At 35.0% G+C, this 72,089-nt stretch overlaps 1 long non-coding RNA gene across 1 annotated transcript; it reads right to left on the bottom strand.

Annotated features, from left to right (window-relative positions):
- Window positions 1-19,022: 19,022 nt before the first annotated feature.
- Window positions 19,023-58,411, bottom strand: LOC114686134. The gene is made up of 5 exons (XR_003733537.1): window positions 58,236-58,411; window positions 58,006-58,106; window positions 57,119-57,197; window positions 55,361-55,442; window positions 19,023-19,609 (listed from the first exon to the last, which is right to left on the bottom strand). It is a non-coding gene; the product is annotated as an uncharacterized LOC114686134 (long non-coding RNA).
- Window positions 58,412-72,089: the final 13,678 nt, after the last annotated feature.

Genomic DNA, 72,089 nt, shown 5'->3' with positions numbered 1-72,089 from the left:
TCTATAAATTGCTTTGCTGGGGTCCTTTGTTCTAGCAATAGGAAAATAACTAAAGCATTGGTTCTGCATTGATGTCTCGGAAGAATGGGGATTGAATCACCTTATTCTTCTGTGAGTCTCCAGACACTCTAATTTCTCCAAGTCTCCTCACCTAGTAAACATGCTTGCATGTGTACTGTGAGTGACTGGTACAGAGTTTCCTCACACACCCAAGTCTATTACCCACCGTGGGAAATGAATGAAAAAAGTCCCCATTTACCTACTCCTGGTGTATGCCCAAACTCCAACAACATACCATTACATGGAGGAATCAGCAGCTGAAAACCTTTCTGTGGGACTTTTTCAAAAAATTGTACGGAGACTGGAAATACATGACTAAAAAGACTGGCTCGTGAAAGACACAAAGCCCAAGAAAAAACCTGGATACAGTGGCAGGTTTCAGATTCCATCCTCTGCTGCAATAACGAATTAAAATAGTATTAGAAAATAAACAGAGATTCTTAACATGGATGGTATTAAGGAACTTTGATCAATCACAAAGCACATTAAACCAGCATCAGTTTTGTGTTCCAAAATTGAGTCTATTAAGATTTTCACAGAACTACAGATACCCTAGGAATGCTGGGAACAGGAGGAATAGTTTTCCCCAGGGAAGAGAACATCAATTGCTTAGCAAATACCAAATGTTCAGCCCTGAAAACATACATACAAGTAACATTATAATACTGAACAGGGAGTGTTTATGAATATATATGTATATGCATGTACATATACGCATGCAATAACAACTACAAAAAGAGACCAAGAATTTGAAAGAGAGCAAGGAGCAGTATAGGGTTTGGAGGGAGGAAGGGAAGGGTTAAATGTTTAAGTATGTTATAATTTCAAAAAGAAAGAAAACTGTGAGAGAATCCTGGAAATGACATTAGCAGTGCCTTCCAGTATGGCTGAAAGCAATATAAAGGACTGTGCTAATGTCTTTGTTTTCCTCAAATTTATAAAATCAAAACAAGGAGCTGAGTTGAGTAGCTAAAATTAATTGTGTGTAAGTGATATAAAGTGATGTGTATGATGAAAATCAACTTTACTTCTTTGGTAAAACATAAAGATAGAAAGAAAAAAGAAATCTGATGCCTTCATCACATGGAAAAGATAAGTAAATGTATGAGCCAACATGCTTGTATTTGCTCAGATGATATCTTAGGGATAAAGGTTCAAGATACCCATTTATTTGTCCAGATTCAAATGTTTTATTTCAATGTGTTTTTGGTCTAGAAAGAATTACACAGAAGTAGTTCACAATGCAAAGAAGTGGTTTGAAACTATTTCTTGATTTTAAAAAAAAGTTTAAATACACATATAAATCTAGAACATCCCTCCTGAAAACACAGGTAGTAAATATTCTCATTAAATATTCATTAAATTCTAGCGCTATCTCTCATTAACAGCAAATTCCATTTAAGAACGTTTGAAGCTCTAGTTACTGGTTCTGGGACCAAAATAATTCTCCCAATTTGAGAACAAGTATCAAGATTCAGAATTGATTTCAGTTAATGAAAATTTGCTGTACACAGGACAGATGTGGAGAAATCCAAATGTGAGAATAACAAACACATAATTTAGACCTCTTCCATTTTTTCCCCTTTTCACAAAGAAGCCTAAAATTTCTTTATTTCTACCAAGGTGTAAAATAAAATGCTCCAGTGCTGTGAATATGCCGTACAGATGTCATTACCTCTTTAGTCTTGGCAGCTCCAGCCCCAGGCAAGATTGCAAAGGAGATTGACGTTGACATCACCAACCATACTATAGGCAGATTTTCCTCCTCTTTAGAGATATTTTTCCCCATTCTTAAGGAACTCTCCATCCTGGTGAAGTTTCCTGACCCCTACCAATTAAATTAGTCTTCAGTGAAGGGATCAGCCTCTAGTGTTCATCCCTCTCTGCCAATTTAAGGCAAGGTATTACTTTACCAAATTCCTTGACATTTTAAGCCATCTTTCTAATTGTGGGTTCTGTGGCTTTGTCCTCTGGAAAAACAAATCAACTACTTAAAGACTCATCTTCTCAAGGAAAAAGCCAGAGCTTCCTTGCTCTCCCTGTGTGTTCTCTCCCCCTCTCACTCCCTATTATATCTTTCTCACTTTCTCCCTCTTTCCTATCCCTCCCTCCCTCTCTTTCTTGCTAGCATCCCTCTGTATGTGTGTGTACGTGTGTATGTGTGTTGTGTGTATGTGGCAGAAAGAAAGGATTTAACAGTGTCATTTTTCTAAGCAAACATGACTGACTGGAAGATTATTGCTCAATTAGTGATTCCTAGGTCACCAATTAATCCCCTGACCACTCAGTCAGTAGTGGCCAAGGATGGCAGTCAATGTACAAGAAGACTGTCATTGTTTGCAGATCTGTCTCTTTGCTTTATGACCAGTGCAACATGTTGTTCAAGCTGAGCCCTGTCAACCTTGATTGTTTCACACCAGATCAGTGAGGCTCCAGCTGTCATTTCCCAGTTATTAATATTGATTTAAATCTGCTATAGTGTCTCCTTGAAGCCTTTCTTCTGGTCACATCTGGTAGGATTGTCTGCACTAGTCAATGTAGTCAACCAGCAATTATCTCATACCCAGCGGCCTCTGTGCCACCATGCAATCAAAACCACAGCTAGACATCCAGCTTCAACCTTGTAGAATGTTACCATTGGTGAAACAGCTCTTTAAAGAGTCTCCTTTCAGTCTGGCTAGACTATAGAATCTGAGAAGGTAAGATATGCAGAGGACCAGGGTAGGTCAAGAATGAGCACCCATTTCATCCTAGTGATGAGAATTCCGGATGGCAGTGACATGTTTTCCATGTAAGCATGAGAAGCAAAGTTCAAACTCCAAAAAACAAAAACAAAACAAAAACACACCAACCAACCAAAACCAAACAAAAAAGGCCAGATGTGGTGGCAAGTGATCAAGATACAGAGCCCCATAGATCTCTGGGCCTCACTAGCCAGCCAGTCTAGCCTAATCTGCAATTCTTGGGTCCTAGTGAAACACCAAATACCTTGTAATACAAGGAGATGGAGAACTTAGTTGTTGAACTCTAACTTCATCCTGCACACACACACACACACACACACACACACACACACACACACACACACACGAGAGAGAGAGAGAGAGAGAGAGAAAGAGAGAGAGAGAGAACACTGCCCTCCACATATATATATCTTTGAAATTCAGAAATCACTTTCAGTGAAAATGAATTAAGAATAAAATATATCTTTTGATTGATATGTCATTTTAAATTATCAAAAGTCTAAAAATAGACTTCTGGAAATAACCCTAATTTATATCTTATATCGAAAAGGGATTAATAAGCTTGAGATAATAAGGAAAACAAAAGCCTCCTTTCTGCTTTTATAGCTATACATTTTACAAGGGAAAATAGGCTTGTATTTATGAAGTCCCAAGTTATTTTATGTGGAAATACATGGGAATTGCTTCTGGACACAAATACATTTTCTTTTGTTGTCTCTCCTGGGATTTTAGGCAGGATAATCTTATTGTTTGGAGGAAATTTTGCAAAGAATTTGAAAAGCATTTATTTATACTTTGATTCTTTGCTTTTCACTTTTTCTGGTGTGTATTTATTCTGCACATTATTATGTTTTCTAAAGATATTTTAATATATCTATTTATTTTGATAATATTTCCCTTTTCCTTAATTCTTTACCTTCCCATTATCCTCCCCTCCTCCCTTTCATTATTCCCATTTCATCCCCTTAGACATTTTTATATCATAAATACATATATGATTTATTTATTTATATAAAAATCTAGACTATATTTGAGAAAAGATTTTTCCCTCTGAATCAGATTCATTTGCTTAACATGATGGTCTCCATATGCATCTGTTTTCTTACAAATGGTACAATCTCCTTCTCTGTGAAATCCTTTGTGGCTGTGTAAATCCTGTCATGTATATGTGCCACACTTGCTTTATCAAGTGTGTTTTCTCTTGACACACACCTAGTCTGTCTCCATAAATTTTCTATTGAGAACACCACTGTAGTCAACATAGAATCTAAGTACCTCTTCTATGTGTTGACCAGAGTTCTTCATATACATCCTGGGAAATGGTAGAGAGCCAGCATAACCTAGACTCACTTTTAGTTTTCTGTTGAAACTCTGTTGTTCACAGTGGCTAAATAAGTTTGCATTACCACAATTGATTTATATGGGTTTCACTTGTCCACATCCTCACCAAACATCATTTGTTCTCAATGACTACATTTCTGAGAAAAGATGGACTTGCAGAAGTATTTTAATTATTTTAATTTGTATTTTCCTAAAAGATATTGAGGTTGATTTTTCATACATTTATTGGCCATTTCTACTTCATCTTTTTGGAACCATCTGTTCATTATTAGCCCATTCATTCACTTGGTGGTTTTAGCTTTTGCGTTTTGTTTGTTTGTTTGTTTGTTTTTTAGATAGTTGTATATTCTAGGTATCAATCCTCTGTCACATGTATAGTGATCAAACATGTTCTCAAATTCTACCTACTGCATCTTGATCATTTCCTTTCCTCTGCAAGAAGCACTGCAATTTCACAAAATCTCCTTTGTCAGTTCTTGGAATTATTTCCTGAGTGATTGGATTTCTCTTCAGAAAGTTCCTGTATGTATTGAAGTTTTTACCCTGTTTTTCCTCTAATAATTTCAGAGTTTCAGGCCTTATATTAAGATCTTTAATGAATGTGAAGTTGATTTTTGTTCAGGGTGAGAGATGTGGTCAAGTTTCCTTCTGCTCATGAACATTCCATTCTCCCTGCAGGCTTGTTGAAAGGGGAATGTCTTTTGTCCTGTGTATTACCTTAGCATCAATTTTAGAAACTAATTGACTGTGACTACATGTGTTTCAGTGTGGGCCCACTATTCTATTCCACTTTTTAATTCTTTTCATAGAATAATTCAGGTAAAATTGTTACTCATAATATTTAATTTTCATAGCCTTTTGGTCCTTGCTCTTTTCCTCTCTCCTCCTCTTTTTTATTCTCCCTTTTATCTCTCTCTCATCATTCCTTTCTTCCTTCTTTCCTTTCTTCATTTGACACAGCATCTTGATTCTGTAGCTCACATTTATCTTAATACTCGGTCTTCCTGCCTCAGTCTTCCTATGCTGGAATCAAACACTTTTAATAGAATATCTAGCTACATAGCTTTACCTTGTCTTAGAAAATATTCTCTGAAAGTGGAAAACTCTAGATTACATTGCATGGTTGATATGATATCCAGATTTCTATATATAATTATTCATGAGATAGATGAAGAATACATGAAACTTAGCTTCATTTATTGATCAAAATGAAGTAAAACATTAAAAATTTTAACATATGACTTCTAAATGTACTCAAAATAAGACTGATAAAAGAGAAATATAATTAGTATCTCTCCTTTCAGAAGGCTGAAGAAGACAGCTTTCATGTACATAATTGTATTAAGTACAATTATTTTCCTTGTTAAAAAACATGTAATTATGATCATAAATACTGAACATTGAAAAATTTTATCATGACTGCAGAAATTAATTTAAGGTTGGTATGTTGATGAACAACTATTTTCAGCTTTTCATAGATCTTTTCTCTTGGGCATAGCTCCAAGATCCAGTGTCATGACTGATGTGTTTGAACTTGTCAGTATTGAGAGTTGGAAACATCTGATAATTATTTTCCCAAGTGCAACCTAAAAGTCTTTAGTAAAGCCAGGGTATGAATTATAGTGAATTTTGGCTTTTGCATTTTTGCAATATATATTTCAAAATCTTTCTTTCACAGTCATCCTCATGTACAAAAGTCACATTCCAAGTGAGGGATGTAATAAGTCACTTTATCTTTTCAACTATATACACACTGTAAATCTGAGGACCCTATCTTCTCTAGGGAATTGCCTGCCTATGGAAAGTAACTTGCATGTATGTAGATAGTAAAACATGACCTTGGATATCCCAACTAAAACCAAACCAAACCAAACCAAACCAAGCCAAACAAACAAACAAACAAAAAAAAAAACTGGGTAAGGCATAAATGTGAAGGTATGGACAAATAGCCAAGGTCTACGTGGAGAGCATCTTTTTCAGGGAGTTTTTATATTATGGTGATAATGTACTCAAATACATTGGAATTAAGAAGAAATATAGAAAAGGATACTTAAAGGGTAGTTTTTCTTTGATTTGTATAAATGAATACTTCCAGATCAAATTTGTCCCATCCATAGAGAGACTATATTATGATAGGGATTGTTTTTAGTTTTCAATTGTGAAGATAAAATTTTCTAAAGTATTTTTTCAAGTCAGATATACTAGTTTCCTAGAGATATGGCAACACTACATGACTCAAACAGGAGAATTTTACAGCTTCCTTAATTTAGAATCTAGAAGTCAATTTAAAGTTTTGGCAGAGTTAGTCTACTGAGACAAAAAAGACTGTCTTAAAATATTCTCTTTGGCTGTGCATGGCCATGTTCTTTGTGAATATCTTCATATTATGTTTTATCCATAGTTATCTTTGTATACAGATGCTCAAAGAATATGAGTTCTCCAGCATTGGAGCTCATCCCTCATACTAATGACCTCACTTTAACTGATACCATGGCGTCACATCCTGAGGCTCTGGTGGTTACATGTCAACACAGGAGGATAGGAGGATTAGGGAAGCATAATTCAACTAACAGATTTATTGGAGTGTCATTTAAATTGACTCGAATTAAATCATTGAAACTAAATACAAATGCAATCACCACCACAATTAAAATATAGACCTTTTTTTTTTCACCTCAAAATATTCCTTTGAGCTTTCTGATTGCCAACTCTCTGCAGAATGCTGGTGTCTGGTAATGGCTGATTTGCTTTCATTTCTGTATTTTTGTGCCTGTAAGAATGTGTTTCTAATAGTTACTTTTCCCTTACTGTCATATAAAATACCTGACCAAACAAGTCAAGGAAATAAGGGTTTATTTTGGCTCACAGTTTCAGGGATATAAGACATCATGGCAAGAACTGGGGGCAGCTAGCTCATCATAGAGACCATAGCTAGGAAGTAGAGATCAATGGATATTGGTGGTCATTTTCTCCATTTCATTCAGTTCATGACTCAGCCTCTATAGCTGTATTACCCACAGTGATAATTAGTATCTGACTTGGCATTTTCTTTTCTAGTTTGTTGTAAAAGCAGCATTTCACTTCACAGTCCAGGTCAGTCTAAAACTTAATATGTAGCCAAGGCTGCCCTATTGAACTCATGATCTTCCTGCTTCAGACCTCCATCATCCAGCTTGCAGGTCTGCCACCATGCACATCTATTTTCTAGAGGTTGCTTGTCAGTATTGATCAGTCTAGTAGGTTTGTTCTGGTGTCTTTTTTTTTTTTTTTTTCCGAGACAGGGTTTCTCTGTGTAGCTTTGGAGCCTGTCCTGGAACTCACTTATATAGGCCAGGCTGGCCTCAAACTCACAGAGCTCTGCCTGCCACTGCCTGCCAAGTGCTGGAATAAAGGTGTGCACCACTACCACCTGACTTGATCTGATGTCTTACTGTTGAATTGATTTCAATTTTTTCAATTGCTTGTAGCATGGAATGTCTTTTTGGGGGGATTATTTGTTAGTTGCATTTCATTTTTTATGTATTTGCAAATCTTTCACCATTTTATATCATGTTTTTATGTTCCATTCATTTTCACATTTGGAGTTCTCTTTACAGTCTGTTTTGGATAGTATTCTACTTATATAATATTTATTTGTGTGAATTAAAATTATTTGTTTTCATACATGCAAACAGAAATTTAGGTATGTATGGCTTATGGAATGTTAACATAAGATATTTAATTCTTCAAGTGTTTATCAGTAATTTATGGTGAAAATTTTGAAAATCCGAGCCTTCTGATATGTAGGTTCCCCATTTTTCTCTCTTGTTGTCCTACTGGTCAAAAGGTTACCCCAACTTCTTGCTTTTATCTTCTGCGAGTATAAGTTATGGGTTGCTTCTCACTTTCCCCTACATTTTGCTTAAGAGAAAAGATTCTGACTTTAATGACTATCATAATTAATTATCTTCTTCTATCCTGGTAGATTTAAAATTAGCTGGGAGACTAGAGAAACACCTTGTTGTTGTTTGTTGTTGTTGTTGTTGTTGGTGGTGGTGGTGTGTGTGTGTGTGTGTGTGTGTGTCCAGAAATTTCCAAAGAGGCTTAACCATGGAGAGAAGACCCACCCTGCATGTAGAACATATTGCATTTATGATCCAGGGACAGAGATGGAATCAGGTGGTTGAAAAGGAGAAATTCAGCTGTAGGTCAACATTTCCCTTTCTACAACTTCTTGTCCACCACAGAAAGGCTCTTCCACACATGTTGCTGTGGTCTATGGATCTTGTTTGTGTGCTAGCATGTTCCAGAGTCTACAAGCATGTTTTGCCTGCTTTCTGAGGAGAGCTAGCTAATTTCTGGATAGTTAACATCTTTGCCAGAGATTTCTTGCACACTCTATTCAAGTCCTGGGTCTTTCTCAAGTAGTAGTCTGCAGAAAGGAGCAAGTAGGTATTCAAGATCTTTTTGATTTGTTTGAAAATAACAAGTTAATCGATCTTTAGCTCATAACTGTTGAAATTTCATGAGGATTCTCTTTTTCCATTTTTTATGATCTTGAGATCTTTTTTCTGTCTTCAATAGTGAGACAATTTTTTACATGATATTCATTTCTTAACCCCTCACTATTTACTATAGCCTAAATAAAATATCACACTATTTACATAAAATATATTACAAAAACTATAAAATTCCATTTATGTGACATTGTATATTATATTTTATAAGAGGATATTACAGCAAGAAAAAAGTTCAAAGAAAACAGATAAAAATTACAGAAACAAGAATTTTTCAAAAGATACACTCACCTTTGACAAAGAGAAAATTTAAGGTATAGGTTTCTTACTTGTGTGTGTATGCTTATATTTCACTATTAGTTACATCATATTCCAATTTCTATGCATACCAGAGTGGTGTTTCTAAAATTAGTATATGACTGTCATCTACTTGCTTCTGATCTTTGGTAGCTGCCTGTTGCCTTTTTTCTTTGGCCTTAGAGAAACCCCAGTATTGACTCACTCTTCAATTTTAGCTATGTTGCTCTTACTGCATTTCACACTCTGCCCCCACTGACCACATTTCAGTCACTCAGAGGCATTTTAATGTTCCTTCACATGGACTTTGTTCTGGAATACTATTTTAAGATGTGTTACTTTTACTTATGTTGCATTTGTTTAACTCTGTGAAGCTGTGTTACTGTGCCTGTGTAAAACACTTGGTGATCTAATAAAGAACTGGCCAACAGCAAGGCAGGAGAAAGGATAGGTGGGGTTGGCAGGTGGAGAGAATATATAGAAGGAGAAAATTGGGAAAAAGAGAGATGGAGAAAGAGTCAGAGAAGAGGAGGACATCAGGGGCCAGCCACCCAGCTATACAACTAGCAAGCCATGGAGTAAGAGTAAGATTTATGGAAGTAAGAGAACAGAAAAAGCCCAGAGGCAAAAGGTACATGGGATAATTTAAGATAAGAAAAAGTGGCTAGAAACCAAGTCAAGCTAAGACTGGGCATTAATAATTAAGAATAAGCCTTTATGTGTAATTTATTTGGGAGCTGGGTGGAGGATCCCCCCAAAAAGAGTTAAAAAAAAAAAACAGAATGGCACCCAATGTGGGGCCTTATTTCCATGTAGGGCTTAAGAAAACTGAAAGCTGAATTTTTTTTTTAAAGGGGAAAAAAGGCTCTTTTAAGAGTTTTGGCCAGACAGATTCTGCAGGCCACTAAGCCCTGGAACAGCCAGTACATTAAGTAGGAACCAAAAAAAATAAGTAAAAAAAAAAAACACCTGCCACAGTGCAAGCATTGGCATTCTAAGGCTCTAGGAAGGTTGAATGCAGTTCCTGGTCAGACAAACCTCCAATTGACCTGAGTTTCATGCATGGTTTTCACGACCTGAATTTTTTGACTATTGAGAACCAAAAAATAGCTGCTAGGATGCATGGGTTGTGAACTGGAGTGCTAAATTGAATGAGTCTAGATATTTTAGAAATACTTTAACTTTTCAAAAGTCAAAAAATATATTTGTCAAATGGAAATCAAAATTGCTTTGGAGTTTTGTTCCTGTAGGAGATGAGAGGCTGTGGATTCCTTCAAAGTTAATATGAATCAGGTTTGATCAGATGAGACCTCCAGAAACTTGACAGGTGATATCTATCAACAAAGGTTATTGCTGGTCTTCCCAGGACTTGATCATTATCTCAAAATTTCTCTCTGTAACCCTAAAGATATTTTGTCAACCAGACAGTAGGAAGAAGTATGGAGAAAACTACACCCACACTCCCAAGAGTCGGAAGGTGTGGATGGTTTTTGGTTATTTGTGTGTTATGGATATTTATTATCATTTAGAGGAATATATGTTTCTACTCTTGTTTAAAGAAATTTTGTATATTGTTAAAAATTTAAGGTTATTTTTGTTACTACATATTTTATATATGTTTCTATTCTTCTTTTTTAAGATATTGTACCTATGCAGGTTATTTTAAAATGTAAGGAAAATTGTAGTTTTTGAAAGCTATTATTATAAACTATATTGGATAATCAGGAAGATAGGTTAGTAGTTAGTCATTTATACCAATCAAATTTGTAGATATGTTAGGTATGCTTTCCAGATAATATAGAGAGATATTTTAGACAGGTAGATGGCCATCAAAACTTTCAAAGACCTATAGAATATGGCATTTAAAATGTTTTGTTAACTTAAATTTTTTCATGACATTGAGACACATCTGTTCCTGGCAGCACCTATTTACTTCAGAGAAAATGATGGGCATTGAAGAAACTCCTTATGGAGTTTGCTTTCACTGTGGCAAGATTAGTCAGTGGACAAAGAAACTGTTCTTGTCATTGACTGCTGACAATGTGCTGTGCAGACTGGACATGCAGGACACATTGGAAAGTGACTGTTGAACTTTGCCAAAACAAGGCAAGACAGTCTTTCAAATTTCCTGCTTCACTGAGAATTCTGCCAGATACTACGGGCCTGTAGACTGGTGATGGATGCCCTAATGTTGCAGAAGGAACTTGGGTGACTGTCCAGGCAGTCAAATGTCTCTGACATTGCTAGAGTTTTGGAAGTTGTTTGCAATGCACTTTTTGTCTACTCAAATAATATCATCCTTCTGGGGTCTTTGATGGAGTTTAAGACTATATAGTTGTAGTTTTCCTTAGTTATGATAGAGAGTAAATTAGGTATAAAACTTTAGATTCATTAAGATTGGATTGATAACAGAATATTTTCTTTTAAGTTGCCAAACACAAATGAACTGGAATTCATTACACTGTCAATGTAATCCTTACTTGATAATTGTTCTTATTGTGTACATTCTTATTATATTAAAATTAAAAACTTTCTTTTTTTAGACAAAAAGGGAGGAAATGTTGTGGAGTATTATCTTAAGGTGTGTTACTTTTGTTTATGTTGCATTTGTTTAACTCTGTGAAGCTGTGTTATTATGCCTGTGTAAAATACCTGATGAGTTGGTTGGTGGGCCCCCCAAAGTAGAATAAAAATCCCCCAACAACAGACTTTCATGCTTTATTTTTTTATGGTCCTCTATCACAGAATGCTCTTACCTTCTGCAGAATACTAAAAATCACTGTACCATAAGAGTTTCTGCATTTTCTGGCCATAATCTCTCAGTGCTGGAGTTACAGATGTATGTCACCACACTCCTGGATCTGAATTTCCCTATATCTATATAGGCTTCCTTAACCCCTAAGGAATGGATGGCATTCCACAAAAACCTACCTTACACCAATTACAGGACCTATTGATGCTATTTCTTGCTTATTTTTCCATATTACTCTAAAGAACTATAAAGAATGAAAAATTGGGGATTGTGTTCATCTATTGTACTCTGAAAGACCTAAGAAAAAGTATGCTTTTCCTCCCAGCTAGATACAGATCCAAGAACTTACCAAGAATTTTTTGAATGTGAGTGGCTGAGTTGATGTTTTTACTATTTATTAGTGTAATTAATGCCTTTTAAAAATTTGTCTATTTAATATTTGTGAAATACTAGGCAATATCATTTGTTACTCTTTTTCCAGGATAAAGTCCTTATTCTAGAGGACATGGTTAGTTTCTCTTTGAAAAAAACCCTCATTATTCTCTTACTCTATACTTGGTGAGTAATGTCAGTGGGCAGATGCTCATAAAAGAAAACTAGGATTTAAATAAAAGATGACATCAACATACTCAAGTCTCTTTTGAATGATCATTATAGCACACTGACTCATTTCTATCCAATTGTACCACAGAAATAATCATGAGCAAGTTGGACTTTCAGCTTGAATACAGTTGAATAAAAGGACATTCTATTTCAAATGATTATTCACCATCTCACATTTGCTAGTGTATGTGGTACATGTGGTCACCTCACAACAACTTTAACAAATGGAGTGATTCTGTCCTCGTGTGTCCTTCAATCATAAAGACTTTGGTTGAGAATGAAGACTGGTATGTGGTTTCAGGGAGGCATAATCGACAATGGGGATTTTGTCACCGTAGATGGCATTTAATGATTATGATGTGATAACCACGTGACAACTAGTTCTTTCCAAGACGTATTCATTGTCTGACTGACACTGGGGTAGGGTGGGGAGGATAAACCTAAAATAATACTGAAAATGAATTTCAAATAAAATATCAAGATATCAATAAATTCAATGTTCTATTTTTCCCAACTCAAAGCAAAATTCTTAAAATGCTGTAGGTTAAATTGTTCTGGAAGGCACGTGCTATGTCTAGATCTTTGTTGTATCTTGATCCAACAATTTAATAAAAAAAAAAAACCAGAGAAAATTAGAATATTTATTAGTTAGATCATGACACTAAATGTTGGAGTCTAAAGCAATTGCTGTTGATTTGTTTTATAGATTACAATGTTTAAATGTTATTTATACTTTTTTCTATGTTTCTTTAGAAAATGTAACAATGATATCTGCAAATATCAGGTTCTGATGGCTGGAACTTGCTTCACTATAATCATCCCTGGGGAAGTATCAATGTGGGAAGTAAGTAGGGTTTGATAATTGTTAAAATATCTCATGTCTACTGTATGGAGTTTTATTATACATTTTTTCAACTTGTGTGTGTGTGTGTGTGTGTGTGTGTGTGTGTGTGTGTGTGTATGTGTTTTAATAGAATGGTGACAAATATTTAGAAAACTTCTGCCTGTATGTATTAAAAACCCCTCATGTCTTCTTACTTGTTTTTTTTTTTTTTTTTACAAAGAGAGTGAATATCCTGTCTCCTTATATAAAGCTTTACAATTGGAGGAGTGATAGAATATTTCACTAATAATGTTTGTTAAACCCACATAGCAACACAGAGAATTAGATGGTGACAACATTTTGATTTTTTCCTTCCTTTTTGCAAATTGTAAAATGAAATTCAAAAACCATTTCTTAGAGATTTCTAATGAAATAGCAAATCTTTTCACATTCTTTCATTTGAGTATTTTATCATCATCTTTTCCATCCACCATTCCCTGCTCCTCCCAGATTGCACCCTCACTACCAGCCCAACTTCATGTTCTTTAAAGGAGGCAACAACACCAAAAAAAGCAACTAATTTCTGTTGGGCGACTATTCCTGAGGATGTGCTTGATATTTGTAGTGTCAATCCATGGTTTTCTATTTGCCTGAAGCCATCATTTACAAATACATATTGTTTGGTTATGAGTTGGATTTCAGGCTCACTTTCCATTCTCTCTGCTGGGATATTGTCTGTCTCCAGGTTGTATGGGTCTTGTGCATGCTGCACAGTCTCTGTGATTTCATCTGTGCTTTAGTTCTGTGGGTCTGAAAAATTATTTTCCTAAAATTGCCCACAAGTCTTGAGAGCATCTATCAGCTTGCCTTTTCCCCCTTTTATTTCAAATCATTTGATATTTTCCATATCTGTTATTAATGTCTCGATTTTTCAGGAATCATAAATGGTTGATTTTGCCTATGGAATCCTCATTGACAACTTTCTGATATTGAGAAGTAACTCGTACCCAAGAAAATTTTAAACAAGATAAATAAGTAAAGGAATTGGATGATTTTAAATAATAGGATATAATGATTTAAGGGAAAAGAAAGAAGTATTAATTCAGAGGAATTTGAGAGTAGTGAATGACTATAAGATCTGCAAAGAAGGGTTAGGCGTGTAGGTGCATGTCTTTAATCACAGTGCTCAGCAGTCAGAGGAAGAAGGATTTCTCAGAGTTTGAACCCAGCCTGGTCTACAGATCAAGCTCCAGGACAGCCAGGGTTAAATAGACAGAATGGAACAAATCAAAACAAGACAAACAAACAAAAGTGACTGCAGGTTAATTTTAGGTGGTGGGAATATGGTAGTCAGGTAGGTTTAGGCACTGAGGCTAGGTACGGAATGAACCACTTCAGCCAACTTCAGTCTCCTAGCTTTTACCATTACCCAGTGTCATTTTAGCTTCCAGCACAGATGTAGAATGGGAAACTCCTTTTCTCAGTTTATCAAAAGCATTACAGTACTTTATTTCCTCAGGAGGCAGCATGAAGGAATACATATTAAGGACGAATTTGCATGTGATTATGTCTGGCCATCTGGAATATTCCTACAGAGAATTTGGTAACGTTTTTCTTTTCCTTAAATCTTATCTCCTTTCTCATAAAAATTGTTGATATTCAAGCCTAAGAAAGGCAATATAAAGGAGGTTTGTTTTGTACCAACAGTTTTTACAGCCAAAGGCACTGGAAAAGCAAAATGTACCTCTTTTTAAGTAGTGATAATAATAAAAATGTTTAAACATTAAAAGGGAATAATCATCCTTTTGCCTTGGCAGGGAATGCATGTTCATACCATGTTTAAATAATAGATCTCAGTGGAAATTTTCAGATGGATGTTTGTGACATTAAAGATAAAATAAGCAAGATCCTAGGTCTGATATTCTTCATAGGAGGGAGTTATAGACCTCAAAGGAGAGAAATGGCAAGCGTGATAGTGGCCAGATGATTTACACGAATATTGTCAATTGTGCCCTTGTCTTGAAAGACATTCTGGAAAGGCAAAAAAATTGCATGGCTATAAACAGTCCTTTTACAAAAGGGACTAAGATATTGTACCTGGAGAAGACACCAGGGATCCTGTATTTTTTTGTCACCTAGAAAGTTAAAAAATTAGAAAAAATAATGTTTAATGTATATAGCAAGATCCATTAATTATTTTGTAGAAACATGAAAATAGTTGGGGAAAATGTGGGTAAATGATTAAGTGTTCAGGATTTATTTTTAAATATTTGTTGTTATTTTATATTATGTGCACATGTGTATGTGTGAGTATGGATTTATGCACATGAGTGCAGGGCCCTCAAAGGGAAGAAGAGAGGATCAGATCCCATGGAGCTTAAGTTACTAGAACCTGAACCTGCATCTTCTGCAAGAGCAGTATGGGATCTCTTAATCAATGAACCACCTCAATAGCTCCAGTGTTCAGAATTTTGAAGATCATTTGGCTTCACTTTAAACCTGGATTCATATCTGCATGTATCTCTATGATTTGTCCTTCTTATTGAAAATGGTTGTGAAAAGTGGAGATAAGAGTGAGATATAATAAAGCATGTGATTTTTTAGCATTGGCTCCTACCTGACATCACTTGTTCAATCAGTGTTATCTATTATCATTGCCTCACAGTTCTTCATGACACTGTTAGTAGCTGGTTTTAATATGATGATAAAATAACCACTTTTCTGATCATAATAGTTAAAAACCTAAAAAACCCCTTCATGCTACTCTCAGAATAGCTTTTGGGTTTCAGTTGAGAAATTAGGAGTAGAGTGGAGGTGATTAACAGACTGCCCCCAGACAGTAAGTGTAACTATCTTTTACTGTTCAACTTATACCTGTGCCACATGTGTTTCTTACAATCAAGCATTCAGTGCCTACCCTCTGCAGGTCAGAGGAAAGGTGTATATGAATTCATACAATGTTTTGAGGGTTTATTATATTATTTTCTAATGCAGGAGTGAGTCTGGGTCAGGGTTCTCTAATTATTAATGACGGGCAAAGAGATATGTAGTCACAATTTCTGATCAGATCTTCTCTTAAAATCACCCCAAGTCCTAGACTCTGTGGACATTTGGTTTGTGTATGGCTGTGGAAAGACGGGAACAAATATCCATGACTTTTCTACGCTCTTACCAAATAGAATTGGTCATTAGTACTTTTATGTTTCTCCCTACCTCCATCATTCCACAATTAGATCCCTTCCCAAGAGGGTAAACCTGCTAGCAAACAGAGTGACCCCTTCCACACTAAGTAACTGGGTCACAGTGTTTAGAAGAGTTCCATGGAAGAGGTGAAGTATAAATTCAGAGCAGTCCAGATAAGTTATTCCATTGCTTCTACCTCTGTTAATTCAACATTTGTGCTAATTGCAGAAAGTTGCAAGAAGCCTCATAGGTGCCATAAATCCCACACTGGCTTCTCTCTATAGTGACCACAACAGGGATTATCAGGCAAAAACAAGCAATCCTTGTAAGATTCATAAATCAGAAGGATGCTCAAGAGACTCACAAGGAATTCACTGATGCCCTTCTGCATATGTAGTGTGTTAGATAATTTATTCAGGATGATTACAAGAAGTTGTCCAGGTCCTCTCAGGGTCCATATTTGCAAAGACTAATACTTTTCAAATAAAAGGGTTGAGTTAGGTCCATGAGATTTTGGCAAAACCCAGAGCTCCACATGTAGATAACATATCATGAGGGGCATTTCCCTCACTGGGAGTCAATGGACTTCCCTTTGTTGTGTATATGGTTCACTTAGGAGAAACACTGACAGAATTGAATTATGATAATGTGTAATTTAAAAGTTCTCCAGTTTCCGCTGATGAAAAGAAAACACTAGCTAAAGTTGGACTCAAAAGAAATGAAATGATAAAGAACTCTTGAAGCACAATTAGCACTAGCATATAAAAAGAATTATCTCACAGATACATAGTACATAGTATTTAGTTTTCAACATACAAATTCTATTGATTTTAACACAATTTTATGAATTTACTTTAACATTTTAATTTGACCTTTTAAGTCATTACTGATAATTACCATTTTTGAAATGAGTTAACTGCATTTAAGCATTCCAAAAATATAAAAATCTTTGATGATAAGACAAGGTAAATATGCTCATAAATATATGTAAGGAAAATATTGAATACATTCTAAACCCAAAGAGATTTGAATCTGAAGTCAAAGACAACCTATAAAACTCCTAAGAGCATTAAAATCCATACATATTCTGTACCTTCAATGTTTTCTAATGAGGCATATGAAGAAGCACATTCTCTTTCTTTGGGGTAGAAGTCTTGAAATACAGGAATATGTGAGGTACTGGCAATGATTCTTATGAGCACAAATTACGGAACGGCTTTATATCCAGAGGCGTGGAGGATAGTGCTTGATCTTGCATGGCAATCCTATTAATGATGTATACAAATGTAATAATACAATTTTCCATTTTGTTCGTGATATATCCTATCATATTGCAGTTTTCACTAATGCTTATGCCTTCAGCTAGAATTAAAAGAGGAGTTATTAAAAACCTATAACAATCATTTTGTAATAGTTACATAGTTTCACTCAGTCTATTTAGATACTATTTAGATACTAACATTTTTGAAGAAAAGGCAAAAAAAAAACCCTGATGTAACATTTTCAGGCAAAATATGCATAAATCATCCATCTGAACATTCAAGTGAGAAGTGCAATGTCAGAATAGAAAGCCAAAAGAAAGGTTTGTGCTCACACTCACAGGCTGAGTGTACCAATGGGACTAACACATTTTATGATTGTTATGCCATAAATGTTTATAATGAGAAATGGAATGTTTACAATTTCTTTCATGTTTCAACCATATTCTGAGCCCATTTTTATTGAGGCCTGACCCTACCTTCCTTTATTATCATGCAATGTTCCATTGGTTGTTAGATTTAATTCAATATTGACCTTTGCCTAGTAGCGCTGTACATATGATATTGACTTTTTTGCCCTTTCAGTATCATCCCTAAGACCAGCATCTTCTGACATCCACAGCCAAGCACTGGGCTGAGCTCTGGGAATGCAGTTAAAGAGAGGGAGGAGGGATTGTGTGAGGATGCGGGGGATCAGGATCATGATGGAGAAACCCACTGAGATAGCTGACCCAGGCTCATGGGAGCTCATGAACACTAGACCAACAGCTATGGAGCCTTCATGGGACTGACCTAGGCCCTCTGCATGTTGATGATAGCTGTGTAGCTTGGTCTGTTTGTGAGGCCCCTAGGAGTGGGAACCAATCTGTTCCTGGTTCATGAGCTGGCTTTTTGGAACCTCCTCCCTATGGTGGGATGCCTTGCTCAGCCTTGATTCAGCAGACAGGAGCTTGGTCCTTCCTCAACTTCATATGCCATGCTTTATTGACTCCCATGGGAGGCCTTACCCTTTCTCGAGAGTGGATGGGGAAGTGGGTAGAAAGGAGGTTGGGGGAGGGAATGGGAGGAGAGAAGGGAGGGGAAACTGTGGTTGGTTTGTAAAATAAAAATTTAAAAAAGGCCATCATCTTACCTAATTCCAACCATTTGAGTACTCTGACTGGAACTTGTGTAATATGACACATGCTTTCAGACTATGGTCTATGAGGATGCCGTGACTATCTATAGAGGTGGTTGATGCATCATGACACCTAGTTCTCCTAACTAAATGAAGCCATGTGCTCTGCAGCTTACATAAGTATGTTGGGCTGGTACCTCTAATTTTAATATGTTCTAGATAACTATTTTACCATTGTATTTTTCACTGTCAAATAAAAAAGTAACTATTATAAGTAAAAGTTATGCTAGTCTACAAGACATTTACAAAAAAAAGTATCAGTTTTTCCCATGTTATTATGTTCATTCCCATGTCATTTCTTTTTATTGCAAGTTTTTTAAAACAAAACAGAATTTTTTTTGTAGAGCTGTTATGAACTTGTACCTAATTACAAGCTGCGGGACAAATGGAAAGGAGAATTATTGCCCAGTTAATTTAGTTAGACAATAGATCAGATTATTTTCAATACACCTACATCAATAAGGAAAAACAAAAATTCCAGTTTTGTTCTTTCTATAAAACACAGTAGGCTAATAAATTATCTTTCCTTTTAGAAGTCAGCATAACAGAGAGATTAGGAAGGCTGTCTCAGGTTGAAGTTTATGTTTCTGCTTCTTAAAATATGTAATCATTGGTAAATATCTCTTTCATGTGCAGAACTAGAGTCCAAACAGTTATATATTGGATATGAATTATTTTAAAATTCAAGTTATGTTTTATTAATTTTTCTATGTAGATGAGTATATGTTGGGGCTCAAATGTGCCACAGCCTGCCTGTGGAGGTCACAAAGCAACTGATTGGGGTCTCTTCTCTCCTTCCACCATCTGGATCACAGGAATCAAACTCAGGTTCTTAGAGCAGACATCATCACTTGCTGGGTCATCTTGCTGGTGCCTATTAAACAGAGAATTTTCATGAGGATCTTTCTTTTTTTTTTTTAAAAAAAAAAAAGATTTATTACTTATTATGTATACAGTGTTCTGCATGTATGCCTGCAGGCCAGAAGAGGGCACCAGATCTCATTACAGATGGTTGTGAGCCACCATGTGGTTGCTGGGAATTGAACTCAGGATCTCTGGAAGAGCAGTCAGTGCTCTTAACCTCTGAGCCATCTCTCCAGCCCTCATGAGGATCTTATTGGTGAATGTGCATAGGAGTCTCATGATAACACCTGGTATATAAATACATCCTAATTTAATAGTTATTAATACACAATTGTACAAACACTGTGTATATAGTAAAAGTTATATAATATATTACATATATTTTACTGCACATTTTATATATTATCATATCTGATACATGTATTGATGATCATTGCATTGAAAGGACCCATTTTCTTTATATCTTGATTGTTTCACAAAATAACTTAGATTTGACATAGAGATTAAAGGGCTAGAAGTAGAAAAATAAACCCCTAAAAAACTAATTGATACTGAATGAGGTTTAGAAGATGTCATAGTGGGCTGATAGGAATGATTCTCTCCATTTTCATTGTGGTCCCTGGAGAGAACTGTAAAATATAGTGCCTTTATTTATCTATTTTTCCCCATGTACAACTAAACACAGGCCCCTCTTTTCTTTGACTAAATGTCACTAGTGAGTTTTACTTTATTTTATTTTATTTTACTTCACTTTCACCCAAACACGTTTCTGAAACTGCACTTTATATTTATATTATTTTAAAGCATGTTATGTTGTATATCCTGCTAGCAATGGGAATTATAAAAGAACAGACAATACAATGTGTCCTCCATTGATTGTGGTTAAATCTGTAAGCCATAGAGTTGGCACATTTTTCCTTCAAACAAAGACAACATAGCAATTATTCATATCATTCATACTTTATTGCATTTTTTAATAACTTCCAATGGTTAAGTTATAACAGTTCTGTTATAATTTATTAAAAGTAGCATAATTTAAGCATGATGTTTTTGTTTTTTATGGCTACTTGAAAATTTAGCAATTGCTTTAATATTCTTTTTTTGCTTTAATATTCTTAACTTGATTTTTCATGTATAGATTAATTTAGTTACTGTAGATATTATTAAACAGTACCTATAAAATAGAAGAAATTCAGTATATTCACTTCACTGCAGTTATTGAGAGAAGAATCCTGTGGGTGGATGGAAACCTTGCATGTAATTGAGAGTACAGAGAAGCAGGGGTGTGTGAAGTGGGTCTCATTAACTTGTAAATGCTTTCCAAGTAGTTGGCTTTTCTTTTGCTGGAAACTAATGCTGGTAAATTTCATGACTTCCGTCGTATCTTAGTAAATAACAGTAAATATAATTTCTTAACCAAATAGGCATTCATATATTGCTGGTCATTTATAACTTCTGCATGTTCTAGCAGACATGAAGACATGATATTCCTTTTAGCTTTTTTTTTTTTTTTTTTTTTTTGTGTGTGTGTGTGTTTATGTGTGTGTGTGTGTGTGTGTGTGTGTGTGTGTGTAGGAGGGAAACACTAGTTACAAAATAATTTATTATAACGTGTTATTTGCTAATATATTTATAAAAGAGATTATTAGAATGAGTCATGATTCTTTGGAAACCAGATTCTCCCTGGTGCCTTCCTCACTGTTGGGTAAGTTACTTGTTTTGATGTTAACCATTTCAGACCTCTGGTGACTCATGACTATAAATAACACATTGAATCCTAGTCCAAATTTTTCAGTACATGAAAAACATTGTGAATTTTTTAAAAGGGAATTTTTTAAAAAGATACTGCAATCCACAGCTTTTTGACTGCTTCTGTTTGAAAGACTAGTCTCTTATCTTAGCCTCAGGACACAATTTTCATGCCAATGATTTGCAAAGTCTAAGAACCAATCTACATGTCTCTCATCAGAGAAAGGTTTAGTAGTGTGTGTTTGTATGCATGACAGCAAATTTCTTCATTTACCTTGGCTATGAGTGGCTAGTGCTGTGTCTAAATATTTCTTCTCTTGCACATAAACTGCCCTTGGTAGTGACATAATAATTTAGTGAAGTTTAGTATTGGATTTTCTAGATGCTAGGCTATAAACAAGTACTACAAAGGTCTCCTGTTGTCCCCTCTCTTTAGTCATTTTGGGCTTCAGCTCAAGTACAGCAGTTTTTCTTGCTTGGCTGTAATCCAGACACTTTCTCCATAAACTCTCAAGTGTGCATAGCCCCTCCTCTTCACTCAACTTCTGCACATTTTTCCATTTTATAACAAAACAAAGATGATGACTGTGCTAGGAAAATTCTTATCACTCGCAGATAATCTGAGGGTTTTTCTCCTTCATAATACCCAAGTGCATGATATATCCTTGTTGGTGATGGCTGTACGTAAGAATGTATGTAACACTCAAAGTTTAATATGATTTCAGATCAGAGATGAAGTTTCTACTGTGTAGGAGTTTTATTTCTGAAGCCAACATCCCCACCCATTGATGAAGAACTTGATACTGATTCTGATTTTCCATCTCATGCCTCTATTTGCTGTGAATGGAAAAGGAGCTATAATTTCTGGTGTCATTTGCTTAAAACAAATAAAATCAGTATCATAAGACATCACCATTTACAATCTGATATGTTATCTATGACGGTATATAGACTGAAGATGATCCATGCCAGAGAGAATGAGTTCATTCAACAAATGTCATAGCATTACCATATGCGATAAGTCTTAACCAAGAAAAGATATGGGGAATATGAAGTTTATAGGAAACGAGTTATATAGTTAGAGGGCAAGACTCAGACTCAGGATGGAGAAATGTGATATCAGATCAACGACTTATGACTTCATTTAAAAACATTATTAAGTGGATTTATGTTCACTATAAAATTGTGAATGTTATATATGTATATCATATAGACAGATATAAATATACAAACACATGTATATGTATATTGTGTGTTTCTAAATATTACCATTTTACAAATGGTAACTTAATTTTAAGACAGGAAGGACAGTAAAGATTAATGGAAATATTTTTATTATTTCTTCATTTTAAGTAGTTCAATTACTGTCTCAATGACTATGGCTTCTACTATTTCCAAGGACCAGAAACCTTATGAAAAATGTTATCTATGTGTAAAAATTATAAGAAGAGGTAGAAGAAAGTAGTCCAAGTTCATCCATTCAAATAGAGATACTTTATGTCAGACATATATACTGGCTTTCTGTCATAGTAGACAATGAGCCACAGTCCAATATTCCTGTTTTTGTTTCATTTTATCTTAATTTTCATTTATTTATTTTTGAAAAAAAATTGAGATTAGAATTACATTTTTCCTTTCTAAAGTCATCCCTCTAAATGCTCCCATATACTACTAACCACTCTCCTTCAAATTCATAGCCTCTTTTTTTTTACTAATTGCTTTTGCATGTGTATGTATGTGTATATACATACATACATACATACATATTTCTAAATATAACTTGCTCAATGTGTATAATGTTACCTATATTATGTTTTCAGGGCTGACCATTTGGTGTTGGATAAGCAATTGGTGTGCTCTTCTCCTGCTCTGAGCATGCCTTCCTTGCCTTTGTGTATGACTGAGACCTCAAGGGCTTTTCCCCATCCACTTTGACATGTCTGTTGGTGCCATCCTTGTTTAGCTCATGTTTGGGCAGTCATGTTGGTGAGACCTTATGTGTGTGGCATCAGATATCACTAGAAGACAAAAATCTCATAGTAAATTCCTTGATCTTCTGACTTATAATCACTCCCCCTACCCACAGGTATCTTTTCCACAATATTCCCTGAACCTTAGGTGCCAGAGTGTTTTTGTATATATAACCATTAAGCCTGGGCTCTACAAATCTACATTTTGATTGACTGTGGGTTTTTGTTTGTTTGTTTGATTGATTGATATTTTGTTGTTGTTGTTGTTGTTGTTGTTGTTGTTTTTGGGGGGATGCTTCCTGTTGTGTTTTTGTAGTGGCCGAGATGCATTGCAAAGAAAAATGTCCTTTATGAAAGATGAAGACTAAAGTTGTCCGAGTGTATATAGACAAATATTTAGATTGTTGCTGAGGATCATGTTGGTTTAGTAAAGTAGTGGTTTTAGGTCCTCCTCCAATATCCATGACTTCACTAGTACTGAATGGTTAACTAGTAATCCAGTGCCAGGCCTGCTTTCCCTTTTGTTAAGCATGTCTTAAGCTTACATTGGTAAATGCTTATGAACTGAATAGTGGAAAGGAGTTAAGAGAGTGGGATAAAAAGAGAAAGTGGAGAGCAACAGATTGAGAAGTAGAAATTGTAAATTAGACATAAACATACTCTAGTGTGCACATGAGAGTAAGAATTTGAGCAAGCTGCGTGTTTTAGAATCTGCTGGTCTGAAAGTGGTGGAAATATTTTATCGCAGAAGATTCAAGTTTCCAATATGAGGCACTGAAGACAGTTCTGGGAAGGAAAGTAAAAATCTCTTTCATCACCTGAGTATAAAATATGGAATGATAATTTTTAAAAATGACCTTATATTTATAAAGTTTGAAAATATAAAGAAATACACATATCAAAATAATAGATTATTAACAATATTTTTATGATAGTGGATCAAATACAACCTTAAAAAGAGACACACATAACAACAAATGTGAGTTAAAATATTTCAAATTCAGAGCAAAAATAAATTAAAATAAAATTTTGTCTGAAATAAAAAATAAACTAAACACAAAGATTACACACACACACACACACATATATATATATATATATATATATATATATATATATATATAGTACATGGCTTTTGATCCAGCACATCCTATGTGTGAACTTCATAAATACAAAGAACTATGAATAACCTGAGTACTTGAAAAAGATATTCAATAAAATGCAGACTCCTAGAATATGATCATAAACATAACTATGTTCCACAAAAGACTAGAAATGACTTTGCTGTGTGTGGGGACCAGGGCAAGATCTCCAATACAGAAGCAGAAATTATCTCTGAGAAGAATAAGGATGTACATAAGGAAAATCATAAGCAAAACTGTGTATTCTCTAATAGTAATCATTGCCTTTATAATAAAATATTAATATGGCAAAATAGATGTTTCATAAGCATGAATGCTCAGAATGTATATACATGTTCATATTTTTTCTTTCATGTTCTAAGTGTCTTACCATGTTCTAGGTAATGGATACAAATGTTCATTGCTTTCCTGTTCCTCACTGTCTCATGAAGATATTATATTTAATTAATGTGAGAGTTACTGATACCATCAGATGTTAGTATAAGACATGCTTTTCAGCTTCACAAGACAGTTCGTCTCATTTTTTAAAAAAATAATCCAAGGGTGGGTGTTCCTCACTAACAGTAGTCGGTCACAAGGCTGAACAGAAGCAAACAAGTTCCATCTCAAGGCTGTACCAGCGTATGGGTCCTATTAATCACATCTATTCAGCACGTGAGGAACAAGAGACAGGGAAGACAGGCAAGATGATTGTACTCATAGTACTGAGAGAAATTATTGCCTACACTTACCAGCCTTCTCTGACTACATCACTGTGAAGAGGGTGTGTGATAAAAACTGCCCACTTGTGCCCTTGCAGGAATGGTGCTGCCAGTAGTTTGGATGTTGTCCATTCTAACACTAACAGTTTACACTGTATCTTGTGTGCTTTTTGTTTGCAATTTGGTCATGGCATGAATTTGAAAATATTTTAAAGCTTCCTTGTCTCTGTATACCTTCCTTAGAGAGTTTTTACTCTGTTATTTTGCCAATTTTAACAGGCTTTTCATTTTTTTAATTGAGTTTTTAGCTTACCTAGCCATCCTTTATCCAATGTCCCTTTGTAATTAATTAATTAATATCTGTGCTGTACCTTTTCCTTCTTTTGACCTTGTCTTTCACATAGCAGATATGTTCAATTTTCATGAACTTCTGCTTTCTTAGTTACCTTCCTATTAGTTTTCAGAAACACCATATCCAAGGCAATGTATTTCAGAAAGACTTTATTGCAGGTGACAGTTTCAGAGGGTAAGACCACCACAAACATGGTGGGAGCACACAGCAAGTAGTCGGACAGGCAGGCAGTCATGGCGCTAGAAGAGTAGATGAAATCTTACATATTGAGACACAACCTTGAGCGAGAGGCAGGGGGAGAGGAGAGAGGAGAGAGGGAGGAGAGATAGACACTGGGAATTGTGTCAGCTTTGCAAACCTCCAAATCCACCAGAGTGGAGGAACACCTCCTCCAAGTCATACCTCCTAATCGTTCCGAAACTTTCCACCAACTTGGGACCAAGCATTCAGATAAATGAGTCCATGGAGACCATTATCATTCGGTCCACTACACTAGCGTATCAATTATTTCTTTCATAGGCTTGCCTTCCATGTTGTATATAAAAAGCCATTGCTATACAAGGTCATATAGGTTTTCTTTTGTATTATGTCCTAGGACTCTAAGAGAGTAGTAGTTTATATTTAGGTCTACAATTCATCTTGGCTTAGTTTTGGTGAAGGGTGTCAATTTATTTTGTTACTTCTTTCACAAATGCAGTGGTTCATACACATGAATACTTAAGTACCTATGCCTGTGTGTGTGTATATATATGGCCAGAGAAGAACATTGGCTATCTTCTTGTTTAGCTTTCCTCCTCATTCATTTGAGACAGGGCATTTTAAAATCACCACTCTGACTAGGCTAGCTATCCAGGAAGTCCCTAGGATCTGCCTTTTCTCACCCACTAATTCTGTGATTATAAGCACATGCAGCCATCACCAGGGTTCTGGATATTGAAACCCTAAGCCTCATATTTTCTCATAAAGCATGCTTACCCACAAAGCCATTTCCTCATCCCCTAGTATTACTTTTTGAAGAAACCCTCATTTGCACACTGAACTGTTTTTCCTTTTGTCAAAGATTAGTTGGTTATATTTATGTCAGTCAACTTTTCTCAGAAGGAAAGTGAGTTTGATGAAGCAAGCTTATTATGCACATTGAATTCATTAATTAAGGAATGATGACTGTATAGGTAGGTAAAATAATTGCACCAGTTTTAGATATGAAGAAACTGAAGTTCAAGAAGATATTACTTTCCCAAGTGAGTGCACTGGGTTTATTTAGAGCTGAGGCTTGAAATGAGATTGAGAAGTAAAGAAGTTACATTTCTTAGGGTGTACATTTATTTTTTGCCTTGCTTTGTTCTTAAACTTTTTGAGAAAACTAATTTAGATACATTGAATTAGTTTTTTGTTCCCAATGAAGTTGAGATATATCTGTAGTAGAGTGTTTGTCTAGTATGCAAATTGTGCTTGAGGTTGACATTTTGCACTGTATTATACATTCCTATGTCGTATACTCAACACTGGAAAAGATAGCTAAGAAAACCCACTTTTCAATGTGAATCATCAACCCTGTGACTATAAATTCCAGAAGATTGAAAAGCATATATATATATATATTTCTAATTTAAGGATTTTGTTTAAAACAAAACAAGAAAGCAGGGCAAGCTTCAGGGAGACAGTTTGTAGAAGAGATATTCTTCTGATTGAAAGATAATTCTAAATTAGTATTAATAAGAATAAAAAGCTGTCCAAAGGGAGGTATAAACTCGGATGGAGAAGGCTGAATGACTATTATACCATAGCTTAAAAGGTACCTGAAACACCACTTCACTATCTTTACATGGTAATAAAATAAAGAATGAAAAGAAAAGTAAATAATTGCAGATTTTCTGCTCATATTTCAAATTCCTCACAGTTCACACCAATCTGGATGTCACTAATTTGATTTAAGTCTATGTACTGAAGCCTCATCTGTCTTGAGGTTGTCTTTTTTGTCCTTTATTATACATTCCTAAATACTTCTCTGATGCATTAACTTGATGAAATACTCTAAAATATTTAAACAGTTAATAGAACTATCAAGAATATTGTAAAAATGCCTGTTTCATTTACATACTTGTTTTATGAGTGATTGTAAATTTATGAGCAGGTCTCATCATATAGACCAAGAAGACATACAGTGGAGTGCCCTGTAATACAGATATGTTTATCAAGCTCTTAGACTGACTGCAAATGTATTTTCTTGTTACTTTGATAAGAGAGCAATAGGCACTTTAAATCTCAGATCAATAGACAGAAATACGTATTTACTGGAGAGAAGCGAGATTTGCTATTGTCTTAAAATTCACTTGGCTGTCATGTGAGCTCATTTTAAAGTCTCTTTCTTGTCAGCAATAATATTTTGTTTCAGTCTGAGGCATAATATGTTTCCCTTTTGAGAAAACCACTCATCTTAAATGGAACAAAGTTTCAAAATGGCACATTAGATTGATCTCTTATTCTTTCTGAGTACAAGCTATAACTTTGGAGAAAAACTGAGACAAAAAAAAAGAAGATAGAATTCCAGGATAAGAAACTTGATAGCTAAAGTTCTCTACAAAAATAAGTAGCTGACCAAAGATGAGACTTGTTGTCTCGGGAGTTTCATTAGTAAGAATATAAGCAAGACTGGGGCATTCCGTCTTTGTGTATAATGTCTATTTAGAGGACTTCTTCCCTCACAGCCACGTCCTGTTGTCAGGGAAGAAATGGAAAATCTACTTACAACTGTCTAGTGGGTCTATCATTATTCAGGATGAAAACACTGGTTAGTCACTCACTAACTCTGAATTCTCTCTTTTTAGCAACGTAATGCAGTGTCATGAAGCAACTACCACAGACGGTTTATAACAAGACTCCCTGCCAAAAATACACTCTTGTAAGAAAAACAGGAAATACAGCAAAGAGGTCAACCTTAACCAGTGTTCTGAGTCACTCTTTCCTGTAGATTCATCTTGTTACAAAACACTATGTACACAAACAGCTCAAACTGGGCAGGGTGGAATGCCTGTAATCTCAGCAGTAGGGAGCTGATAGCAGGAGGATCAGAAGTTCAAGGCCAGTCTCAGCTACATGGTGAGTTAGAGCCCATCCCGGGCTACAGATGACTCCTTAACAAACAAATAACTACAATAAACAAATAAATAAAAAGGAAGACCTGTGAGGGTTCAGAGAAACCAGAAAACAGTTAGAACCTCACAATACTAGTGATGTCCTAAGCCTCTACATGGGTTAGAGACAGGTGAAATTAAGAAAACACAAATTCTGTTTTGACAACATTGTTTTTTCTCTCCTTAAACTAATCTGGCTTCCAAGGATCCAATTATTTCCTTGCTAAAATCAGGAAGTTAGCTGCCACAATGATCTAATCAGTCAACACAGCAAGCATATGCTGTGAGCTGTTACGATGGTGGTACAATGAGAAATTGGTTGTGCTCACTCAAACTCTTAGAGTTCCTTCAATGATAATATTCATAAAAGACATCTACTGGACTTTATTTAGCAGTTTTGAAGTTCAGCCATTGAATTAAGCACCAGATCATCAGAACATTTTATGAAAACATTAAAATAATATCACAAATATGACCTAATTATAGCAAACTCAATCATATATATATATATATATATATATATATATATATATATATATAAATGTATATATGCTTTATACTTGTAGTTGAGGTTCATGCGTTAAGTAACAGTCAAGAAAGCATAGGCAGTTCACATAGTTGTTAACTAGAGAACACTAGTGGAATACAAGTTGATTACAGGCTTAGTTAGAATCTGCCATTAATAGGATTTAGAGGGTCCCTGGGTTTGGAGCTTTCTGACCATTATGAGCTGGAACCCTGAGTTGGAGCCAGAAGAAAAGGAGTTTGCAGTGCTAGGGTATGTCTGACAATCCACCACCTTGCCTTGAGCAAATGGATAGCCTCTGCAATCAGGAAGGCAGGGGAAGCTTGGAATGAAATGCAAACACTCAAACTATACAGAACATGACCAGGGTCAGGCCAGGTTTAGGTGGAGATCATTGCAGAGGCTTCAGTTGCCAAGGAAAATACAAAAATTCTTGGCACGAGCTTTTCTGTTGCACCTTTTGACAAAAGTTCCAGCTTCCCCTGTGGTAAGCAGACTTCCCTATGACTTGATTGGAGACACTTCTGATAAAGTCAGTCTTCTTCTCCCTTGCCATGATTGACAGCTGTGTTGGAGGACCAACTGTAGCAAGGCAAGACACTGCAGGTTCTCTCTGGATAGCACAGAGTTACTCTCCAAGAGCTCTTTTGAATGGGTATTTGAGCATCAGTGAAAAAGCTTCTGTAGAGATTTCTGGCTGCATTTTTCTCTTCAGACTTGATCTTCTGTTCATAAATTGTTGAACAGCCCTTTGCATCCATATTGCTCCTGTACAGGGATCCAAACTTGCATTTTTTTGTTTTCTTGGACAGATCCCTTCTTGACTGTTTTCTGCTTTCTTTGTGACCAGGGACTCTCCCCAGCAGAGGAGAAACTTGAGACTCTCTCCAGGTCTATCCAGGTTGGCATTTCCAAGTCCTACAGCTGTAGTTTCAAGATGTTCTATGACTTATGAGCTGAGACTTTGAGAAATCTTTCTTACTTAGAATTTTGGGTATCTCTCTGGGTCTCTCATGTAGAACTGGTTATCATTTTCATACCTTTCTTTAATGTGAGATATTAATTCCCTGCTGTTGAATTACACCTGTCATTGAATGACACCTGTCATTGGTGTCCTTAAGTGTATGATGCTTTAATGTGTGTATTAAATATCTTGAAGAAAGTGAAGAGTAGAATATTCACTGAATTCCTGCCATCTGATCTAGTTAAGAAGAAACAGAATTGCTTCAGTTTCAACTGATTTATGCTTTACACTTCCAGCCTCAGAATAAGGAAGGCTCATTACACTTCTTCATACCTTCTGATCAGAGGCATACTACTTCATATTGCTTCAGATAGGTTTCAAGTAAAGACATAAAATGGAAAGCATTAAAAAAAATATTGAATTGCTAACGGAGAACACACCTCTTCTTATACTTGTTGAGTTTGACCTCAAGTAGGGTTTGTTTGAGTTTTGAGAAATAATAACAACATAAAATATTGTACCCACTTTGTTTATCTTTCATGTTTCAACCATAATTGACTTTTTTTCTGGCTTTGATGATTCAGGTGGAGAAAGAATAAACAGGTAATGCATATATAACATCTGTTGAGGCACTTGCCCTGGTCTGCACTGACCAAGGAGAATCATCACTGAAAATCTGTACCAGTTTTACACTATTCAATACATAACATATTTTGAACTGAACAAAGGAGAGTCATGGGCTTTCAGGCAGTCAGCTTCCAAAGCTGTGGTGGAGGGTCCTAGCCATGCTGCCTAGCAGTTTAAAGGCTCATGTGGTGAAAAAAGACTAGAGATACACAGTAAAGGTGTCCAGATAAAAAACAAAAAGCAAACCAACAAAAAACTCCTCTAAACAGCTATATTTAACAATGTGCTTATGCTTAAGAAAAAAGAAAATTGGTATAGACAGTCAACAGTGATAGAAAGAAAGAAGTAGTTTAAAAATAATAAAGTTTTTAAAGAGAGAGTAAAAGTAATATAAAAGAAAAATGCCATGTCATGATGGAAAATACACAGGGATCCTATATAGTATTGTGGTGATTTTGAATTTTTTGATTGCTGATAAGCAAATGACAACTGCTAAGAGACACAGGATTGAAAGAGGGGATGTTGAAATAAACCAGTCTATATACTTTAAGAATGCCTTAACTTTAAAATGTAACTCAGACAATGCATTGTTTTGGAGAAGAGGTTTCATTTTTCTTTTCCAAGGAAATGAGAGGCTGTAAATTCGTTCAGATTAATATGGATCAGGTTTGATCAAAGGAGAATTCCTGAATTTGACAGGTGATATATATCAACAAAGGTTACAGCTGGTCTTCCCAGCCATTATCTCCAATTTTTCAGGGATCCCTAAAAATGTCTTCACCCTCAGACAACAGGAAGTTGTCTAGAGAAGATAACACCTACATTCCCAAGAGATGGGGTAAGTGGTTGTTGATTATTTGGTGGGTTATGGATGCTTATTATCATTTAAGGTAAATATAGGAATATAGGGTAAAAATACAACTTTTAATGTCAAATTTTGCATTGATATGGATGTTGGTATATTGATACAAATTAAAGTTATTTTTGTTATAGTGTATATATGTTTATGCTCTTATTTAGGGTATTGTACTTATAAGATCATATATATATATATATATATGTACATATACATATATATAAATTTAAGAAATGAGGTTATTAGTTAATCTACAGTAATTAAACTTCTAGTCACATTAGGTATGTATTCAAGGTTAAACAGGTATATTTTAGAAGATTTTCAAGCAGTTCAATAACCTACAGAATATGACATTTACAATGTTTAATAACCTAAGGTTTTTCATGACAATGAGACACATCTACTCCTGGTAGCACCATTTTACGTCATAAAAGGATGATGGGTATGGAAGAAACTCCATATGGAGTTTGATTTCAATGTGACATGGCTAGCCATTTGGGCAAGAAATTTGTCTTCCCTGACTGCTCACAGGATGCTGTAAAGACTGGAAAAATGGGAACAGAGGAGAAAGACTGCTGAACTTTGCTAAGACAAGGCAGAACAGTCCAGAGATTCCTGCCTCACAGAATAGTCCACCAGATATTCTGCAGGACAGAGAGGAAAGCAACTGATGAACTTTGCAAATACAAGCCCGTATAGTCCTTCAAATTTCCTGCTTCACTGAAAAGTCTGTCAGATATTCTAGGCCTGTAGGCTGAAGATGGATTCCTCAGTGTTGCAGAGGAAATTTGAGTGACTGTTCAGGAAGCCAGATTTTTCTGTTATTAGGTAATATTACATTCTTCTGGGGTCTTTGATGAAGTTCAAGACTAAATAGTTAGAGTTATAGTTTTCCTTAGTTATGATGGAAAGTATAAAACTTTAGAATCACTAAGATAAAATAGATAGTGAATATTTTTCTGAATTTTCTAAATACAAATGGATTGAATATTGTGAATGTAAATCTTACTTGATAACTGTTTTGTTGTACATAGTTTTACTATGTTAAAGTTAAAACCTTTCATTTTTATTTAGACAAAAGGGGGTAAATGTTGTGAAATATTAGTTTAAGATGTGTTACATTCATTTATGCTGTGGAATATTTGTTTAATGGTGCAAAGATGTGTTGCACTCTTTTATGTTGCATTTGTTTAACTCTGTAAAGCTGTGTTATTTTGTCTCCCTAAAACATCTGATTGGTCTAATAAAGAGCTGAATGGCCAATAGCTAGTCAGGAGAGAAAAACAGGCAGGGCTGCCAGGCAGAGAGAATAACTAGGAGGGGAAATCTAGGCTAAAGAAGAACAAGAAGAGGGAAGTGAGAAAAGGAGGAGAGGAGGACACCAGCGACCAGTCACCCAGACACACAGCCACAGAGTAAGAAGGAAAGCCAGATATATAGGCTAAAGAAAAGCAAAAAGCCCAGAGGCAAAATGTAGTTAAAGGGAAATGGAATAATTTAAATTATGTGAGAAAAGCTGGTTAGAAACAAGCCAAGCCAAGGCCAGTCATTCATAAGGAAGAATAAGTCTCCAAATACTTATTTGGGATCTGAATGGAGGACTGCCCAAAGAATTAAAAAAAAAAAACAAAAAAAAAACCTACACCACAGTGCTCATGTCCCTTATCATTTACCTGCTCTGCACTTGCAAAAGCCTTCACTGATGAGTGCAATGCGTTCAAGTTACTCAGCACTTTAGGAAACAGCAAGTATTTCCCCACACATGAGATCAGCAGAATTTTTATACAAACTTAAATGGTATTTTAGATTAAAAAAATAGAGTATATCTTAAAATGACCTAGCCTCAGATTCTAGAATAAGTAATGCAGATAGATGATGGCAATATATTCCTTACTCTATGTATCATTATTGCTCTTTGCTGGTACTAAACACTTTCATAAGATGATCCAGAAAGAAGATGAAATTCTTAAATTCTTTAAACATTTTCTAATATCTTTGGGAACAATTCCACTAGAATATTGTTAGAGTTTAGAGAATTGACAAAAGTCATGTTTGGTTTAGGTGGATATTGTTAGAAATCTCTTAATGATGATCATGATGGCTCCATACTTAAAGCAAAATAGTCAGGAAAGATAGTCACTGAATACATTATTCTGAGTCTGGAAGTTATTTCAATATTATCTAGATAACTTTACTGTATGTTTATTTTACTTGTGACTACTTCTCCATAAAAGTGGTATAAAATGATATGAGTCAGAGTTTTTAAATATGTATTAAAGTATTTCAGTAAGATGTTGAGTAGATAACCACCAAGACTGAGGAACTAATTTCCATCCCCTGAACAATATGAAGGTGAAATCTGACTCCTTCACAAAAGCATCATGGCACAGGTAAATATGTTCATGTACACACACAAATAAATCAACAAAAATTCAATATATTTTATTTTCATTATTCAGCATTTAAAATATTTCAAAATAACTATTTTATGTATATTTTTATAAATGAATCCTTCAATTTCTAACACTTAAATACTGAGTATATATTCATGGGCATACATATTAATTACTATATGTAGTAAGCGAAAATCAACACATTCTGTACTCTTGAAAGGCAGACATAGAGTACAGAGAAGAAATATGAATGAGGATTTGAGTCACTTTGAAGACAGTCAATTTCACTGCAGTATGAATTCTTTCTTACAAGAAGCTGTGCTTAATTACTAATGAAACAAGTCATCACATTTCCATTTTGATATTATCCCTCACAATGGTTCAATGACTTTCTTTCAGTTTCCTTCTATGGTATTATTTGTAGCTGACTTTTATCAACTACTCACAACTGCACTTAATAACTTCAGATATAATAGAGCCTTAGCTAACTAAATATGTATAATAGGAATTAACTCAAAATGTAAATATATTCCTTTTTATTTTTAGAAATAATGCCTTCCTGGTGTCATAAATAGTTTTCCCTAATAAAAGAGTAAATTATAAGGTAATGATGTAAACAACATATTGGAATTTTTTTCTCCTTAATTTATGTTGAAATGTGGGTTACTTATTGAAACTCTCTATAAATGTCTTTTTGGATTTTAAGGTAGTCTATAATGTTGATTTTATTTGTTTACCTCTTCATTTTATTCCATCAATTGGTGAGCTGTCATCTATACTGTGAGCCCAGATTTGCTTACATTGGGATCTTGAACAGCTATTATAGTACCAAAGACACAGAAAAAACACTCTAATTATACTTCTGCTTCTATATAGTCCATGCCTTGTCTTTTTTTATTAAAAATTTAAATGAAAGGTAGATGTAGTGACATACATCTCAGTCCTAGCATTTGAAGAGCAATGCAGGAGATCAAGAGTTCAAGGTCATTTTTGGCAGAAAGTGATTTTGAGGCCAGAGGGGATAAAAATAATTATTTAAATAATTAAAATTAAATGGAAATGGCATTTGAATTATATATAATAAATTATGGAGACTATAAGTGAGAATAAATGCACATTAATATAGCTACTAAAACCAATGTGAATATTACTAGACTCTATCATGTAGATTCCGGTATATAAATATGAAGACTAATTCAGGCAGAATGCATATTAAAACACCATCATTATAAAACACTGCAAATCTTATTTTTGCTGTTATATAGTATCTATTCAACCTTAAGAAGATTCATCTTAAATCAATTTTCTATCTCAAAACGTTCTATGTCCTCCAGTTTATAATTTCCCTGCCTTAAACACAATTTCTTTCCATACCGAATATAATCAATATTGTAGAAAAAAGAGACTTTTGTCCAAAATACAACTTTTTTAGAGAAAGACATTGGGATCCAGAGAAACCCAATGGGAATAACTAGAGTCTTTTACTGCTCAGGAAAGTGTTCCTTCTCTGATTAGCTGTGATGTGGAACTGGCAGGCTACACTAAAAACATCTCAATCTGTTTATCTGTTCAATCAATAGACTTTAAAACAGGCTGTCTGGAGAACTGTTTTTGTTTGGGGACTGATCACAATATGTATGCCATGTTCATTCTGCAACATAATTATTCATTCCTGAAGAGCTCACAAATAACTTACACACCAGGGAGAATGCCTTCCGAAAAATTGCATTTATATTACCAGATGGCTTACTTGTCATTTCCTGAGGGGGAAAAAAAATGAAGCCATCCAGCATGACCAGCCTCAATATCCCTCCCACAAGAAAAAAAAAAAAAAAGCGCTAATTCTTATCCCTCGGTCAGCAAGTACGAAGGTGTGTGGGAGCGGGAAAGGATAATATCCATATGTTATTACAGGACTTGGTTCTCTATTACTACCACATGTATACTGGGCATCAAACTCCAGTCCTCAAGCTTGGCAGCAAGTGTGTTTCCCCTCTGCGCTACAACACTATTATTTAGTTTTTTCAAAAAATACTTTGTCATATGATCAAGAGTGTGCTAAGTAAGCTCCAAGGACCTAACTTAGTTATCCGGATATGAATAGCAGCCATCTAGTTTGCAGGAGGCCCTCAGGCAGAGAGAGGAGCGGGACAACCGAGAAGTGGGTTCTACAGCATCAGGATTTGTACACAGGATTGGCAGTCTCTTCCAAAGAGTGTTGGAGAGTTTCCCCTATTCTCGAACAAAACCAGATTCCCGGTTCTCACCCTGTACAAAAATCAACTCCATATGAATCAAAAGCTGAAGCTTTGAAATGGTTACAATAAAAGTGAGCTAACACTTTATGCTACAGAACAAGACTCTAGTTGCTCAAGGAAGAAGGCCAACGATGGACAACTTCGTGAAAATTAAAAACTGCTGAACAGCAGAGTAAACAATTAGACTGAAAAGACATACAGAAGAGGAGAAAAATCTTTGCAAGTTTGAAGAGGAATAATATTGAAAGAACACTAAAAAATTAACAAATGAAATCAAATCAAACCAATTTTTAGATGGGTTATTAAAATGAACAGTTCTAAAACATGAAGTTCAACTGGAAAATAAATGTATGACAAAATAGTCAACATAAATATCGATTAGAGAATTCAAAGCACATTTGCATTGAAGATCTAGGCATGGTAGCACACACCTGTCATCCCAGCAGTTGGCAGATCAAGGCAATAGCATCAGGAGTGCTTTGACACAAAGCAGAGAAAAACATGTATATTTTATATTGATACATAAAAGAATACATTTATATATGACATGAATGTAAAAGTAAAACTGTCTGGGAACAAAGTATAATAAGAGGATAAAGAATAAATGAGATTGTAAGGATGAGAGGAATATGTTTAAAGTGCTTTATATACTTGAATGAAAATGTCCTTATGTTATTCAGTAAGATATACAATGAATATTCAGAAATGGTGAAAGAAGAATGTGAATGTATTTAAAACATAGACTTAGAAAAGTTTGGATGTATGTATACATGCATGAATCTATCGCCACCAATAAGTAAGAGTGCAGTCAGCATTCTGCATCCTTGGGTTCAATAGCCAAATATTCAACCAACTGCAGATCAAAAATACTGGAAAAAGAAATTGTTCCTGTACTGGGTAGATACATACTTTTAATTGCCATCATGTCCTTAAGCTACACAGAATAATTCTTATTTATGTATCATGTAGATATAATATTAAATACTGTAAACAATTTTCAGATGATTCAAGTGTATAGGAGGGTGTTTGTGGGTTACATGCAAGCATTTTGCCATTTTATTTTATGCAAAGGATCTGACCGACCATAGCTTGGGGCCTTGCATATAGGGGGTCATTGAGACAGCGTTATCTGCAAACATATTTTCCCCTTATCATAACCATCTTATTGTTTGTCACTAGTTTGTTACTAGTGTTATTGTTATTATCAACTCATTTGTATTTTCCATTTCTATTTTCTACAGTTTTTATAGAGAAGCAATGATGTATGTGCTATAGTCTTGCCAATTTCCTCTAGTTTCAATAAGAGATTGTCTGGTGTCATAATATGCTGGAAAATATAAATTCATATTAGCTCTAAAACCTAGATGAATTTTATTTCTTGTCTGCATTACTAAACTGACTACAGCCTTCGGTATAATGATGAAGAAGATCAAGAAAGTTCTGATGTAAGCCTCATTTTGTCTCTGATCTACAGAGAAAGCATTTAGAATCATTCATATTTGTTTGTTTCTTTGGTTGGTTGGTTGATTTTTCTTTCTTTTTATTTTTTTAAATGATTGCCATAATGCCAGAATGAGAGATCGAATCTATATTGTGTTCCTCATTTCCTGAGACTTTGAAAAGGAATGAATGCTGGATTTTGCACACATTTTCTTATATTATTTATATGATCAATTACACTTATGTTCATCTTTTCTTTTTAATACGTTGTTACCATGAAGAACACCGATTGCTCTTGAATATTAAACAAACCAATACTGTTTCTGGTTTGTATTTGTTTATTAGTATTTGGGTTTGAATTTTTGGGTCTGTGTTCATGAGGGATATTGGCTTATGGTTTTTCTCTTAATATGGTTGCTTGTTTTTAATACAGAATAATTCTTGACTGTAGAGAATGAGCCACGGTAAATTTCCTCTTCAGATTTCTGTACGAATTTGTTTAGAGTTGCTATTGTTCTTTCAACGTTTAAATGAATTCATCAGTAAAATGGTGAATTTCTGGCATCTTCCTTTTAGGGTAGTTTTAACTAAGCTTATATTACTAAAATAAAAACTTTTAAGAACAGTGATTTCTTTTTCATTGTTGTTTGCTTTTTTAAAATTTAATTTGTTTATTTTACACCCTGACTGTAATCCCCCACCCCCTCCCAGTGGATCCACTCCTTCTCTGTTTCTGTTCAGAAAGGGGCTAGCCCCCCATGGCATATCAAGTTGCAGTAAGGCTAAGCACATCTCCTTGTATTAAGGCTGGGCAAAGCAATCCAGTTTGAGGAGTAGATTTCTAAGAGCCAGCCTAAGCATTGGGGATAGCTCCTGCTTCCATTGTTAGAAGTCCCATAAGTAGACCAAGGCACACAACTGTCGCATATATGTAGAGGACCTAGGTCGGCATCATACAGGCTCCCTACTTGTTGGTTCAGACGCTGTGAGTTCCTATGAGCCCAGGTTAGTTGTTTCTCTGGGTTTTCTTGTGATGATCTTGACCCCGCTGGCTCTTACAATCCTTCCTCCCTCTCTTCAGCGGGATTCCCAGAGCTCACCCTCGCATTTGGCTGTGGGTCTCTGCATCAGAACAGTGGTTTCTTATTGAGAGTCCTTTGGTTGTTTGATTTCTATTAAGAATTTTCCTACTTAATCCTCATTGTCATGTGTATTGCCATAACAATGTTCATAATTACTATCGTTTAATGTTTGAGCGTTTGCAGATCCTGTGAAGACACTATTCACACTCTGCCACCTATAATTTGTATTTCTTCTCCTACTGTTTGCTCATAAACTATGTTGATTTTTCAAAGAACTGTTTTCGTCGTAATTTGTTTCCTCACAGTTTGTCTTGTCTTCATAATACCAATTGCTCTTCTGTTCTATTCATTTGTGGGAACTTTCTGCTTTTGCTTAAATGTAACTTTTATGATTTTTGTGCTTTATGGTTAATGCTAATGCAACAAAATTGGATGTGTGTGTACATGTGTGTGTATGTGTTTATGTATGTGTGCAGGTGTGTGTGTGTGTGTGTGTGTGTGTGTGTGTGTGTATGTGTAAGTCAGATGACTGTGGTTAGGACTTAGTTCTCTCCTTCTATCATGTGGCGGGCCCTGGGACTTGAACCTAATTTTCAGACTTGGATATAAGTGCCATTATCCACCAAGCCATCTGGAAGGTCTTAACTGATGTTTTAATAGGCCATGTTTCCATATATATTCAGTTTGGCATGTCCTCTAAATTTTGTTTTGATTGTCACTTAGATTCATATACTACTTATACTTGTGTTACTTCCCCTTCAAATATATTAAAAATTTTCATAAATATTTCTAGCATTGATTTTTAGTTATATTATGATCAGACAACATATTTTGTCTTTAGAATCTTTTGGAGTTACTGAACTTCATTTTATGGTCCAGATTGGTCTAATTTCCTCTTTTACTTGAGTTAGTCATATTCATTACAGAAGTTGGGTCATGTGAGGAAGTAAATAATGGGTGTGTGTATATTGGATATGACAAATAGCAAATATATCCTAGTCTACACACAGTTGATCCTATAGACTCTGCAATATATTTAGAGATGTTAAAAAGAAGAACAAATGCCAATAATCAGACACATTAATGACAGATGATTGCAAGTGTATAGGAACATTATTGGAATGCCATAGTTTAATAAGAGGAAGTAGTAAGCTATGGTTTGCTCAGGGTGGTCAGGAAGAGTACCTACAGAAAGACAAATGAGTGCAGAAGATGAAACTCTATCAGAGATTAAAATAATTAAATAAAAATAATGCTCTGAGAGAGGATACTGAAAGGAGCTAAGTAAGGAGACAGAGAGTATTGACAGATCCAACTAACAAAAATTGAAGTGAGCATGGCTTGATTCCTGTTCGAATAGGTTGTCTGAAATCATATAATCAATTATTTCAATAGTATCCCAACTAAACTAGACACTGGCAGAGCATTTTTATGCTACCAGAATGACAGAAATCTCACTATATAAATAAATAGATAAAAAGGAAGATCCAAATTGCTGAGTATTGGACATAGAGTAATTTTGCTACTGGTACTGTGAACATTAAGCTACAATAAAAGCAGATAGTGACCTTTATACTTAAAATTTTATGTCACCCAAACAGCCCTGTAAACATACAAATCAATGGCACTATATGTACTTTCAGATTATATTTAGAAACATATATGTCTACGCATATACATATATGATCTCAACAACATTAGTGAAATAAGAGGTCATGAATTTGAATGAAAGTGAAGAGGGATTTACCATATGGATTGGATTAAGGAAAGAGAAAAGAGAAACATTATAGTTATATCATGATTTTAATATATATAGTCAAAATAGTTTTTATTTTACTAAAAGTAATATTATGTTTAAGGAAATTATATTCATCACACAAATGCAACCTAAATATATAAATACACACACATGATCTCTCTTTCTCATCCAAAATAATAACAATATCAAAAGAAAAAAAGCAAATCATAGATGGATTTCCAATACATTTCACCAAATATTCATTGAGGAAATAATATTATTGTTATATAATTTATTTCAAAAACAATGTAGATATGAAGGCATTTCAATTCACTGAAGAGGTCAACAATTTACAAATCCATATGTACCCTTACTGAAAGACCTCTGTGGACCCATTTCTTTCAATACTACTAAAACAGAAATTTCTTAGCCCATATAAGCAAATTCAATTAAAATCCAATTCAGCAATACACACACACACACACTCCACACATATAGATCAAGTTAGACTCACTCTAGGATGTAATTCTGTCTAAAATTTATAAATTGTTTGTAATAGTTCTTCATATTAATAAAATTAATAATATTGTATCATTAGATACAGAAAAGGTCTTTTTATAAATTCAACAAACATATCATAGCAAAAACAAAAGACAAATATAGATAGACAATTTTGATTCTTTTTTTATTGAAAATAGAATTTTTTATAAAATATACTCTGATTACATTTCCTATCCTTTTACTCTTCCCAGTCCCTCCCTACCTCTGTTTCCATCTAGATCCACAGCCTTTCCATTTCAAACCAGAAAACAAGTATCTTATGAATAATAATAATAATAATAATAGTAATAATAATAATAACAATAATATATTATAATACAAAAGCAAACAAACCAGAATAGGAAAATAAAAAACAACCAAACAAGAAAATGAAATAGCATAAAAGCACAAGAATGCATGTACATGTGAAGATACCACCACCTTTTGCAATCCAGGAATCCCATAAAAACAAAAAACTGGAAGGTAAATTATAGACACAAAGGATCTGCCTTGGGGGAGGAGCATCAACTTAAATTATGAGACAAGGAATATCCATAGACGCCATTGAATTTATTATATGTTGGACAGCTACTGCTTGGCATGAGGACTACCCTTGAGTAGTTTGTTTCCTCACTGGCTCTCAACTGGTTGTTGGGTCTGGGTTAGTGGGGCATGTGTCTGCTTCTCCTTTCAATTCTAGGACTCCATCTGGTACAGATGCACGAAGGTTCCATGAATGCTGCCATAAACTCTGTGAATTCATGTGTGTTCTAGCCCTGTTTGGCTTGTGTTATCCATGCTCTCTAGCTCTTACACTTTTTTCTCTTCCTCTTCTTTGGAGCTCTCTGATCACCAAGGGAAGGTATTTAATGAAGACATACCCTTTTATGGCTGAGTGTTCCAAGGTTTTTTACTTTCTTCATATTGTCTGGCTGTGGACATCTTGGCTTATTCTCATATTATATATAAGAGGCTGTAATGATTGCTGAGAAAGGCACTTATCTATGACTATGGCAGAATGTTATTAGGAATCATTTTATGCTAAGTCCCTTTAGCATAACAGTCATGTTTTGATTTCTCCCACATCCCAAGCTAATCAAATCTCAGGTTCTTGGCCACATAAACAGTGTTGGGTGTGGGTTCCATCTTATGGAGTGGGCCTGACTCCAAAAAGATATTGACTGGTTAATCCCATAGGTCTTGTGCCACTACCACACCAGTGTACCTTGCAGGCAGATCATCATTTTAGATGGAGAGTTTATAGATGGATTGGTATTTACCTTTCCCCTTTGGTAGCATACAAGTATCTTCAACGAACGTAAACCCTAGTCTCTATGAATAAAAGCTCTAGGTAGGAACCAGCTCTACTTCTCCCTGTTAAATGAGCTGCATAGGCATTGTCTTCTGAAACAGGGCTTTGCTGTTTGTTTGTGGAGAGCCACCAATAGCCCTGACAGTAGCCATTCCCAGTAACAAAAACTTCATTTGGTTACGAGTTGTCCAGTTGGGTCTCTGTTATTTGGTTATTCCATTTAGATCATCTTCATATATGTATATATCTTAGGAGTCTTCTCTGGTGTTAGGTTTCCACACTACCATTCAAATAGCCCTTATTTTTAGCTGTCTCTCCCTGTGTTACCATCTTTACCACCTTTTCCTTCCAATTTCCTGACAATGGCTTCAAATATATTAAATAATTTGAGATAAAGCTAACCAAACATGTAAAATAACATGTATGATAGACTCTTTCAGACACTGAAGAAGATACCAAAAAATGGAAAGTTCTCCCATGCTCATGGATCAGTAGGATTAATATAGTAATATTGGCCATCCTACCAAAAGTAATCTACAGGTTCATTGCAATCCTCATCAAAATGCAAGCCCAATTTTTCACAGAATTTCAAAGGATAATTATTTTCTGTTTCATATGGAAACACAAAATCCAGGATAGCTAAAACACTCTGAATGATTGAAAGATGTGCTGAAGGTATCATTGCCCCTGATCTCAAATTGTACTATAGAGCTATAGTAATAAAAACTGCTTTGAATTGGCACAAAACAGACATGTTCATCAATGAAATTGAATAAATCCCAGACATAAATACACACACCTGTGAACACTCGAGTTTTGATAAAGAAACAAGAAAAACACACTGGGAAAAAGACAGCATTTTTCAACAAAGGGTGTTAGTCAAACTAGACAGCTGTATGCAGAAGAGTCCAAATAGATCCATACTTAGTACCCTACATGAAACTCAACTCTAAATGAACTAAAGAACACAAAAGAAAGCCAGATACACAAAATTTTATTGAAGAGAAAGTGAGGAATGCTTGTGCACTCATTGGAACAAGAAAAGATTTTTGTAACAGAACATAAGTTGCACAGACATAAAGAAAAACAATTAATAAATGAGACCTCATGAAATTAAAAAAAGCTTTTGTGTAGCAAAGGGCATCATTTAGGTAAAGCTGTAGCCTATAGAATGTAAGACTTTTATCAACTCCACATTTGATAGAGGGCTAATAGCCAAAATATAGGGAAAGCTCAAAAAACTGGACATCAAGAACACAAATAACCTAATTTAAATAGGGTGCAGTTCTAAACAAAGAATTCCAAAAAGAATAAGCTCAAATAGCTGAGAAATATTTAAAGAAATTTTCAAAATCCTTAGTCATCAGGGGAATGTAAATCAAAGTTACTATGAGATTTCACCTTATACCAATCAGAAAGGCCATAAAACAAATGATAGCTCATGTTGGAAGGATGTGGAGCAAGGGCAACCCTCATCCATTACTGGTGGGAATACAAACTTGTACAGCCGCTGTAGAAACCACTGTGGTGGTTCCTCAGGAACAGGAGAATCTAGTTACTTCAAGATCCAGCTACAGCATTCTTGGGCATACACCTTAAGAATGCTTCATCCTATTACAGAAACAGTTGCTCAACCATGATCAACACTGCTCCATTCATAATAGCCAGAATTAGAAGCAACCCCCCTATCTATCAACAGATGAATGAATAGAAATTAATGTTGTACATTTACACAATGGAGTAGTATTCAGCCATTGAAAATGGAATTATAAAATATGCAGGCAAATGGATGGGACTCGAAAGAAAATAACTTTGAGTGAGGTAACTCTAATCCATAACGATAAATCTGGTATGTATTTACTTATATGTGGATGTTAGCTGTTAAATCATTGATAAGCATTGAGGGATATTTGATGATACCTTGTGAAAATATGTCTCTGCTAAGGTTTATGATTGGTTTAATAAAGAGCTGAATGGCCAGTAGCTAGGCAGTTGAGGATAGGTGGGTCTTCTGAGCAGAGATAGTATCTCTGGGAAGGAATCAGAGAAGCAGAGATTCAGTTGCAAGGTGCAGAGGAAATCAGATGTACTATATGGAGGAGAGGTAATGACCCATGTGGAAGAATGTAGATTAATATAAATGAGTTAATTTAAATTATAAGAAAAAGTTGGGAACAAGCCTAAGCTAATGCCAAACATTCACAATTGGTAAGTCTTCATGTCATTATTTGGGAGCTGAGCGTCCAAGGAATATGCAACTACAAATAAGCAAGCCACAATATGTATGACATTAGATAGAGAGTAAGGGAGTAGCTGAGTGGGATGAATCTCCTTAGGAAGGGGTAATAGAATAGATAGTTATAGATAGATGAAGGGAACTGGAATGGGAGGATCTGATATATTACATTCAACCTTTAAGGTGATATCACATTTAATGAAAGATGCAATGCTTTTTCTCTAAAATCAGGAACAAAGTGAGCATTGCCTCTCTTGTTACTCTTTTTTAATACCATGCTGCATCTTATAGCTACTGCAACAAGAAAAGAAAAAAATATAAATCTAACTAGGACAGAAATTAGTGCCATGTTTATAGGAATTGCTGTGACAGACCCGACCAAGTTATATAGGAGAGGATTTCGAAAGAATTCATTACCTTGATCTGAGAAAAAAAACACTATTAAATGCTCACAGCTTACTGAGCTGTTGTGAGAGCATCAAAGATAGGAATGCTGAGGGACATGCTCTCTAAATATCACTAAAATACCATAACTTCTAACTTTTCTGATTACATTTAAAGAGACTTGATAAAATGTTAAATATGCTACATTTAAAATTTTCCATACTACATAGAAATGTGAATGTGTATAACCATATAAATGTATTTATGTGTGTGTTGGTTTGAAAGAAATTGGCTCCCAAAGGGAGTGGCACTATTAGAAGATGTGGCTTTGTTGGAAGAAGTGTGTCACTGTGGGGTTAGGCTTTGAGGTCTCTTTTTCTCAAGCTTCCCTCAGTGTGACAGTCAGTCTACTTCCTGTTGCCTGCAAAATGTAGCACTCTCAGTTCCAGCATCATGTCTGCCTGCACACTACCTTGCTCCCTGAAACCGTAAGTGAGCTACCCTCAATTAAATGTTTTCTTTTTAAGATTTGCCATGGTCATAGTGTCTCTTCACAGCAATGAAAACCAAAACTAAGACAATGTGTATTTATATATACATAAACATGCACACCTAAATATACACACATAAATCATATATATGTGTGTTTGTGTGTAATATATATATGTGTGTGTGTGTGTGTGTGTATGCATGTGTGTGTGTGTGTATGCATGTGTGTGTGTGTGTGTGTGTGTGTGTGTGTGTGTGTGTGTGTGCATGTTTATGTTCAAACATGCACTGCTAATGCAGGGTTTGTGGACATCAAAGTAGGGAATTAATATTAAGCATACTAACTCTGCCACATTTTACTCTAAATGAGTCATTGGTCTCAGGTCTTCTCTGCTGAGACTGATACTCGTGTCTCTGTTTAATAGCAACAGCAATAAACTTTATACTGCCTTAAACTAAGCTCATGCTGACAGAGTTCACAGTGAAGTTATTTCCACACGGTGGTAATTAGGTTGACTGACAGCCAATACAACAAAATAGATTTTTTTAACTAAATAATGTGATGCACAGTATGTTAATACTAAATGATGTTCTTTCCAATGCTGATGTGCTTCTAATTACATTATTGCTACAGATTTCGGGTATTGAGCTTTTTTTTCTTTTTAATTTTCCTTTCTTTTTTTTTTGATGACTATAAAGAAACTAATCTTAGCTTTAGAATGAATACTTACTAGATTTATTTTTCCTGCTTTCAAAATGAATAAAAAAGGTCCTCGTAGCACTTTCTGTTTCTTCTGGGTGTAAGAAGTTATGATACTTGAGGTGTGATGTGCCAGAAGCCTGGGGATATTTTTAAATGGAAAAAATCAGGCTTCATTTCTTAGGCTTTGGTCTAGACCTTTGTAAATTTCAGCTTTGGGACTTAGTCTATTTATAAATACCTGTGCTATTGATGTTAATATTTATATTTTAGCATTATTCTTGTATTTTATATCAGCCTTAAACAATATCCCACTAGGTAATGTAATAATATGAGAAAAATGTGGATGAACTGAAAGTTTAGGTCCTATATCTTCTAAGATTAAGCTCTGATTTATGCTAGAATTTATTCCATCTCAGTGAGATACCAGGACAATAGATTTTATGAACAGATTTTATGAAACAAGCTGAAATTATACACAAATTGGTCTTGAACTTTATTGATCTTTAAGAAGAAAGCAGAGATATCAGCAAAGCTGTTTTCTTGCTCGTTTTCATTAACCAAATCCCTGCTACACATATACTTAAATCATATCTCATTCTATTAGTAAATTTAATTTATTACTGTTATTCATCATAAATTATAAGCCTCTTCGTGTGCAATATGTTAGACATGTTTAACTACTTTACAATGTACATCAACAAATATTTACATAAAACTGTATCTCCTAAGATACTGGAACAACTTCTGTATACTTGCATTTATTAAATCAATAATGAAAAAAGACAAGACATTTTATCTTCATTTAATATAGCTGCTGCATATGTTGTGTGATTTGCCATGGTCAGAGATTTCAGGGAACTGAGGTAATCCAGTGTCCACAACAATCTGGAAAACAAGTACTGAAAATGGCGATTGAATGAAATGAAGATGCTGTAACTATAGAACAATCTGGATCATGGGTAACGTGGTCTTCATACACCTCTTTAAATCTATTAAACAGAACTAAAAGTTTTGAGTGAAACTTGATATGTATAATGTGATAATTACATTTGTATCATTTTAAAGGTGGACATAGCTACTTGAGTGGAATTTTCAGTTGAGTCAGTAGGTACAGCAGTTTTATTTAGTAATCTACGTATTAATGTTATATTCAACATAATTTCTGCTAAGTAATGTGTTTTGTTACTATTTTCTCAATATAGAAAATTAAAAAAAAAAACACTTGGATTTACTTCTCCTAAATGTATATATGTGAAATAGGAACTTATTCACCATGCATCTATGTAGGGACAACTTTTGTAGTATTCTTTGATGTGGTCACTTAACTTACACCAATGTTAATAGTGCTACACAATGCCTGAATTTGTGAATATATAAAATTTTAAATATTTTAAGCATCCATTATTAATCTAAGATCAAAAGGAGATCTGATCTTGTCTAGTAGCATTTTAAGTTGGAAAATTGGTAGCAGATTGGATAGAGGGAATGTTGATATTTGTAAGATGACATTGAACCCAAAATGATGTGTTGCTGTCCTGTCCAGTAGCTAAAGACAATATTTCTGCACTGAGAAAAGATAATTAATGATAAGAAAACAAGTCTTAGAAGTAATTTCAAAATATTCGTAATTATGCTTACTATGTTAGTTTACTTGCTAATTAAAAATAAGTTAATATGTTTCTTATTGAAATGGAATTGCATCACTTTCCCACTCCCTTTTCTCACTCTCAGCTAGCCTCATTGGGACCCCTCCCATGCTTTCCCAACTCTCAAGTTCATAGCTTCTTTTTCTTTATCATTGTTACACGTGTGTGTGTGTGTGTGTGTGTGTGTGTGTGTGTGTGTGTGTGTATGCCCATTACATATAAACACAACTTGCTGAGTCTGCTTTTGTTGACTGTGTTTGAATGGTTTCATGGTTTCCTATCTTGCATTGGATTATAAATCAAAATGATGGGTTTTATTAGAAAATATACAAATATGTATATTTACTTTGTTTACTTTCCTAATTATTTGCTCTCACCTTTCTCCCATTGGTTCTTTTCTTCCTCTTAAATAAGTCCCTTCTGTATTTTTGCTTAGTGTGTGTGTGTGTGTGTGTGTGTGTGTGTGTGTGTGTGTGTGTGTGTGTGTTTGTGATTTTTCCTTATCTATTAACTGGATGATAGGTAGTTAAGCTGATTGATAATTAACCTTTCTTTTCTATTAATTTTTTGATGACAGGCATGGAACCCAGGGCTACATATATGCCCATCAGCTACTAACTGAGCTGCTCCTCCAACCCGTCTTTAAAAAGTATATCACCTTTGCTACTCTTGGGCCCAAGGATTAGTGAGAGAAGAATAGAGCCAGGTAGATCCATTAAGAGATCTTTATGTTCAAATAATATAAAATAAGATGGTAAGAAGGGAGTATTTTAATAGAAATGTACTCATGTGGGGATGGATTAAGGGCAGGAGAACCAAGAGGTTGTTTCAAACATGTTTTCCAGATTTCTGGCATGAACAAAGTATGTGAAGCAAAGCCTGCTACTCAAATGAAGAAGATCAGAACAGAAATATATTTGGGGTGAAGATTTGATCTCACGCATGCTGTGTTTCTGATAATTATGAGAGATCAGAGTGGGAAGATAAGCTACAAGTTAAATGGATGTCACAGACCTCAGAAGAGGTCTTGCAAGAGAAGCTGTGAGCCGCTTGCATATGGACAGTCTTGAAGCTATCTCACCGAGTCACACGAGCTAAGCAGGGAATGGAGAGAAAGGATAAAGATCTTTGCATAGAATTCCAGCTAGTGGAAATAGAATTTTCAAAACTGCAAAGGAGAATTCAGAGAGATACAGAGCTCTAGATGCAAAACCTATTTTATTTCACTGAAATCAATTAAGCAGAACATTTTAAAGAATTGTGAAATGCACAAGAAGACTCAGAACACTGCAGATATCCCAATGTCCAGGGCCTTAATTCACTGTTATATTTTGTCTATTCCCTCATTAACTACAAACATAGTCCATTTTACCCCAAACACCACTTTATCATTTCCATTTTATGTTGGTTTTAGAAAGTATTATTTTAATAACACATTCATATCTGCAATATTTGTTCATTAATTTAAAAAGTATTGTCATTCTGCTTGAGGAAACAAACAAGTTTGTGATTTTTTAAAAAACTGAGACAATGTTAGATATTTTAATACTACTGCTAATTAATTTTTCTTTTTTGGAAGTCTAATTTTTAGGCTCACATTAGTAGAAGTAAATTACAATCTATTTGTTGTTGTTGATTTTGGATATTTTCCCATCTGGTCCTTACTTTTGACTGATAACTTGTGTCAATCAACTTTCATATCTTTGAATAATCATATTTGCTTCACTAGAACGTGTATATGTTCTGGTTTTCATATTCTTCACTACCACTTCTCTTTCTTTATATGTAGACATTATTTTAGCAGGTCTTTGTCTTTTAGAAATACACACACAAAAATACACTCTGCATATATCAGCATATACCCTCTGCAGAAATGCATAAAAGAACATCAGTGTTGTCTTTTTGTAGTTATTCTAGACATTTCCAGAGACAACAGTGGTGTTTTTTAAGTAGAAACTTAGCTCTTTGCAGATGAGCCTGAAATATTGGTGCTGAAGGGAACGATAGACCACTAAGAGCATGAGACATGGAAGACGCAGGAGGTGAACAAACACCAATGTGAAGGTGGTTAAGGAAGGAAATGGTGGGCTTGGAGCCGGAGTAGAGGTGACTGGGTCTTCAACTGACATTATCTTCAATGCAGACCTCTCAGCCTCTTGAAAGTAACGTTGTCTGAAATTTCCCTTACCACTGGCAAGTATCTGGGTGTTGCATTTAAACACAATAATTTGGTGATTCGGGGGTTACATTTTATAATTACTTCTATGTACAAAATTTATATGAAAACTATTAATTCCAAGACAATCTTTTTTTTTTACATAAAAGTTAGATTTTCCTTACCAAACAAAATCGTCTAAATTAAAATAAAATTGCTACTGATAAGCTAAATTACATGATATCTCCGAGATGCCTTAGTGTTAGGAAATCTTTCATAACTCAAGAAGGTCTCCCACAAATGTGGGAATTCCCTAATGTACTTGCCTCTACATCATTTATGAAAACAAAAAATAAGAAATGTCCAGGCTTGACTCCTGAAGGAACATTTGTGTTTGCCCTTCTTTACTTAGAAAAGTGCCTGGATTTTCCTAGCCTTGCCTCGTGTCACTAAGTGCATGCATACATGACAAAATGGTTCCCCAGATCTCATGGAATATTAAAATTTTGAGTGTATTTGATACATAATTTTATCAGTTATTTTATCCATGACTCAGTAAGTGGTTATTGTTGCTGATTTCCCCATCTTTCTCTCTCTGTGTGTACATGTGTGTATACATGAATGTGTATGTGTGTATAAGTGCATGTTTGTGTGTGCACATGTATGTGAGTGTGTATGTGAATGGGTATGATTGAATTTGTGTAAGTGTGTGTGTGTAATGTACTTTGATGTGTTTCCTTCTCTTTTAAAGCTTCTAATGTTTATCTTTTATAGTTCATTTAAATATTCTTTTGACAAGTCTCATTAACCATTAAACTAATTATGTTTGTTAATATCAATTGAAATCTCCCTTTACTGAAATAGACCTATTAATTTTCACAGAATGACAGTGGACTCTATTGTTTTATTTGTTCCAAAATGTCTTATTCTAAAACTGTCTTTGATTAAGAGAGCAATCACTTTGGTCATTAACAATATCTTGAATATTTTCAGTAAAGATTGTATTTTTGTATCCCAATCAAATGTCTGTTTTGAAAACTTAGGTTGTTATATGTGTCAAATATTTTCCTACAGCTGAAGTATGAATATATTAAAAACTTTTAAAGTATCATTTCACCAAATATTCAGTATTTTTAATAGGTTCCAACAGGGCAAAGTTTTAACGTTTTAACATTCAGTGAGAAAAGCATGTTCAAATGTGATTTCAGGGAAAAAAAGAGATATTGATAGACACTGTACAACTTAGGTAATGTTATCAGATATTTCAACGGAAATGTAAGAAACTTCACAATGTCAGCTATAAGCATCAATTTTATCTTATAAGCCATATCACAAATCTGCAGAGTATTCAAAAAATACTTGCGTAATTTTCAATACAATGTCTTTGATTTTAAAAAGCAAAGTCAAACAATTATTATGATATGATTAAAACAAACAGAACTGCAGAACTGCAGACACCTGCTCAAGGCTATTTGAAATACTTTTTATTTAAAATTCTATGGCCAAGCGGTGGGTTGATATGCACAACACCATTTTCACAGACTCTTATTAGTGTCTGTATGTCTGTCTGTCTGTTAAGCACAGGGCTTAGTGCTTAACTGAAGTGTGTGTGTGTGTGTGTGTGTGTGTGTGTGTGTGTGTGTGTGTGTGATTAAATATTCAGAACTTAATAAAATTTGGTTGAAAAAGTGATAGAGAAACACAGAGTTAAGTACATGGATCTTTGCAGCACGGTTTGAAGTAGACTATTGCTTTTTTATCAAACTTCTGAGGTCTGCTGGCCTTCAAGGGAGGGAAAGTCTTTGCAACCAACATGGAAGGCACTTCAGGTTTGTGCACTTGTAATAAACAGAAGCCCATTTTTATTAGTATAATTTCAGTTTGACTTTATATATTTAAAGGCAATGTTAAGATGCATAGGCATAAAGCCTTCCTAGGTGTGTTAGAGCAAATTTGGAGTACTGAGATGTGATATTCAAATTGAAAACTTGAGCTCTGATTTGGACATAGAAGTTTAAGTAAAATATAAAGTAACCAGAGGTGGAAGAATGGTGAAAAAATCCAGGCAAAGAAAGAAATTGTGACCAGAAGAAGAAACTTAAGGAGTGTTAGAAAGAAAATAGACTGGTGTTGTCTTAATGGAATGTGGACTTAATGGAAATAAAGGAAAAAAAAAGAAAACCAGTACGTATTTGAAAAACACATTCAGGATCAGAGATGAACTTTGAAAAAGCTTATTTTTTTTTCTGTTGAATTTATGACAATGGTTTGGGCCAAGGGAGAGGCTCAATGTTGCTAGGCTTGTGGTCCAACTAAAATGTCATGACTTATGAAAACCATAATATTTTGGAAAATTAACAATAATTAATCAATATTTCCCTTATATCAGGCTAACCTTAATTTAATTTTGTTTATTTTCTAATTTCATACATGTCTACAATGCAATATAATGTGTTCTATATAGAATATATCAATATACTATAGACAATATATTCATAATGTAAACTCCACTTATTCCCCACTTTAGCTTTCCTCATGTTTTTCCAACACATCTTACTGCCTACATTCATATCTGTCCATCTGTCTCTCTATACATATATATTCAAATATATTCATATATAAATTATACATATGTATACATATTTTGAATATATATTTGAATAGGTATGGACCATACACAGAACCATGGGAATCCTATCATTGGTCATATCCTCAATAAACGATTGATTCTTCCATCCTTAGAAGACATCAACTAACAATTGCTGTAAGTAAGGGATGGGACTCAGAAATCACCTGCTCCACATATGCTTGAATTCAGCTAGACTTTTTTTTTTTTTCAGTTCTTGTATAAGTAACTCCAGTGTCATGTTGAAGAGACAACATTTTACAGTATTCTTCCATATCTTTGAACTACTACCTTGTTTCTGCCTCCCTTCTACAATATGCCCATAGCATTGGCAGTAATGCTGGGTGGTGATATAGATATCCTATTTAGGGCTCAGCACTGAATCTTCTATTCTTATCATTTTGAAGAGCTTTGAATATCTTGTGGACTGCTGCCCATCCTGAAAAAATCTTCTTCTATGATTAAGGTCGAGAGCATCCTAAGTGTATAGCTAGGTACATAAATATTTAGGGAGCTCTTCATAAAAAGACAATTTGGCAAAATAGCAATAACGTGTTCTACTTTAGGACCCATGACCCTCCCAGCCATGGGCTTTTGATCATGATTGTAGTCCCACTCATGAAACTGCTTCCTGTGCAGGCCTCAAAATAAGATTAGAGTATGTGGTTAGTTACCCTATAACATTAATGTCATTATAGTATTAGTAGACATATATCTCATCATAGGTCAATATTTCAGCATACAGCATCCGTCACTGGAGAAGACCACTGATGTCTTTTCTCCCCAAGCAGTCTACATAATATCTTATGGCACTATGAGAGCTAACCAGTAGTGAGGGAGTTCTTGTTCTTTTGAAAATGATTTCTCTTTATACTGCAGCCAAAGTATATATTGTCTTCTGCATAGGGTCTTGTCACACAGTTATGATAGTTAATTAAGAACAATTACAAAAACCTGTGTTGTTCTGGACACCTCTGAGGCCCCTATGACCAATAATTAGAAGGGTGATAACCCATGCCTTGCTCTGTGATTTTCATTTAATATCCTATGTTATCTGGGAGCAGCATTATCTAACCATCCAGGATAATTATGTTCCAACACTTTTAAAGCTGTATTTTGAAATTAGCTTATTAAGTGATTGGCTTCCATGAAACATTTCCATATATTCTCTGTTTTGTTTTATGTACCCACTACTGCTTCCTCTCCCATATTCCATGGTCTCACCACCAACTAATCTTTTAACCCACAGCATTCTTCCTTTTATTTCACATGTATGTAAACTGAAGTTTCTGTCTTGCCAGCAGCTCCTAAGTAAACACACAGAGGCTTATATTAACTATAAATACTTGGCCAATAACTCAGGCTTGTTACTAGCTAAATCTTGGATTTAAATTAACCCATACTTCTTATTTATTCTTGGTCACATGTCTTAGTATATTTTCTCAGTACAGCATGCCCATCTTGCTTCTCTCTGTCTTTACTGGTGACTCTACACACTGCCCTTCTTCTCCCCAGTCCTTACTTTGGTTGTCCCACCTCTATTTTCTTGGGGTTAATAAAAAATCAGCTTTTTTTTATTAAGAATGAGAGCAACACGTTTTCATAATGTACAGAATTATTCCACAGAACATGTATTTTATTATGATTCCTTTTAAAAATATTGGTTTGTGATATAATAAGTTTCAATAGGTTTTAATAAACCTTTCGTTTGGTTTAGCATTCCTATCCACCTCCTCATTTCTCCCATAATCTTTATATTCCTACGTGCCTCTGATTTTCTACTCCATTATTAATTGACAAAAATTCAGGGTTACAACCAATACTAGTAAAAAGACAAGGCTGTTTAATATACATTCCTGTTTAACATATTGCTTCAAGTCTGAGCTGGAGCAATAATAGTAAAGAAATAAATAAAAGCGGGTACAAATAGGAAAAGAAGAAATCAAATATCTCTATTTTCAGATGATTTAACTCTATATATGAGACCCTAAAGGTTTCCTCCCAAATCACTTAGTGTGGATGACTACTTTGAACAGGATACAAGATCAACACACAAAGTCAGTAACTTTTCAATATACCAATGACAAACATACTAAAAATAAAGTTAGCGAAACAATCTCATTTATGACACACACATACACACACACACACACAGAGAGAGAGAGAGACAGAGAGAGACAGACAGACAGACAGACAGACAGACACAAATAAACTTAACCGAGAAACAGAAACTCTTATAGAAGAAATCTTAAGACACTGAAGAAAGAAACTGAGAAGACACAAGAAGTCTGAAAGATCTCCAGTGATAATGGGTTAGAATTAATATTGTGAAAATAATATAATGAAAAGCAATAAACATATTCAGAGTGATTGCAATGAAACTTCCAGGGCCTTTCTTCACAGACATAGAAAAACAGTCTCAAGATTTATACAGAGATACAAAAGACCAAAGACAGTTAAAGCAATCTTAAACAAAAAGAATACTGTGAGAGATACCACCATATCAGGTTTCAAATAATACTACAAAGTCATAGCAAAAAATTACAAAATGATATTGGCACAAAAACAGGCACATAAATCAATGAGATAGAATAGAATAGAATACCCAAATATACCTGTGTAGATATGACATAGGATTTTTAAAGTAATATGGCAATAATTATGGTAGAAAAAAACTTCAATAAATGATGATGGTCAAACTGGAAAGCTACATGCAAGAAAGTGAAGATAATCCTTACCTCTTATCCTGTGTACACGTCAAGTGTCAGTGTACCATGAACTCCACGTAAGACCAGGAACTTTGAAACTGCTGGAAGAAAACTTGGGGAGCACATTTCAACTTATAGACTTTCTGAATAAGACTCTAATAGCTTTGGAAATCACACCAACAGCACACAGAGAGAATTTATGGAATTAAAACTTGTCGGCATAGGAAAGGAAACTGAAGTGAATGGAAGGAGCTGACAAATGAGAGATCTTTGCCGACTATATATCCAACAGCAGATTCGTGCCTAGAATATATTAGAGACTCAAAAATGAAATATTAAAAATAAACCGCTTAATTAAAATATGGGAAATGGAACAAAAAAAAAACTTCTCAGAAAAAGATAAACGAATAGGAAACACTTAAAATGTTCTTCTCAAAATCCTGAGCATCCCTCTCTCTCATTCTTTCTCTGTCTCTCTCTCTGTCTCTCTCTCTGTCTCTCTCTGTCTCGGTCTCTGTCTCTCTGTCTCTCTCTGTCTCTCTGTCTCTCTCTCTGTCTCTCTCTCTCTCCTCCTCCGTCTTTGTGTTTGTGTTTATGCCACACGTGTGGTATATGGATGTCCATGGATGCCTGAAGATGGCACTTATCCCCAAAAGCTGGAGTTATAGGTGATTTTGAGATACCTGAAGAGGCTACTGTGAATTGAGAACCTAGTTAAGTGCACCACATGCTTTAAATCATTTAGCCATTTCTCTCCAATCTCTCCAAGCCCTTACCCTAGATTTCTACACAACTACATAAAAGCCTTGAATTGCATCAGAAGGAAGATATGGTATTAATAATTAATAAAACTATTCGTTTTAGTACTAAATAGCAACAAAATAATTTAATAAAAATAGTAACAATTGGTTAAAGGAAAAGGAAGGTATCGCTCGCATTTGTACCAAAATGTGAATTATAATTATGCGCAGCTTCCAGCTTCTTTCACTTATTCTCCTCTGAGTCCACTGTGGGGTTAACAGACCAACACACCTGCTCTCTAGGTTTGGGTCTCTGGAACTTTAGGAAATATAATCCTGTGTATCTTTTGAAGAAAGCTGGGATATTTCTGTTATTTCTCTAATCTATATCTGACATTTTCTTTCAAAGGAAGTTTGAATCAGTTCCCTCTCACCTTGTTATTCTGAAACAGAGCTTCGGAGAGCTCTCCTCCCCAGAGAGCAATAGATCAATGTGCGAGGTCACATTTGTTTGACTGTGTGTCAGGTAATCACAGTGCAGCCCATCACTGTTGACTGAGTAAAGAGAGCTAGAAAAACCCTGATATTTTCCATTGTGATCATAAATTCTAAGGATATTTATACAATCAAATGTGAAAGGATTTTGTCCATTACAATAAAAATACCCATTAACCCACAGCCTATGGAAACACACTGTATAACTTTACTTCCTTTCATATTGTAATTTTCCCATGGGAGGGCTAAAATTACTCCCAGAATTTGCTCATTTCTATTCTGCCAAGCTCTCTAAATGCTTATTGCTTAAATATTTTGATATATAGGAATCCTGCTGCTTTAATGTTTACATATATCCTAACTTGGAAACCTTGAAGATGACTAAGATTAGACCCTAAGAAACAGCAAAGTTAATAAAACATGAGATTCTGTATTCTCCCTGATTCCCAAGGCCAAGTTTAGAGACTCACTTATCAGCCTGTCAGGTTCCCTTTGATAGGAGAGAATTCTAAGTGGTAATTAATTAATACTTGAGTAATGCTTGGTAACTTACACTGTTTGCAGAGGGTTGTCATAACCTTATGATGTCCTTCTCCACTAGGTTCCATTCATTATCTCCAACATTCACGGAGCTGCAGAGAAATTAATTCACATTTCCCTGATTACAACATGCTTTCTATCCTCTGGACTCTTTTTTAAAACCTCAAGCTGTTTTCTAGAATTATACACATATGCAGACATGCACACATATACACACAGACAATGACATACACACAGATACATCACACACACACACACACACACACACACACACACATCACACTCTAACACCTGAGATTCATACATACTACCCCATATGCACACATACACACATCACACTCTAACACCTGAGATACATACATACTACCCCATACACTCTCTCTCTCTCTCTCTCTCTCTCTCTCTCTCTCTCTCTCTCTCACACACACACACACACACACACACACACACACACACACACACACACACACCACACACATCACACTCTAACCCCTGAGACATATAGACAAAGACACAGACGTACCACCCAAATACATACAAACACAGACATAGACACACAGACACAGACACATACACACACACACACACACACACACACACACACACACACACACAGAGAGAGAGAGAGAGAGAGAGAGAGAGAGAGAGAGAGAGAGAGAGAGACCACACACATATTACACTCTAAACCCTGAGACATATAGACACAGACTCAATACCCCCCATGCCCCCCACACACACACTTTAGGGCAACTTTTTGCTCTCAGGTTCTGCCCCATCATTACAACTACATTTCCTGTTCACACTAAAACTGGTCGGGTGCATATCACACACCATTAAATGCCATGTAACAGCAAACTTAATTTTTACATTTTGGTTCAGTTGTCCTGGCTGGCTCTCTACCTGATTATTGGTTCCATGACTGACAGCCTCTCCTCCGGCTTTTATGCAGAATGAAAGGATCATTATGGACATCAACTGAAATCAGAGAAGGCACACTAAATCTGTAAAAGATAACAAAACAAAACAAAACAAAATATTAATCACCTATGGCAACTGCCATCTGAAGTTATCCTTCCTTCATTCCACTCCAGCACAGCCACACAAACACAAAGAGAGTTCACAGTGTTTACTCGTATCAAACTGCAGAATTTGGCTCGCCCTAGGCATGGCTCTAGCCCGGAATCCAAGCTGCCACAAATATCAATTTGGAATGCAGCTTCAGCCCTCCTGGAAAAGCTGTCACCCGAAAGTCTGAAAGACGGAGAGTGCTGAGCCAGTGACACTGCTAAAGATGATCATGAAGACGTTTATCTAGCCTCTCCTGCCTCCCCTTCACCCAGCCCTTCAGAAGCTTATGTCAAATGTGACAAGCTCGGTGATGAATGGGTAGAAAGTTGACAGGTAGTGACAGGTGGCTGAGTAAATGAAATCTGCCACCATGTAATTCTGTGATTTTTTTTTTTTTTTTTTACCTTTCTGACACAATAAACTTATATTAGAATGTGTGACTAAGTAAGCCCCAGTAAGAAGAGCCATTCACCAGGAATTAGAGTTGAGATCAGAAAGCCCTGCACTCAACTCTCTCACGATTTCTGATTGCTGGTCTCTGGAATCAGATCGTAATCAAGCACACGTTATTTAAAGTGTTGTTTTCCTCTGCAAACATATCTAAAGTATTTAGCTCAAACTCATGAGTCAGAAAAATCTCACTTCTCATAAATCTCTTCTAGACTAGACTAAAAAAAAAAAAAAAAGAAATCAGCTCATTGGAATCTTGATTAATGGGAAATGGAGAAAGGCTTTAGGGTCAGAGCATTGTTCCATTGATGTCCCTGAAACATGGGGAACTGCTCACCACATCCACATCCAAAGCAATTGGAAATCATTTCAACTTTACTTTGTTTTGAGAGGCTTAGGGGTTATTGAATTGAGAGAAATTGGACTGAAACAAGTAATTTTTTTTGACACAGGCCACTAAACAGCTCGGAGCCCAGGAGCCCTTATGGCCCTGAGCAGGTCATTTAGTAAACAGTGGTTTCTTTCTCAGGGGATGTTTTCTTCTTAGAGAAATGTACTAAGAAACAAGTCTTAGTGATATTATGAAATTTCTTTTTTGTGTCTTATTACTTACAGGTAACATTAAAGGCAATGAGGGATCTGTAGACATGACTACCTCACAGTGGACAATAACAGCCTGGGGTCAGTGTGGACAGTGAGGATCAAATTATAACCACCCTTTAAAGGAGGGGTGACTCCATGAATTAACTGCAAGTTAAGAATCCTATTATGGAAAAGATTTCACAGTCTCTTTGAAAATATTCAATAAGTATTAATGCAATTAGACTTTGGAATATTGTAATGCCAGGTAGAGGTGGAAAAAATAATTGTTTTTATCCTATTTTTCAAGCAAAAATGTATGGTGACATGTTTTCATTTCAAGTTCATAGTTTTCTTTCAAATCTATATTTATTTATATGACTTAAGTTGCACTAACTTTTAAGTTTCTTTATCTTTTTCCTGATGTCTTTACAGATTCTTTTAATTTAGAAGGTTTAGTTTTTATTGAATAATACTTATCAACTGTCTGTTATTTTTTCAAATGTATGATAGAATATTATTTAGTCATTATGAATTTGCATCATCTCCCAATCAAAACTATGAATACTGATAATTTATTTTTGATAATTTTTCTGTACACTTGTGTTAGGCAAATTATACATGTAACATGTTTTCAAAATCAATGTAGTATAGAATATGCTATAATTCAGAGATGCTATATGTTGAACCCATATAAGAGTTCATTGATATTCATTAAGGTTTATTTTATGCTTTTTAGTTACCTAAATTTGTATCCTAATTTGCATTTGAACTATATTAATCCAAAATTCTTATTGTTTTACTATTGAGGAAAATTGCCATCCCATAGCTTGTAAAGGAAGAGAATAAGATTTTAAAATATTTCTTTCAATTATGCCTATAAATCTTTTTTTTTTTTTTTTTTTGGTTTTTTTGAGAGAGGGTTTCTCTGTATAGCTTTGGAGCCTTTCCTGGAACTTACTCTGTAGCCCAGGCTGGCCACAAACTCACAGAGATCTGCCTGCCTCTGCCTCCTGAGTGCAATTATTAAAGGCATTCACTACCACCGCCTGGCATGCCTAAGAATCTTAATGTGGTATTATAATTATGATCCAAGAAAATGGCTGCATGGGTATTAATATATGATTTATATTCCCAACACCCACATAAAAATTTTGCACTATATCATGCATGTGTAATCACATGCAATGGAGGCAGAGACAGTCTGACTCTGGAGCTCACTGGAAATCAGTCTAGTTGAATAAGTATGTTTCAGATTCAGTGAGAGATCCTGTCTCAAAAAAGTAAGGTGGGGTGAGATTGAGGAAAGCACCTGTTGTCAGCCTCTAGCTTCCACATGAATGTTCCCACAGCATGTGCAATTACATGCATGTGGGCACACACACATACACAGAAACAGGAATGCATACACAAAATTGTAATTATATTTAAGTTCAAATCCTAATCCATTACATCATAAACAAGTTCTGTATCACACACTTTCATCAAGGAAATCAATATCTCTAAATTTCAAATACCTCATATGGGAAGATTTGTTAATTTCTTAAAGTCTTAAATAGAAAATATGTGTGAAGTATTAAGGATACAACATTATATACTCTTGACGACAAAAAAAAAATCATTGCTCTCCCAGACTCTAGAGAAAACATATACACTGACCACCAAACACAACGTTTGTTTTCTGACTTCAGTGGAATAAACTCATTTTTGTTTCTTGTGTTCAGCATGATACTGATTAGATTAAATAAAATGCAGCACTGTTCACGCTCTCAAGGTGGTGGGAGAGTGAAAATACTAGGCTAAATAAAAACAAAAGGTAGCTGAAGCAAGCAGTGCAAAGGAGACACAGAAGGACACACAGCCATCAGGAGACAGACAGCTGGAACAAGTAGATGAAGGCTGACAGACACTGAGGACCACAGAGGCAAGCCAGGATCAGGCAAAGTAATACCCTGAATATGTAGGAAGAAATAATGTTACTACTATACAATTTGTTTCAGAGAAAAATATAAAGAGCCATGCACCTGAATTCACAGAAAAGACCAAGTTAGCCAAATCCATAGGAAACTCCACAAAAGGGAAACTATAGACTCATTTCTTTTGTGGTAATGAGCACTGAAATTCCTAATCACAAGTTACACCAGGGAAGTTGAGGCTGGAGGAGCTCAAGGCTAGCCTCTCTACTTAGGAAGAGCAGCAATAAAAAAAGACATAATATAGTATATTGTGAGTCACTTATATATAACAAGGAGCATTACAATATTATAATCACCATGTAAATCATATAGGAGGAGTGGGAAATATCATAATAAATATTTTCCATTTTAAGAAAACTTTCTACTCTGCATATTAACTCTGAAATATATATTCTTTTGTATTAGTTGACTTCCACCTGTCTAAATGAGATATAATTAATTACGAAAAGGGTTAAAATATTTTCAATAGATATGGGCCATTTCTAGTCCATTAAATATATATTATTTAGAAGAGTTCACACATATGTGTGTATATCTATACATTATTTATATATAAATTGTTTATTCCTAGGAAATTGATGATGTTTATCAAAACAAGTGAAAATGTTACTGAGTGCTTATATTTTGATAGGATTATTACAAAATATGGGGTGCACAAAATATTGGTTGTGTGGTAATATTTTATTTGTGCATCCCAATTAAGCATATATGGGGATCGGAGTAAAACTATATTAAAACTATATTAAAAACTATATTAAACATAGAAGTCAGGCAGTGCTAGCACATGCCTTTAATCCTAGTATTCAGGAGGCAGAGATCCATCCTGATCTCTGTCAGTTTAAGGCCACACTGGGAACAGAGCCAGGCATGGTGTACATACCTTTAATCCCAGTGCTAGTTAACCATAGAGGTCTGGAGGTCTATACAGACAAACAGGAAGTGATAGAGCTGGGCAGAAAGAGGAAGTAATGTATTGGGCAGAGAGAGGAAATAAGATGGCAGGGCACAGAAAGGTATATAGGCGTGAGTATACAGGAAGTAGCTCTCTCTGGAGGCTGAGGAGTTGGTAAGGTAAAGTTGGCTGTGGCTTGTCCTGTTCCTCTGATCTCTCAGTTTTCACCTCAATATCTAGCCCCCCCCCCCTTTTTTTAAATAATAAGACCATTTAGAGATTTGTCTTACAGGGTTGTGTCACATTCTTATCTCTATTAATCAGGGGAGGAATCAGATGTTGGCTAGGATTCCCCCCCCCCCCCCCCCCCCGTTTTCCACAAGCATTGAAGTATAATCACCTGCCATGGAGTCAGAGACACTCTGACCCTGGAGCTCACTGGAAATCAGTCTGGTTGAATAAGTGTGTTTCAGAATAACTGTATTCTGGACCTGAAGTAACTCTCCCAGGTACACTTGTTTATTGCATACTCATTTGAATATTCTTCCTTTCAGGACTTAGTTTTGTTCTTTAAAAACATTAATTATTCAAAAATTTTGTACAATATATTTTAATTATATTGACCCTCTCTCCAAATCCTCCCCAATCTACCACAACCCACCTACACTTAACTTCAGGTTCTCTCTTTCAAAACAAGAACAACAATGAAACGTGCAGTCTGTGGGCTGAACAAGGGAGACATCAGCATACATGATAAAGAGAACTGGAAAAAAAAAGAAAACAACTATGAAGCCTCAGCCCTGCACAAGAACTACAGGCAACTGAGGAAAGCTGGGAGTGATAGAGGCTGTCTTCCTAAGGGAAGGTATACCAATTATTTGTTCGGTGCCAAATGGTCAGCCCTGAAAACATACATTCAAGTTATATCTTATGGACTTAGCAGTTTATATTTATGAATACTCATGTACACACATCATCTATATTACATATGCATATAAAGACATATTTTTCATGCAAAACCAATTAATGAAAAGAGAAGTCATGAATTTGAAGCAGAGCAGGAAGGAGCATATCAAAAAGTTTTGAGAGAGTAAATTGAAGGGAGAAATGATGTAATTATATTATAATCTAAAAAAAAAAAGTCCTGTTTGTGTTGGCCACAGTCTTTGTATATGGGTCAACTAGAGTGTAGTCACCCTACCGTGGGTCAGGTATTAAAGAAAACTGATCCTTTCTTTCCTGGCAGCTATCAAATTCCAGTACATCCTCAGTTAGGAATGGGACTTCACGTCCATCTCCTTAGTTTATGCTGGGATTTTGTCTGACTTAAACTTGCACAGGTAATGTTCATGCTGTCACAACCATGGTGAGTTTATCTGTGCAACTGTCCAGTTATATAGAAAAAACATTGTTTCCTTAAAGTCATCAAGCTTGCATATTTTTGGTGAATTCATACATTTTTAATCATATGTGCATACAATGCTGTGTTGATTATTTAAAACATGCATCCCTCTAACAAATCTGGGTGGCACTTTCATCATTCATTAAAGACATGAATGACCTCAGAACCTGAGGTCCCATGTCTACAAGACATTCAGGATAATTCTATATTAGTCATCATCTGTAGATGTAACCAACCGTCTTATTAAATAAGAAACACAGAACCAATGTAAAAGAGCAAGCCAAGAGATCAGAGCTCAGAGCTAAAAATCTCACCCTTCCTCCTGTGGTGGTCCTAGCTTCCCGAAAAAAGACCTATTTCCTGTGTGTAAGTCTTTTCATAGTATTTTTGTTCTGCCTTCTCATTGGTTGTAAACCCAAACACGTGACTGCCTCATCACTGTCTGTATGTACAGCCCTCTAGGTCTTAAAGGCGTATATCTCCAATGCTGGCTGTATCCCTGAACACACAGAGATCTATAGGATTAAAGGCATGTGCCACCACCGCCTTGCTCTTTCTATGGCTCTAATAGCTCTGACCCCCGGGGAACTTTATTTATTAACATACAATCAAAATCACATTTCAGTACAATTAGAATACCACCACAATCTTCCCTTCATGCATTTAACCCAAGCCTTAAGATTTAACCAATCTTCAAATGGCATCCACTGCTCATTAGTTAATTTATCTTGTTTCTTGACTAGTCTGTTGTGATATATTATGTACCATAGTAAAATTTGCCTGAAGATCAGAGAACAGAAAAAACCCTAGATTAAACATAGATGCCAGACCATGGTGGCACACACTTTAATCCTAGCACTCTGAAGGCAGAGATCCGTCTGGATCTCTGTGAGTTCAAAGCCACCCTGGACTACATGAGATTGATTCAGTCTAGGAAAGAAACAGAGTCAGGCAGTGGTGGCACACACCTTTAATCCCAGTACTGGGAAGCACATGCCATTAATCCCAGCACTATGAAAGAAGTGATAAGGCTGGGCAGAGAAATGTATATAAGGCTCAAGGAGACAGGAACTAAAGTCTTTTCAGCTGGAGACTTTTTGACTGAGGAGACTTTCAGTTGAGGACTCAGAGACATTCAGTCAGTGGATTTGTGGAGTTGGTGAGGTGAGAAGTAGCTGTGGCTTGTTCCTTTGTCTCTCTGGTATTTCCGCATTTACCCCAATATCTGGCTCTGGGTTTTTTATTAAGACTATTTAGAATTTGTACAACACTAGTCTTTATTCAATATTGTAATAAATCATTACTAATTTATCGTTTTATTAAAAACTAGATTCCCATCAAATTTGACAAGCTCCTTTAAAAAATATCTCAGATAATTATGTGAATATTACTTATCTGTAATATATATATATGTATATATATATCATATATATAATGCAATTTGATAAAATATTTTGTGACTTATTTTGTGATTGGACTTTACTTCCTTAATCTCAATTTAAGCACTTTCCATTTTGGTATCTTTACCTGTTTATTTCTTAAATAAATCTTTAATCATATATAAAGGAAATTACATATTCTTATTTATATTTTAATGGCAAAACATTATTATTATTATTGATTTTAATAATGATTTAAAGTTCCCAGACATCTACACAGTCTGCACTTTATATAAAAAAAGGTTGTGCATGTTTTGGCATATTTAAAGATCCATTTTTCATGTTTTATCTTTTTTAAGTATAGGTCGTGTTCTCTTTATTGTTTTTGAATATTCTGCTAATAACAGGGGAATGAAATTATATGAGATATGTAGCATTTGTATTATATTGAGGGGAGTTCTTGACTCCCATGGTTATATATGTTTGCAAGACTGGATTTACTTTCTTTATTTCTATGCTATGATATCTGATTTCTTCTCTGATGGTGTTTGGTTTGTTTTTCTAATTTACTCTTGTATTCTCATAACTTGCCCTCATTTTCCTGGTGAAGACCACTAAAGATGTCACACCAAGAGCTCTGCGGACATCAGGTTCTATTTCAATTACTTAGCTGATTTCTTTCCTTTACGTTAATTTAGAATGGATATCTTTGTCACATTTTTACATTGTACTTTCCAATACTTCATAAAATATGTATGGTTCTATTCAGTGGAAAGGCATTTGGCACTAATAATAAAGTACTTTTTCTGAACTTTAGGTGAGAAATTATTAATAAATTGCTTCATTTTTTTCCTTTAGAGTCATAATATAATTTTACAATAAGGCCCATTTAATCATCTTGTTCTTTCTTGAAAATGACCTTGTAAAATTAAAGATCCAATCTTGGGTTTCAATTGAGTCTGTGATCTTAAGCTATTCTCCTGTGCTCATGGAGTAGTAAAAACTAAGTGAACTGGAAAAGAATTGGGGTGCTATATATTTTTACAGAAAGATAATCTTTTCTAGAAGAAAAAAAGAATAAAAAGTGATTTGACATATGGCCCGAGACAGCATTACAGGGCCTGTTAACTGGAGGACTGTCTACTTTGGAGGTAAGAATACCTGGGTAACAGATCCTCATAGAGTTGCCTTGCTTTATGACAAAATAAAAACATTAGATGGCAAACCTTCCTATCAGGATTTGCTGCAAATAGTTGAACTATCAGCAGGCTCTAAACTGACTTTGGAGAGTCTGTGGATTGTACGTAATTTATTTCCACTGAAAAACAGACTGTGTGATGGTCTCCAGGTCAACAGTATTGAAAGGCAGAGTCTCAAGGAAGATATTTGAACTTCTGTGGCAAAATCTTTATGGAGAATTAGTGCATTTATTGTAGAGATGTATTGCCCACCTCCCTCAGAAATCAGACTCTCTTTCTCACACGTACCTTGCTGCTTTTATATGAGTTGGATCAGCTCAACGGAAGCTGTCTGAATGTGGCTACTCAAATCCTGGACATCAGAATCTTCAGTGCTGCAGACCAAAATATACTTATTATGAAAATATTAACTACCAAGCTCCTAGTATTCATTCATAAAAACATAAGAGGGATAAAGGAAGGGCGTATTGGGAAATGAAGATATATAAGGGATACATAAAAGAGAAAATGATGACATAATTACTCAGGTTAGTAACACAAAGAAGTAAGCCAGAGTAAGTGATCAAGCAAATGATCATTTGTTAAATGATGCATATTTACAATGCATACATAGCGAACAAAGGGGGTTTAGTATATTACTGTGGAATAGTTAATCTTGGTTGTCAACTGACTGTATCTGTAATCAACAGACACAGCTTTGGGCATGTTTGAGTATATCTCTTGATTGACCGAGAAGGGAAGATCCTACACTAGCCTGGGAAGCAATTTCAAGCAGTTGCCCAGGTTTTAAAGATATTCAAGGAAAGAACACTTTTTGGTGGTAAGTGTGTTTATGTCACGGTTGCTGTTGTCGCTGCTGCTGCTGTTGCTGTTGCTTCCAGTCTTTGCTTACCTCAGACTCAGGGTCAGTTGCTCTCCAGGCATTCTCCAGACCTTTAACACCAGATTGGGGTTGCTGAGTCATTCAGCCTCATAGACCGGATCCCAGGCTCTCCAGTAGGCAAATAGTCATTGATGGACACATAGGCTCAAAAGTAAGCCAAACTAATCAGTTCCTTTGTGATATATATTCACTCCATCTGTTCCATTCCTGTAGAAGAACTTGACTAATTACCATCCTTTTATGCATTTGAAACCAATACACTGTTAACACAGCATGGCCCATCAAACCGTATAATTAGCTTTGTTTTTTACTTCTACAGGACTTTGCCTATCATATCCATTTTAGCATATGATGCATATTTCATAATTACTTTTTTTAAAATATTGATTTCTTTCACAGAGTCGTGAACTATTCGAGGATAGATCTTTGTCACACTATACTTAAGGGAGAATTGGAAACTGACACCAATTTAAACCTCCCAGTTCATCTGTGAATGGACACCTGAATAAAAGAAAAGATCATTTATTTTTAGCTTTTTCTATGAATTTATACTTTAGTCTGAAGCACTGAAGTTTCTGATGTCCAGGATTTGAGCATCCACATTTAAACAACTTCCGCTGAACTGACCCAACACATACAAAAGAGCAAGGCACGGAGGTGCATGTGAGAAGACCAAAAATTGGTGCAGTGAAACATAGTTATTCAGACTTTAGAAATCTGAATTTCTTATCAGAGTTCATTTCATTTTACTTGGAAATGTACATCATTTAGCATGTTTGACTTTATTTGTAGAGGTCTCATTGATACCACAAGCTAATTTATTCTGAATTTCACCTAATTGTGGTGCTTACTATCAGAGGTGGTCCTTCTTCTAAGTATGTTTTTGGAATAAATGCTCAAATGCATCCATTCTGTCAGTTGCAGATACACATATGAGAGAGAAGCTGTGATATCCCTCTGATAGGAATTGCCTTTTTTGTTGCATGTAGTATTTATTTATACACTATTTAGATACCAGCGATTTGAAATTTAATTATTACTTTTCTTCTTACAGAAAATATTCTCTACACTATGAATATTTTACTGTCTATACTTCTTTGAACTCCATTGTAGAAATGAGCATTGAACAATTTTAGAGTTCCTCTCCATTCCCAAGTGAAATTAAACAAATATCTGAAAAGTATAGCTAACGACTTTAGAATAACATAATTTTATGTAAATTCTAAAAAGAGTTTGGTAATTAAGGATGAGTTTGATTTCCATTTCATTGTTCATTTCCTCTTAACTGTTGCAACAATTTAATTCCAGGGGAAAAAAAAGTAAAATACTTCTTCTGCTTATCTGAAAACTTTAAAAAGTTTGCATAGGTAGCTTGATAAGTGAAGGTTTAGGAGCTATATAAAGCAAAATCTGCCTTTATTAGAAAACTGTAGTTTTCTCTTTGTAATTTCACCTCTACTCATTCATTAAAGATGTTCTAGCCACATGTCAATGATTATTCAACCACTTTATCACATTTTAAATAGAAAAATGATCCTTGGAAGCAGCCACAGAACACTGAGGGGATGTGCTAATTCTTTTTAACTGAAACTGAATGCACAAGTGTTTTCATAAGTTGATGCTATGTTTCTTAAATCACACATAATCCAAAGAATATTTTGTATCCCTAGGATAGAACTGAGATAAACAAAATACCCAATGCAAGATCAATTAAAGAAGAACAGCCATCACATACAGAGTCCCTTCCTCTACTGTGTGCTCACTGTACTCTAACATTATCTATAGAGTATTAACAATAAATTAATATATATTACACAATAAATTAATATATATATATATATTACACACCAGGTATAACAGAAAGAAGGTTTCTTAGTGAGTAATACCATCATTTTATAAAAATAATTTAAAATTATTTGTTATTACAAACTTCCAATATATCACAAAGCTATGAATCACAAAGGATTTTTAAACACCATAAACAGTAATAACTGCTGTTAATTTGTAATCATCAAGGCTATTAGATTATTTTAGTATCTTCAAAACTAATACAAACTCCAGCTTGTTAAAAGTAGTGGCAACACCTAGGATTAAAAGTCCATTTTTATTTAGACTAGATATATAGTCTTACCTAAGGAAAGTAGAAACCATACACACATATTATATATTTCTCAGTAATTGCATTTCAGAAAATTACATAATTCATAGAAAGAAAAGGCTCCAATGTGTTGTCTGAATAAAAATTAGTACATGGCATAGTAATATTTGTTTTAATTGTTAGAAATTAGTTGCTTCTCTTATATTTTGATTAATTTTTCATACATTATATTTTGATCATATTTTTTCTCCTTCCAGTTCCTCCTAAACATGCCCCTTCTCTCTACTCCCCACAAGACAGACTTCATCGTTATTTTTCTCTCTCTCATTCTCTCTCTCTCTCTCTCTCTCTCTCTCTCTCTCTCTCTTTCTCTCTCTCTCTCTCTTCATTTCTCTCTCGCGCTCACAGGAAACATGAAAATGCAAATGGGGGTTCGACCTGGCTTACACTGATAAATTTTCTGCTCCAGAAGCATACGGCTGGCAGCTCTGCTTCTACTTGCTAGAGTTCGTGGTCCTGGAAGGTGCGTTTTTGTCTTAATTTTTCCAAGTTTCATGTTTGACATGAGTATAACTTCCTAAATTTAGTTCGCATTTGGGTACTGCTAGTTCTATCTCAAGAGAACTTGATGACAGCCAGTATGGAATTTTAGAACTGTCACTTTGAAAATACTCAAGTCATGGTTTTAAGCTGATTGTAGTTTCCTGCTGTACCACAGGTAACGTCATTGATATTTTCCCAGGGAATCAAAATTACTTTCATAAGAATTTGCAGTGTGTGAGTTACAGTATAACATCTGACATAATTTATGAACTGGAGAGGATTTTATTGATTTGGTAGAACCCACTTCATGACCGAATTGCAGAAAGACACAAAATTGCCAGCTAGCAACATCCTACAATTTTTAAAAAACAAAGAGGATAATTATGTGCTGTGATTTATTTGAAATATAATGAAAATGAGATCATGTTGACATGAAACTCTGGAGGGAAAAGCAACAATTAAAGTAAATGAGTAAATAGCTGTAGTTAAGAAATCACACCTTTAAAAAAAACTGACTCAATGATCTTTTAAATGAGTTCAAAAGTCCACATATGGATTTTTGTAATAATGACAACAATAATATTATTCTACTTAATAAGATGTATCATTTAATTTTACTTAGCGACAAGCAAAACATAATATGAAACAAATCTGAAGAGGATTAGAAATCAATACCACTGTTTCTGCCTCAATACATAACATTTCAGACTTTTTAAGTATTAAGAAAAAAGACTAATTGAACTTTTTCAGTGTTTTTACTTTCATAAAATTCACTAAACATTTTTGTAAGAAATAAAGTAACAACTGGTGTTATCTGCCTTCTCTCCCAGAGTTGTTATTTGCATTCTCTTGCTTACACATACAGTGCTTTGCTATAGTATATAATGTTGGGGCTTGGGTCTATAGGCACAATTCCACAGTGATTTATTATTGTCCTATTCAACATTTTCTCAGCTCATTTTACAGTTGCAGTTTTCCTTATTTTGAGACCATACTTGGTCCATATTCAGTCTTAAGAACTATCTTGAAGAAATTCTGTGCATATTTTTATGTCCTGCTCACAGAATAACATCTAGAAGAGGTTACAATTAAACAACACTGATGAAGTCAAGGAGAAGAATTATTCCATTACACTATTTCCCATCACCTCCACATTACTTCTTAACAGCCTTACCATTTCCCTTGGATGGACCCCAGGCCTCAGTTTACTAATCTCCTTTATTTTATTATCTATTTATTTGATTTTAAGAATGCTGCATAAAATGAAATCTATACTATGTATTTTAGATTATCACTCATAAGATTTATCTGGTGATTAATTAAGTTGTATATATTTATATTATTTATCATTTTATTGATGGATATGATGACATAAATGTATGGCTTATATCTAAGCACTCATTGAAGAAGCATGGGTTATTTTTAGTTTGGGGCTGCTACAAAAAAACAGGGTATGAACATATGTGTACTAAGGCTCTGACATGAAATTTTTTTTCATTTCCCCAGGGAAAAATGCCAAGAGTTCCAGTGAATGTGCTGTTTATTAAGACATTGCCAAACTTTCAGAGTGCTAGATCATTTTGTGCTATCTTCCACACCCTATGAGTGACAAAATTCCTTGGAAGTTAATTTGATTCATTATATTTCACTTAAAAACTGAGGTAAATATAGAGTTAAGCAAAGTTACATTTTTAACTTTGTACTTACCTGATGGATAATATTATTGAATATCACTTTGTACATTGTGTTCCTTCTGCATCCCTTTTTCATTTCTCTACTCATTTATTTTAACAAATTTATAATTCACTTCTTCAATTCTCATGGTTGAACATTTGAGGTCTTTTTATGTTTATATTAATGGTTCTTTTATGGACATGTATATTGAAAGAGTTACATCAGTCTATAGCATAACTTTTTACCCTTTAATGTTTAATTTTAGTGAAATCTGGTCATTAATTTTTGTTTTATGGGTTATTTTTGATGCCAATATATTTTCATATATGTCTTCCATATTTTTTCTATTATTCTTTTCCCTAAAAAATATTCTGCTTTTATGTTTGACATTTCCATGTGTTATTGTTCTTTAAACTTTTTACTCTATCTTTAATTATGTATGTGTGTATAAAAGTATATGGATGTCAATGCAGTTTCCATAGGATCCATAAGACTGAGTTGAATCTCCAGTAGTTGGTGTTAAAGGTGATTGTGAGCTGCCCAACAGTGACGAGTAGATAGGTCATGTGCCCTAGGGGAAAACCTACTACTATTAATTTGAAAAATGAGTATTGCAATAATATGACTCCTAATGACATTATTTTATCCATAGATGAGTGTTTATATCCACCTTCATGAGAGAAGCTTCTTCTTGAAGGAGTTGGTAGTTGGCAATTAACACAGACATCCGTAGCCAGATGTTGGGCCAAGAGAGAGTAAGAGATTTAGAATACTTGGTATTAAATAATATGCCCTTGCCTACAGGCTCAGGTAATCTGTGCAGAAGAGCAGGCAGGAAGGT

This window comes from Peromyscus leucopus, chromosome 8a (genome assembly GCF_004664715.2).
Source record: "Peromyscus leucopus breed LL Stock chromosome 8a, UCI_PerLeu_2.1, whole genome shotgun sequence".
In the NCBI taxonomy this organism is placed as follows: Eukaryota; Metazoa; Chordata; class Mammalia; order Rodentia; family Cricetidae; genus Peromyscus; species Peromyscus leucopus.
The sequence above is the reverse complement of the archived record's forward strand: the minus strand, read 5'-3'. Positions and strand labels throughout refer to the sequence as shown.